The sequence below is a fragment of the Chionomys nivalis genome, chromosome 23 (genome assembly GCF_950005125.1).
Source record: "Chionomys nivalis chromosome 23, mChiNiv1.1, whole genome shotgun sequence".
NCBI lineage: Eukaryota > Metazoa > Chordata > Mammalia > Rodentia > Cricetidae > Chionomys > Chionomys nivalis.
In genome coordinates, this window is record NC_080108.1 from 41,479,524 (window position 1) to 41,551,612 (window position 72,089).

Here is a 72,089-nt window from a genome sequence, read left to right on the forward strand (position 1 = left end):
CAAATATCATCCACAGGTCTGCTACTCCAGGAGGCTCTCTCTTCATCTCACCCTCCCTCGTTTTCCACTGAGGAGAAGGTGGAGTGAGCTGGCTCTGCCAACCTTCATGACAGAACCCAAAGTAAAGAAAGGCCAGGAGGTAAATGAAAAAACTAGCAAGGGTTTCTCTAAGTCCAGCTCCCCTGATTTATACATCAGATCTTAACTCACCTGCGAATTCTGCCCCACAGGGTGCTGATATGAAGGCAGAAAATGCTGCAAACAAATCATCTGAGGCCACTAAGATGGAGGACATCACCTATACTAACACAAATTTAGATGTGTTAGAGATCGTGGAAGACATCAACGAACAAAAAGATCTTGAAGGAGATGTTCCTGACATCACACAGAACAATACCACCTGTTCCGACATCAACCACCTGAACACAAGGGATATCCTTTATGCTGTGTCCCCTCCATCCCCTTCCCAGCATGAAAACGACTATGAAATAGTTGAAGACGTTATGAGGAGGGTGTTACCATCAAAATCTCCAGACGAGCAGCTCCAGAAAGCACCCATAGCTGCCAACAAGCACACTAGAAGGGGCTGTAAGTGTGTCAAAGGGAAGATCAAGAACTTGTTTGTAAGGCTTTCTTGCTGCCTTCCTACCCGAAGCAAAGAGTATACAACATCTAGGTAAGGATAACAAGGACTGGGAAATGGAGATCCAAGAAAATGATGTACTTGGATGACAAAATTAACATTTGTCTTTGATATGTTCTTAGCAAGGCACTTTGCCACAGGCAGGCATCAGCCATTTGTAGGATACGAACGTTAAGATATCCGGCAACCTAGAAGTAGCTTTCACAGTGATGCCTGCTCATGAAGAGACTGGGGTGGTTGAGACAGAAGCAGACAGCAGAGTGTGTTGGCAGGGTTTGGGGTGCAGTTAGACAGGAGGAAGGAGCCTTTGTGAAAGGGACAACAGTTTAGGAAGGAAGAATCTTATGGAAAGCTCTGGCACCACAGAGCAGATTTTTCTTTTTTTTCTCTTTCTTTTCTTGTTTTTCTTTACTTTCTACATTTACTTCAACTTTTCTCTTTTCATTACCAACCATTTTCTACTATCTATGCATTTATCTTTGCCATTTTGTACATTGGTTTATTTCTAAACCTTAAAGCTGTTGTCAGTACATATTAGCTGTAAAATTAAAGCATTCAACAACTCACCAGCTTTGTTACTTCCCACAGCATTTCCCTGGTCTGATCAATTCCCTTATAATTGTAAGACTCTTCACCAGCCACCATGCCATACGTGAGACAAAATATGGCTGGGAATCTTGAGGTACAACACATTTTCTATGACATCGCAGTGTCCAGGACAGGCTACGAAGCCTATGATTCCCATAATTGGGAGTTTAATAAGAAGGGAACGGACTGTCACTAGTTTAGAAACCAGGAGGTCTGTGGCAGTCAGATTCACTAGAGAACTTGAGGGTCTAGGTGAAAGCAATATTGACAAAGCCCATGTGTTCACTCTCCAGTGAATAACACATCTCTCACTCAGGTCAGAAGAAAGCTCACTGAGTGCATTCTAGGCATTACTGCTGTTTTCTTTAGAGTCAAAATGTTCTCCTAAACGATCTAATGATAGAGGTCTAACACTATCTCATCATCTCTGAATTCCTGGTCACTACAGGGGGTGCTATCTGGAGAAGTTGTGAAACAGTCAGGTAGTAGAACCCAGAAGGAGAAATTGGGCATTACAGGAAATGGAACCCGGAACAGCCATGCAAGCATGCTTGAGATCCTCATTCCCTGGTCTCCATTCGTGCCTTTCCTGTGCATTGTTACCCAGGGTGTGAGTGGAGGACTTATGGAAGTGATGTTGCTTCTTCTAAGGACTGGGTCACTCTCAGGAAGAAAGAAATGCAGTTCTGGGAGACACAAGGAAAGAAATTCCTTTTGTCCTGAAGAGCATGAATGCAATGGACAGATTGTGAGGTCTTGCAGACCCTGCTCATTGAAGGCACTGGCCAGTCTGGGTCTTGCCTTACACTGCAGAGAAGGTATTGCCTTGTTAGCTTTAGGGAATTTGGACTCAGAATTTGGGTCAAGTTCACATGGTTACTTTGATCACTTGGAAACAGACATGTTGATCTGATTTGACCAAAAGGGTTGTGGTTCTTTCCTGAATTGTTGGTTTTTATATATATATTTGAATGGTGTTTGAATTGATTTGTGCTTTCAAATTAGTTTCTTGTTTCAAACCACCTTTATTTTTTTCTCTTAAATGAGTATGATTCATTGACATTTCAAAAATATTCTATTCTAATTTTAAGTCATCACTAGTAGGAGATAATTGCAGAAAGTAAGCTTTACAATGAGGGGCACTGTGAATATACCCCCAGTTTGATTACTTCCTCCAATCTTTTGTTGAGCCCCAAATGTCACATATTCTCTTGATGGCCTTGTTGAATAGCCATGTCCCATCCACCACAAAACAAAATTTCAATTAGGGACCTCCCACCACAATACTATGTTCAATGAGGCCTACCATCTTTTAGAGTACATCCATGTAAGGGTAAGAAAAAAATGAATATCTAGAGTGGAGAGGTGATGACGTTTATCTTAGAGAGTTCTGAGAGAACTTATAGACACGGTGAAAAAAACCACTGAAGCAGTTCCAACCTCAGATAATGCAGACCCAAGACCCTAGTCTAGCTCAACTCAAGAGTTTCTGACTCTATCCTTCTTCTGACTATGGTGCTCACCCAAGACTGGGGGAATACATCCGCAGGGTTTGATGTGAAAGGACTCACACTTCGATATGGGCCTGAATGCTTGATCTCTGGAATGCTGATTGGTTTGGGAAGACAGAAAACATTAAAGTTTTGGAAAGAAGCAGGAGGAATTAGGTGACTGAATGCAGCAAGGGCCTGCCAAAGCCATGGAACCAGTTCCTTCAGCCTCATCTTGTCAGGTCAACTTCCCTAGCTCCTCTATCTGCCATGCCTCCCCTGTATTCAGAGGGCATGAGACAAGGGAGACCTTTTGTCCCTTAAGTTGCATTATGTTAAGGATATGTTCACTGCCATGATAAAAATAATGCAGTCCTATTATTAGACAGAGAACCTACCTTGTGTTACTCCTTGCTGTTACTGGTCCAACCTTGCCAGTTACATAACTTGTCCTTTGTGAGAAATGATAGGAATTTGTTCCCAAAGGACATTCAGTGGTTTGGACTTGATTGTGAAGCTGAAGAGAAAGTCATGTTGGATGGAGAGGCTTTGTATCTAGCATTGGTCCTGATACAATTGGTATTTCCCAGTCTCTCGGACATTAACATTGGGAGTCTTCCTCTCGTTGCCATGAGTTTCATGTTTTGTGCAATCTTTGAAGTCACAGAGTCACTGCTGGTGTCTGAGACATTGATTTCTACTTGTGCCCATTTGACTTTTTTTCTAGATTTGATCCCTTTTTTCAATTTTGTTTGGCCATGTGGTACTATAATTTCTTTTGGGGTTTGTTGTTTTATTTCAAACCTTAACTATGAAATGTAGAAAATATGCCTTGAGACATGTATCTATGAGCATGGATCATTTTCATCTGCTGGTTATATTGCAAAATCCCCTGGCATGTGCATATTGCACTCCCCTTTTAAGAATCCACAAACACATCCATGGCTCTAGTTAGCTCAGGATATGTCTGGAACTTGCACAGTACATCCAATGCTGTGTCCGTGTGTATTTCAGAAAACTACAACATTTCATTCTTCATGGAAGAGTATGGACTCTTAGTGCTAAACTTGTCTGTTAACTGATGATCCTTTTTGTGTGGACTAACCCCTAGTACTCCTTGCTGAAGCCCTGAGAACATGAGATATCTCTTAGGTATTCTTAAACAGTGTTGAACAGGGAATCTTATTTCAGATGATGGACATCAAGAACATTACAATATACATTTTGTGAGTGTGTGTAGTAGTGTGTGTGTTTGTGTGTCTGTGTATGTGTGTTTGTGTGTGTGCACCCTCAAATGTGCATGAGTGTGTGTGTGTGTGTGTATTCATTGTTTTGGCATCGGGGTACTACTGCCATCTTAGAATGTTTAGAAAGATATTTTTTTTCACTGGTGAAGCAGCTTGAGGATCATTGATCTCCATTGTTTTTAAAGACAGCAGGTATGTTCCTTTATGCAATCTTTGGTCCTGGCTCTCCTTATACGGAAAGACTTATATTCTTTCAATCTTGTACTCATATAGATCTTAGCACATTTCATAAGCTCCTCAATTCATCATCATAACCAGGTGCAGCAGTGGAAAGGCAGCTGGTGGTGCATGTTTGGTAACCTTTTACATCTCTGTTTGTGTCTGGTCCATGAATTTAGCAATATCTTTCTTTGAGGATTGTCAACACTTTGGAGTACAAGGTTTTCTCACAGCCCCTAGAGTTCCCATGGATCTTACTCATCTCTTTCCTGTCTCACATTTCAATAATATGTGTCTTCCTCTGGGGGGTTCATGTAAAGTGTTGTCAGATTTGTTCATCCTTTCAAAGGACCAGCTCTTTGTTTCAACTGCCAAGTGATCTCTAGCTCTGTTCTTTCTTATCCTTTCTCATAACAGTTTTGAGGCTGGAATGTTGTGCTTTGTTTGTTTGCTTTTTGCATCTTTGACCACCAAGATGCATCATTAGGATGTTTGTGAGACTTTTGATTTCTTGACGTACAAACTGATTGTCAGAACTTTGTCTCCTAATGTTGATTTTGCTTTTTTTTTCATTTCTAGCATCTTATTGCAGAGCCAATCCCCACCAGAAAAGGTGGAGGACATGGCAGATGAAGTATCCTGGGTCCATCTCACTGATGACAGTTTACAGTCTTCCAAACAATTAGCATCGGAGTACTCTATTTCAAGCCTTGTCAACACAACCTGCTCACTGACTAACATAGTGGCAGAAGAGAACTGTGACACAATTTTGCCAAATAGATTTTATTGGACCTTAGCCAAAAACGACGCCCTTTTTCAGAAAAATCATATCTACAGGTGGAAAAGCAAATATCATCCACAGGTCTGCTACTCCAGGAGGCTCTCTCTTCATCTCACCCTCCCTCGCTTTCCACTGAGGAGAAGGTGGAGTGAGCTGGCTCTGCCAACCTTCATGACAGAACCCAAAGTAAAGAAAGGCCAGGAGGTAAATGAAAAAACTAGCAAGGGTTTCTCTAAGTCCAGCTCCCCTGATTTATACATCAGATCTTAACTCACCTGCGAATTCTGCCCCACAGGGTGCTGATATGAAGTCATTAGAGACACCCAAGTCAGCAGAAAATGCTGCAAACTTAACATCTGAGGGGACACACAAGGACGCTAAGGTGAAGGCCACCAGAAACCTTTTTCGAAGGTTTTTCTGCTGCCTCTGCATGCCAAGGACAAAAGAGACAACATCCAGGTAAGGAATAACAAAAGAATGGAAATTGCACTTTTAAGGAAATGTGGTGGGTGAGGCCAGTTAATCTCTTATGATTTGAGCTGACTTTTCGAAGGCACTTTGCCATGGGCAGGCTTCAGTCATTTACAGGACTTAAACATTAAGGTTTCTGGAACCCCAAAAGGAGCTTTCACACTGAATCCTATTCATGAAGTGACTAGCATAGTTGAGACAGAAGCAGATAGCAGAGGTTGCTGGCAGGGCTTGCGGATGCAGGGGAACTGGAGGGAGAAGAGCTTTCAAAGGGACAACAGTTTAGGAATGGAAGAAGTATGTGGAGAACTCTGGTTCCTCAGTTCAGCTTTTTGCTAAGTCTTTCTATGTCAATGTCACTAAAACAGTCCTTTGTTCATCTCTTTTCAAGGGCTGACGATGCGGCCCTGACCCGGGATTCCTAAACCCCGGGTCTGTGTTCGGCCTGGTTGGGGCATTACAGTTTCTGGAGCAAGCCAGGCCAGAGCATGAAAGGAGGTGTGCCCCAAACATCTACCTGATAGACAGCTCCAGCCACCAGGGCATGAGCTCTGTACCCCTCCTCTCCTACTGGGTGCAAGGGTGAACTTCATTTGTTCCCAGAAGAAGTAGCTGAACATAGAAGCCTGTCACATCATCATGGGCGATGACGAGGCATCCATCCTGCTTCAAGTCCACATGAGAAAAGTTAAGTGTCCCAGATGACTCTGGGTCCCCATCTCCTTCTCCCCTCACTTCCATCAACAGAATCAATGAGCACCTGTAAAGAAGCGCTTGCACACTTTCCTCTTAGGTGGTAAGGAGGCACAGGAAGAGGAGGGGGAAGGAGGAGTGGGGAAAGTGGGACATGTCAAAGGATAAAAGCAGTGAGAGAGGGCAGAAGAAAGGGCTTGCATCTGGATGGGGAGGAGGTGATTTATCCAGAGGAAATTCCATTCTGAGAGCAGAAAAGTAAGGAATGAATGTGTGGGTGGTGACAGGGTCCACAACCAAGAAGGAGAGGAGCAAAATTCCCCTGAAGAGGAGGTTAGGAGCGAATGGTGCATGTGTACCCCGAGAAGACGACCCTATCTTCCTCATGGGTTCCAGCTTGCTCCAAGCTGCAGCAGGTGAGTGCTGCCTGAGAAATCTGTTCTCGTCCTGAGGTGCTCAGAGAGGGTGTGGCTGCAGAGAAGAGAAGCCACATGTTTTCAGGAGCCTCTTCTTCTTTCTGCTTGACCGAGTTCAAGCCTTCATCTTTCATGCCCTAAGGTGCTGTTGTCTCAGCCAATGATTATTCAGACAGATAAATTTGATGTCCCCATGGGGGATTCCTTGACTTTGAGTAAACAGCAGATAGGTGTTTGTACTAGAAATAGGTAAACAGTGCTTAAAAGGACTGGGAAACATCACTGCCCAGAAAAAGTCAACAAACTTGGAACATCTTTGAGCCCAGGGCCATCATCAGGCTTTAGTTTAGAAGGAAACCTGATTGCCAAGGAGCTGCAGATGATGGCCAGTGGTATGGTGTGCAGCCTTGTTGAGGGAGCTGCCTGCAGTCTTCTCCTGCCCACCATACATATATGGAGCATCTTCCTGGGTCACCAGGGGCAAGCCAGCTGACAAGCTTTTCAGGGGTCCAATCTTGAGATCAGTCAGGTGTAGTGAATTCGTGTCCAATGTGCATCTCCTTGTGGTAGATGATGAGTTTCTGTATCATGGTCTTGATGTACACCAACCATCCCAATTGTGTGCTCTCCTCTGCAGAGGCCAATGGTCCTGTCCTGGTGAATGGGAGTATGGTTCTTTGTGACAGTTTATCAATTGTCCGGAATCCACTTCATTGGCTACATCATGTAGATGAAATCTTGACCGAGTCCTATATGGTGCCCTGTTCACCCCAGTCATAATAATAGTCAGTGTTAGTACAGTCAGTCATCATTTTATTCTAATAATTCCTGCCATTATATGTTACTTGATTATTTTTATTATACCCTTGAACATTCTTTGTTTTATTGATTTGATTATATTGTGCCAAGTATGATTTGTTTGATGATCTAGTCTATTTGGAGTTCTGTATGCTTCTTTTACCTTAATAGGAAGCTCAATCTTTAGGTTAGGGAAGTTTTCTTCTATGATTTTATTGGAAATAGTTTCTGTTTCTTTGACTTTGCTTTCTTCGCCTTCTATTCCCCTTAATCATGGACTTGGCCTTTACATAATATCCCAATTTTTCTGGTGCTTTGTGGTGGAAATTTTATTAGATTTAACATTGTTATTGACTGGGAAAACAATTTTCTTCTATCTTGTCTTCAATGTCTGCGATTTTTGCTTCTATCTCTTACATTCTGTCAGTAAGTCTTACCTCTAGGATTCTTGCTCCAGTCCCTTACACTGTTTCCAGTTCTCCCTTGGTTCCACTTGTCTTTATTGAATCTTTTTTTTTCATGTGTACCCTTGACCTGTCTTCTTCATTCAAATCCATTGTTTGTGTTCCAAAGATTTCATTCATGTCCTCCTAAGGTCCTTGACCATTCTCATAATAGCTATTTTGAAGTCCTTGTTCTGTGTGTCAGCTGTTTGCCTTGCTTGGGAACTACTGAAGTCCTACTGATGAGCTCTAATGGAGACACACTGTTGGGCTGTTTTGATTCTGTCCTCATGCTGACATCCAGCCATCTGGGCTTAGAAAAATTTCACTTCCAGTAGTTGATATCTGGTCTTGCCTGTCTGTTGGGTAGGTTTTTCATTCCTTAGTTTCTGTTGCCCTCACAGGATTTCTGGAGGGGGTGTGGTGGCTGTGGGTAGCCTTTAGAGAGTGCTCTGAGTCTCTCCCAGGTGTGGCCACTGGTGGTTGCAGGTGGGCAGTGTTTCTAGTATTGGGAGATTGCAGGAAAGAGTAGGATGAGCTAGATTGGCAAGTGTCTCAGCAGATACATAAGGAGGGAGAAAAGTTTGGTCAGCCATCTGGATCTCTAAAGTCCTTAGGGAGTTGGATTAAGAGGTGAAATCACATCCCTGTCCAGCACGTGGTCTTGTACAGTCTTAGGGATGAGACTGAGTGTTTGAAAATGGAGGACAGAAAGGAGAGGAAATATTGCCTATTTGCTTCCATGGTCAGCATGGGCTGCAGTGACAGACTGTCTCCAGTGAAGGAGACCAAGACAAAGGAATGGGATGAAGAGAAGGCTGAGAGAGACGATTTGTTTACTCCAGGAATGGGGACAGAAAAAGGAGAGTCCAGAACAGGTGGCCTGCTATAAAGCTGGGAATAAGACTGGGGAACTGGGATTGGAGGATGAGAATGAGATTGAAGTTCACCTACTTGCAAGTGTGTCTAGGGACATAGTGTCTCTGGTGTTGCTGGCTGAGATAAAGTGGTGGGAATTGGATGCAGTGGTGTAGGAGAAGAATGATGGATTTGAAATTTGTACATCGACTAGCGAAACATACAGACACTGGAAGTGAGTGCAGGAATCTCATAAATGAGTGTCTGATCGTGTATGGGGCAGACTATTGTATAGGCGAAAAGTTGAGACTGTAGTGCAGTAAATTCATTTGATAGTTACTGGAATATGTTCCCTGAATAATGAATTCTTTGAGGAACCCCAAATATATATATCTTTGTGGTAAATCACATACCAATGAAATAATCTGATGGCATTCTCTGTGGGAAAGTTAACAATGTGTTATTTCCTTTTATTTTTGTAAGAGTGTTAAAGATGTCTTCTGGATGTGGCAATCTTTTCAGAAGATCAAAGGATATGATCTAGTAGAATCCAGCTGGATTCTGAGGCCTGTGTTCTGTGGTGACTAATGATCCTGTTAGAGCTCACCCTGTGCTCACTGAGGAGACTCAGCAGTGCTGTCCTTCTGTCCTGTCAGAGCCCAGGGTGAAAGGAGTCAGCCAGAGCTGGTGATTACTGCTATGACTCCCCAAAACTGAAATCCTACCTAGCTACTCCTCAGGCTCCCATGGAAGCTGAGCTTTAGCAGCAGGGCTCACAAGGGTCTTGGCAGCCTCAGTGGAAACATTCCCAAAGGAAGAGCCACTTCTCTGCAGGGGCGGGAAAGGAGGCCTAGGACAACCTGGACTCCCTGAGGAGAACTTTGGTCTTGAACTGCTTCTTTCTCACTGCAGGGCAGGGACAGGCATAAGAGCTCTGCTGTCACCCTGGCTGTATCTGCATCTGAAGCACAGATCACTACTACACTTTACCACAGCATCTCATCTACCATCTGTTCGTCTCTATTACTGCAAAGATCCTTTCCCAGTCCATCCTGCCCTCTGCTTCTTGGCTAACATTGCCTGCACCTTGATCATGGAAATCAGTTCCATTGTCTCTAGGGTACAATGAGGTAAAAAAGTCAAATATCTGTTCCTCGTATCTCCTTGGATACCCCTATGAGTCAATAATAACCAGTCCTGTAAGAAATATTAAATGATCATTTTTCTTGTCAAATACTATAAAACAAATGCTGTTTTTCCTTCAACCCTGAACACTCCTGAGCCTTTTAGACTTTCTTCCTCCATTCCCAATGTCCCATTCTAAATGCCCACTTCTCTTCAAGTGTTAGACATGTTCTTCCAGACAGATGGAACCAATTTCCTTTCCTTTTTTAAAAAAGAAAACAGAATATCTATACATCCAGTGACCTCCTCTTCTCTTTGCCTTCTTCACTGTTCATAATTCCTTTCCAGACTAGCTCTAACTGTGCATACACTGTGAAGTTGGACCTCAGCTCATCCAAACAACTACTTTCCTTCCTTTGGTCATGGATAATAGTGTTAACAGGGATAAAAAGTACAGCTTACTCTCCAGGTATGCTTGCTCTGCCACTTCTGTGAGCATCTATTCTCCTCATTAGAAGTTGCATCAGTAAGATGCTTTAGTGGGAGTGGTGGTCTCTTTCTTTGTGTTCTCAAGACCACTTTTAACAGACTCCAGCTCTTTCTGTGAATCTAACTATGCATCAGGTAATATAGGCACCGCACACACCTTTGGGTTGTGGCCCGGTGGTGGACCTGGATATTACATTCAAGTCTGGCACAGGTGAGTTTCTCAAGATGACAGAGACAAGAGAAACAGTGCAGGATACTCAAACTCCTGGGCCTCGATCCATCTCCACATCTGCAACAGTATTTGTCTACACTGCTGCCTTTGTACACAGCTTCTGCTTACAGTATCTTCTATTCGTTCACATTCAATGATTCTAAGTGATCATAAAATGCCAATAAAACAGACATCAAGGTTATGATTGGTTTACTAATCCAAGTACTTTCCATTGAACCTATTGTTTAAAGGGAATCCCATGGAGTTGGCATTTTTCTCTTAAATATAGAAATATCAGCCTGTGCTTGGTACATTTTACTAATGGAAAATGATTCTGGAAAGCTCTATGCCTGAATACACTCCTGTTTCCACATTATCATGTGTCATGTGGTTAATATATCACTAACCCCTAAGTGGGTCCTTGAACCTGCTTTCTTTCCTAAGTCACGGTCTACGACGCATCTTGTACCCTGCACCATCTCCTCTTTTTGCAATGCCTGCTTACTGCATCACTGCTGCACCTTCAAGATCTGTCCCATTTCAGCCTTTCCCTGGTTCTCAGCTGTTGGACTGTATCAGCCTCTGGCAAATGCATTCTTCAAGGCCCCTTCTGTGCAAGTTCAGCCCATTACATCTATCAAAGTAGGGTGTCTAATGTCAGAAGAAACAACAGGCAGCATTTTGGTTAAATATCTCTTGAACATATTAACACATTTGCCTGAAAGCCATACATGACATCTTGACATATTGCCTGGTCCTGCACTCTGCCTGCTACCTGCAGACCCTATGTTGGTATTTGATCTGCATTCTAGGCCATGATGTGTCATCTCCTGTGACATTTATCAAGGCCTACTTCACTATATGAACCCCTTTTCACCCACAGCATTTTGAACAAGTGCCTCCTCCTCTAAAATAAAGACAGATCTAATCATCCTTGATCCATTAAAGGCAACAGAATTGTTCATATTATCAGACTCATTTGTCTCTGTTCAGGGTTTGTCATCCTCAGTTCCTGGGTGGGTCCCAAGCTCTCCTGTATTGATTGCCCGTGTGCTGTCCCTGTCCACATTCATCAGGAAATGCATCAGCGATGGCTTTGCTAGGACACATCGCCATGCTCCCTGTAGTTTTCCTTTCATAAGTCTGAAACCCACAGCAGCACTGATACAGTGAACACCTGTGGAAGAGATGGCTGCTCTGCGACTTACAGGAGTGTGCTGAGTCTCTCTCTGGAGTTTCTGCAGGACAGGTGCCCACATGCGATAACCCCAACAGACAGGCGGCCCATGACTGACTGAGTCCTCCAATTTGTGAGGAATCAGCAGTTGCTCGCTCTCCTGTGGATCTCAAAGAGGTCTTTGCACACAGGCCTGGGTGTTTTACCATCTACTTTATATTCCATGGAGAAAGTAATTCACTTCACCTGGCTTGCTCTTTCAGGAACCCACACTGAACTAGGAGGAGTTAGTGAGAACTCATTTGCTTGACTAGCACATCTTCCTCTATGGGGTCCAGATGATGAGATAATGAGACAGCCCAGACAGAAGACCCTGGTCTGAGAAGAAGGTGTGCTGAGCCTGCCATTGCTTGGACTCCCCTCATCTTCATTTTTCCATCTCAATGTACAGGTACGGACAGGTCCAAGAGTCCTGGGGAGAACTCCTAAACTCAGTCAATCCCTTCTGGTTCAGATCCCCAAAATGCTGTACCTCAACTCTGCTGTTCACTGTGGTTTCTGCTTTGGCAGGTTCCTTTTCTCAGACTACATTGACAGAAACACCCTCCTCCTCTGTGCCTCTTGGATCAACAGCCAGACTCACCTGCGCCCTGAGGAGTGTAAACGGCATTGGCAATAACATTTACTTGTCCAGCAGATGGAGGGGAGACCTCCCAGAGTTTTCCTGTTCTACTGCAAAGACTCAAACAAGTCACTGAGGCTTAGAATCTCCATTACATTCTCTGGATCCAGAGAAGCCTCAAAAAATGTAAATTTGCACATCTCTGAACTATAGATGAAGGGTGAGGCTCAGCACTGCTGTATTATCTAGGAAAATAGTGTTTCCCACAGTGATACAGGCAGATGGGGAAGTAGCCATCAATAGTAGCTTCTGCCAAAAAACAAATCAGTTCTGGTAGAGCGCATGTAGCAGCCACAGGGAAGGGAGCAAGGAGGCTCCACCAACATCGCCTGCCACAGCACCAGTTCTGAACAGTGCAGAGGCTCATGGTATTGATTTTGGTCACCCAGAAAGATGCCCCCACCACATGGAGGCAAACTGTGTGCAAGCATCGAGAAGGGCGACTACCACAAGGCACACAAGATGTACCTGATGCTCTTCTTCAGATACATGTCTAAAACAAGCATTCAGAATCCTGAGATCTCAGGTACTCAGGAGTATTTCTCTTCTTCGGTCATGGCCAGCAGAGCAGTCCAGGCTGACATGACCATGCCGGTCCTCGAATCCCTGGAGAAGGTAATAGTGTATATAGCTGATGAACTGTTAGAGAATTGTAGAGCCAGCTACAGTGTTCAGTTTGATGGATCTAAATTCTCAAGAGCAAGTAGTGTTGGTGGCCAGAGCTGAAGTGGTCCAGTGGAGGATCTGGGAAACTGGGCCATCCCAGCTTCCACCAGCCCCTCACGCTGTGGGGTCTGCAATACTACTGTAAGTCTCAGTATTACTTCCTGCCCTCCACTGAGGGCAAGGGCTGTACCAACATGACAGACAGGTACTCTATTGCACAAGGCTTCTGAAGCGGGTGGGTGAGTTCATGGCCCAGGCTGTGTACAACTGTTTCTCTGTTTGAAAAACAAGAAAGGTGCCCACGGGATCTTTACAAGGTGCGCACAGAAGGTCCCGTCCATCGAGGGGACTTTCTTTCAATCCCTGCTCAACTTCATCAGGTTTCTGCTGCTGGCTGTGGACAAGATGACTGTGTTCACAGTGAGCACAGCCTGATTACCTACATGGGGACTCCATGTACAAAGTGTACCTGGACAGGGGAGCTGCCAAAGCAGACCTCCTCCAAAGAGGGCAACCTGGGAACAAGCTGAGCAGCCTCGTGGACTCCTCAGAGCAGGATGGGGATGAGTACGAGGATGACAGAAGCCTCATCAGCCTGCCTGGAAGCTGCCTGGCCAGCATGGAGACGTGCATGACCAGCACCACTGGGACGGATTCAGTGCCAGTCTGGACATGAGGCCCCTTACACAGTGGGTTCCTGTTCCGGGGCTGGAGGGGCCACCTGTGCAGAGTCTGCCCCTATTTATGTATGGAGGCCAAGGGCTGTGTGGTCAGGACCAAGAACAAAGCCCAGTTTCTGCTGCCCACCCATGTTCCTCATATCTCCCACAATAAAGCACAAGTCCTGCTGCAGCACCCTGCTGCCGTCCTTGTCTCTGGTTCCTTGTGGAGGGCTCTAGTGGGACAGGCAGCCTGGTATCGGTAACCGGTTTCCCTTCTTATGTGTGCACTGTTGCCACGGCATGCCAGAGGAGTGGTGCTCACTACTGGGGGCCATGCAGGATCCTGAACCCTGCAGATGAGGGCACTTTCTTGTTTTATTTCTGTTTGGACACAGAGTTATTTTACAATCATGGTGCACTTCTCAGGGAAAGTATATGTTCTGTGGTGGCCAAGATCCTTGGAGGTAGAGATTAGTTATTCAATCTACAGCCCTGCTAATCTCCATAAGCCCCACGCTGCTGTTCTGCAGATGTTTTAAAGGATGTAGTAGGTTTTCATATCTTTCAAGTTGTAGTATTTATTTTTTTCTGGGTGAGTGATTTTGCAATCTAATGTTTAGGACTTAACCATTTTAAGAGTCCAGGAATGAGCAACCAACTCTATTACCACAGATAATGTCCATGCTACCAGTCAGATTGTAAAGGGAGACACCATATTTTTTACAATTAAAATAAATAAAACTTCTGGATTACAACACCTCTAAGCTGCTTAGGAAGGAAGAAGATGTGCCCTATTTTCTATAAAATGGAATTTAAAGGAAGGCTTATGTCAGTTGGTTCTCATTTTTTTCTAAAGGTCTGTTTACGTTTTGCACCTATTTTTGATTTAATTTCTCTTACCCAGAATTTTGATCTCTGATCTAGAATTTTACCCATTTCATTAGGGTTTCCTGGTTCATAGATTTCAGAAATGTCTAGCCTTGTGATTTTTTAGAAAATTATTTCTTGAGATTATACTTACATCATATACCTTTTCCCTTTATTCATCTCAGTCCTTCCCGTGTACTCTGCCTGGTTCTCTTTCAAACCATGGCCTCTTTGCTCACTTTTACACACATTTATATACATATATGTATTTCTATGTACACAAACACAACCTACTCAGACTATATAATCTTTTTTTTTTTTTGAAGTGTGAGGATGTTTTTGTTTGGTTGGTTTTGGTCAGGATGTTTTTTAAAGAGCATCATATAGATATTTATATATATAAATTATTAATGTGGGACGGGCAAGGGGCACACATCGCCGAGGGGGGTGCACACAGGGGGATGGGGCAGGGGCAGCAGACAATGCTACGCAAAACAGCCACATCTAACAGATGAAATAATCACACCAATGGGTTAGGGGAGGAGCAGTGGCACCAAGGATTGGGCATGGAGGAGAAGAAAAGCAGGGGATAAGGAAGAGGGACCTGGTCCAAGATACTGTGCACTTTCTGTCCCCACCCTTGCCACTTCCCACCTCTGCACACAACCCTGGGCCTTAACCTTGTCTGTCCCTTCTTCCCTCCCTCCCTCTGCCCAGCTGCAGAAGCTCTGCCAGTGGGCAGCATCCTCTCCTCGGCTCTAGGGGGGTGGGGGTGCGGCAAAAGGGTGGAGTAGTCCTCCAAGGTCTGGGTGAAAGAGCAGTGGGCGCTCTCTGGATCGCAGGTTCTACAGCGGTTGTCGCTCTCCTTCTTCAGGTGACTGTAGTAGTCCTCCTGGGCGGGCAGTGGTACACTGTGCAATGGGTGATGGGCGTGCAGCCACTGCTGCTGTTCCAGTGCCAAGCGCTGCAGCTCAGCTGACTGGGCGTGCATGGCCTGCAGCTGATGAGCTGCTGACATGGGAGCAGAAAGGGAAGCTGGCAGGTCCTGGTAAGGAGCAGCAAAGAGCTGGTGACGAAGAACTTCGTTCTCGTGCAGAGGGTGAGGAAGAAGGGGATTAGGGAGGGTCCCAGCTGGGTAGGGGATCCGGGTAAGGTGAGACCCTGAGGCCAGGGGGTCAATGAGAGGGTGCACCGAGGCGGAGGCTGCATGAATGGCATCCTGCTGGTGCAGGTGAAGGTGGGAGTGGATGTGGGAGTGCTGGTGGTGATGGGGAGTCACGTTGAGCATCTGCAGTCGGGCCAGAGGGTCATTGCCCAGGGCTGCCACCCTTTCTGCATGCTGCCTTTCAGCTGCCAGCCGCTCAGCGTAAGACATGTCAGGACGCAGGGCTGGCCCAGCTGCCAGCGCTAGCCGTTCTCGCTCTAGAGGCCCCAGGCTCGGATGAAACGGGAAGGGATGCAGGCCAGGTGGCCCAGGCTGTAGAGCCAGGCCCCCATGTCGGGGGAAGGGATCCAGGCCTGGCCCGGGGACCCCATGTAGGGGTTCCAGCTCACTAGGCTTCACCTCAAAGCCAGGCTTGAGCCGGTCACGGAGGTCGCGTTCAAGGGCTTCCCTCTCCCTTTCGCGGGCAGCTGGGTCGCTGCTGTACAGGGCTGGGACATTGTAACCCAGAAGCCCCGGGTCCACTGCCCCCAAGGGCACATAGAATGGGTGGTTGCGATTGCCAGGAGACATGACATGAGGTCGGGCGTATTCACTGAGAGTGCGCAGGGCTGGAGTATCAGGACCCAGGTAAGGGGGCACTGTAGCCACAGCGCTGCCAGGCTCAAAGGGAGGCCGATGGGGCACTGGACCCAGAGATGGGCACTCCACTGGAGCACGGCCCTCCTGGGCCAGCTTCACACTGCGCTCCAGCTCGCGCTCTTTCTCGCGCTCGCGCTCCTTCTCGCGCTCCTTTTCTTCGCGTGCGCGCTGCTCGGCCTCGCGCCGCACTTTCTCCACCAGGTCCGCGCGCTTCTTGGCCAGCTTGGATCCCTCCAGCGGCACGAAGTACAGGTCGCTGCGCGCGCACGAGTTGAAGCCACGGTCCAGGTGCTTATTGAACCTGGCTGACTGACTGGCGTGGCTGGGCACGTCCACCACCTTGGGAGGGGGCGAGGGGCTTCGGGCCGGGGGCACCGGACTCTCGGGGGCTTCATACTCTTCAGCTGGCTCCTGTTTGATCTGCGTGGCAGTCAGGGGCGGCCCTGTCGCTGGGGCCGCGGGTGGTGGAGGCAGAGATGACAAACTCGAAGGCCCCGCAGGTGGCAGGGGCCCTGGCCCCACAGTGGGTGAGCCTGGCTTGAAGGTCCCTGGGCCTGCTGGCGGAGAGGTGCCTCGAAAGCCAGGCGGGGTCCCTGTTCTAAAGGAGGGTGGTGACCCCGGTTTGTATCCAGGCGGAGTGGCGGTCTTATAGGACCCAGGGGATGAGGCTCTCTTGCTGTACTGAGGGGGCCCGGGTGGTGAGGCCGTCTTGTAGCCTGCAGGCGAGGAAGCCACGGTAGCAACGACAGTAGAAAGTGTAGCTGAGGAAGTAGTGACTGGAGGAACGGGTGGGAAGGGGTAGGATGCCCCTTGGGAACCCTGGGATGAGGAGGGGTGCGAGCAGGAGTAGGAGGCTTGAGAGGAAGAGCCGGAAGCATTGGAAGAGGAGGAAACTGGGGGGCCATTGGGACCTGCTTGACTATAGGACACCTGGCCATGAGGAGGAGGCAAGTGTGCTGGCCCCGGTGGGTAGGGCCTCAAAGACCCCAGGGAGGGAGACATGTTGTAAGGGTGTGCATGGTGGGAGCTGCTGCTCTCTAGGGGGTGAGGATATGCCCCGGGTGGAGGGGGCCCGGAGTTTCCAGGATGATGTTGTTGCTGTGGCTGTGGCTGCTGCTGCTGGTGATGGTGATGTGTAGGGGCTGGTGGGTGGGCTGTGGATTGGCCTCCAGCAGGAGGGTAAGGGCCTGGATGGGTGTTGTTGTTGGCCAAGAGGCGGCCATAGGGAGGAGGAGGTGGAGGACCCTGACTCCACACAGCCTGGGATGGGAGGGAAGGCTGGGTATACTTGGGTGGCTGATTAGAGACAGACATACTTGTGGGCTGAGGGAAGGAATGGGGATAACTGGGCAGAGCTTGGGAAGCTGGGTACTGGGAGGCCGAGGAGGAGGAAGAACTAGAAGAAGCTGCTGCAGAGCTACTGGAGGATGAATATGGATACCGCATTGGGGGCCCAGGGGCAGAGGAGGAAGAAGCTGGGGGTAAAGGGTGGGGTGAGGGAGCCAGAGTTGGACCCTTCTCTGGGCCAGGAGGAAGTCCACTCATACCCTGACCCATGGCATGGGGAGAGGGCAGATGCCCAGGGATTGGCTGAGCCCCCATGCCAGGAGGAGAGGCTGAGGCATTGTTGAGGGGTCTTAGGGCAGGTGGAGGAGGCAGGTTTGGGGTCACGTGGGGGAAAGTAGCTGATGGTGGAGCAGAAGGTAAGTTCCCACCACCCACTGGAGCATTAGGTGGCTTTGTTGGAGGGGGACCACTGGCCCCGGAGCTTGATATTGGAATTGGGGTGGTGGGTGGGGGATGCTGCTTGCCTCCACTAGGGGTACCCACTGAAGAGGCAGCTGCTCCCCCTTTGGGACCCATGGGGGGCCCAGATAAAACACCTCCACCAGCATTCCCAGGGTAGAGCTGTGGGTGTGGGGGAGGGGCTCCAGGAGGCGGGCCCTGGAATAATCGAGATGTGGGTGGCTCCATTGGAGCATGATATCCTGTAGGTGTCACAGAAGGATGGGGTTCAAAGCCGGGCTCTGGCTGTCGGGGAGTGCTGTCTGGTGGTGGAGGGGAAGGAGGAAAGAGTGGAGGTGGGTGGTAGGGGCGGGCCGGGCCCTGAGACAGGCCGGAAGATGAATCGGAGTCATTCTCCACACTTCCAGGGCTGTAGATGCTGGGAGATGTGCTTCGGTTATCCTGATCTATGTCCCTAGGGTCACTGCTGCCATCGTCATTAATGCTGCGCCCATCCAAGCTGTCCAGATCCGAGGGAGACTGTGGTCGAGGGAGCTCCTGCTCAGTTTTGGTCTTTTTGGGTGCACTGGTCTCCTTGCTTTCGCTCTCTGAGATCTCCTCACTGCGGCCCTGCTTGCTGGCCTTTGGGGTAGAGGTCTCCTCTACTCGCACCTTCTTGGCAGTCTGCCTGGACTTCTCAGCTTTGCCATCACTGCCGGACGTGCTGACCCCTCCAGGGGAGGCCCGGCCCCTTGATCTCAGCTCTTCCCGGGGCCCAGGGGCCTCTTTCTTCCGTCCACTCCTCATTGACATTGAGTCTTTATTCTGTCGTGTCTTCATTCTTCAGGCTGTGGAGACCCCATTCTCCTCTGCCTGGGCAGCTTAATACAGAATCTCGTATGCTGTACCCCAAGCTCCCCACAGCTGTGGTCTGGGAAGCTGGAAGCAGTTGTAGGCCCGTGGTACTCGCAGGGTTTTCTCTGTGAAACACTGCCGAGCCTCAGTGCCCCCTTCACGAAGTAACTAGGTCTGGGATTAGGAAAACAGGGTCAGAGGTGACCTGTGAGCGGCTCGGGACGGCTGGCTGGCTGCGAGTGCAGTCGGGCTCCGGCGCCTCCCGGGGACGGCGGCGGCCACTCCCCGCCCCTCCTCGCTGCGCGGCTTCAGTCGCTGCTGCCGCGGCGGCGGCGGCGGCGGCGGCCCCAGCCCCCCCCCCCCCGAGGGTGGCCCCCATGCCTCTCTCCCCGCGCAGCCCCGATCGGCTTCTCGCACTCCCCGCCCGCCCGGAACGCGCCGCCCGCCCCCGCCCGCACTCGCGGCCCCAGCGAGGCCCGCGACCCCCGACCCTCCCGCCGCTCGTGCCGCGCGCCCGTAGCCTGCCCCGAGGCCAGCCGCCCACAAACGCGTCCTGGCCCGAGGCCCCGGCCCGGCGCTGGGCTGCGGGCGGGCGGACAGGCGGACGGGCTGGGCGGCGCGTCAGGCGACTCGCACAGGAAAGCGGACGGCGGAGGGAGGGCGCTCGGGAGAGGGGGATGGGAGCAGGGAGGAAGAGGGAGGAGAGAGGGGCCCGGAGGAGACGCGAGGGAGGGAGCGCGCGGCAGTCGGGGGGCGGAGGATCTATATAATCTTTCTTGTAAGCATGTTTTTAGGTTTGACCATTAGTTTGGGGTCACCAATAGCAAGTGTGTGCTCCTCATGAGGAAGGCTATTTCTCCTACCCTCAACATTCTTTGGTTGAGGTGTTTTTATTTAGACTTGAGTCCTTGGATTTTCATTAGTACATACATGTTGGTGAGACATTATGTTAAATGCTTCTGTTATATGCTACTGGGAGGCACCGTCTCACAGCAAACTTCCTGACTCTCTGTCCCTTACAATCTTTCCACCTCCTCCTACTCAACTTTATCTGGGGTGTGGGAGTGTGAACTACACAACCCTGTGGTTTGATTGATTGTGGTTTTGTGTAGTAGTCTCCATCTGTTGCAAAGGGAAATTCATTGATGAAGGATGATGACTATACTTATCAGTGAGTATAGATTCTTGTTTATAGTTGTTACAGGTTATTCTGGTTTAGTGGCTGTACATTCTCCTATAATAACCATAATTTCTCTAGGACTGAGTAGTTAGGTAGTTTACCCCTACAATGTATGGTATTCCTTTTCACATATGGGTCTTAAAAGCAATTGGAGAGCTTGTGGTCAGCACTAAGGTATGTTTGACAATAGTGCATCTTTAGGGTTATCACAACCTTCTGGTTATCTTTGTGAGTTCAAAGGTATAAAGTTGGGTTAAGATTGTGTAGGTTGGATTTTCCAGCTCCTTATCAGAGAGGCAGCTTCTGTCTCTCCTCTCTCTGTCTCACCTCTCTCTCTCTCTGGTGCCAGAAGAGGGCACCAGATCTCATTACAGATGGTTGTGAGCCACCATGTGGTTGCTGGGAATAGAACTCAGGTCCTCCGGAAGAACAGTAAATGCTCTTAACCACTGAGCCACCACTCCAGCCCCCCATATACCAAAGTTAAATCAGGACCAGGTAAACAATCTAAATAGACCTATTAGTCACGAAGAATTAGAAGTTGTTATAAAAACCTCTCTACCAAAAAAAGCCCAGGTCCAGAAGGCTTCAATGCAGAATTCTACCAGAACTTCCAAGAAGACCTAATACCAATATTCCTTAATGTGTTTCACAATACAGAAACAGAGAAGTCATTGCCAAATTCCTTTTATGAGCTGCAGTTACTCTGATACCAAAACCACACAAAGACCCAACCAAGAAAGAGAACTACAGGACAATCTCACTCATGAACATCGATGCGAAAATCCTCAATAAAATACTGGCAAACCGAATCCAAGAACACATTAGAAAAAGCCTATTATGCATGATCCTAGAGAAGCTAATTAAGAAGGTAAACCCAAAGAAAAACATTTAGGCGATGAAAGGAGACAGAGACAAAGACCCACATTGGAGCACCAGACTGAAATCTCAAGGTCCAAATCAAGAGCAGGAGACAGAGCACGAGCAAGGAACTCAGGACCGTGAGCGGTGCACCCACACACTGAGACAATGGATATGTTCTATCAGGAACTCACCAAGGCCAGCTGGCCTGGGTCTGAAAAAGCATGGGATAAAACCGGACTTGCTGAACATAATAGACAATAAGGACTACTGAGAAGTCAAGAACAATGGCAATGGGTTTTTGATCCTACAGCACATACTGGCTTTGTGGTAGCCTAGGCAGTTTGGATGCTCACCTTACTAGACTTGGATGGAGCTGGGTGGTCCTTGGACTTCCCACAGGGCAGGGAACCCGGATTACTCTTAGGGATGATGAGGGAGGGGGACATGATGGGGGAGGGGGAGGGAAATGGGAGGTGGTGGTGGGGAGAAGGCAGAAATCTTTAATAAATAAATAAATTAATTTAAAAAATTAAAAAAAAGGAAAGAAAAATTACCCATTATTATCAAGTAGGCTTCACCCCAGGGATGCAGGGCTGGTTTAACATACATAAATCTTGATATGTAATCCATCATATAAATAAACTGAAAGAAAAAAATGATCATTTCATTAGATGCTGAAAAAGCATTTGACAAAATTCAACATCCCTTCATGATAAAGGTCTTAGAGAGATTAGAGTTACAAGGGTCGTACCTAACTATAATAAAAGCTTTTCATAGCAAGATGACAGCTAACATCAAATTAAACGGAGGGAAACTCAAAGCCATCCCACTAAAATCAGGAACATGACAGGGCTGTCCACTCTCTCCATACCTCTTCAATAGTGCTTGAAGTTCTAGCGATAGCAATAAGACAACATAAAAGGATCAAAGGTATTCAAATTGGAAAGGAAGAAGTTAAACTTTCATTATTTGCAGACGGTATGATAGTGTACATAAGCAACCCCAAAAACTCCAGCAAAGAACTTCTACAGCTGATAAACACCTTTAGTAGTGTGGCAGGATACAAGATCAATTCCAAAATATCAGTTGCCCTTCTATACACAAAGTATAAGGAAGCTTAGAGGGAAATCACACAAGCATCAAACTTCACGATAGCCACAAATAGCATAAAATATCTTGGAGGTAACTCTAACCAAGGAAGTAAAGGATCTGTTTGACAAGAACTTTAAGTCTTTGAAGAAAGAAATTGAGGAGGATACCAGAAAATAGAAGGATATCCCTTTCTCTTGGATTGGGAGGATCAACATAGTAAAAATGGCAATTCTACCAAGGGCAATTTATAGATTCAATGCAATCCCCATCAAAATCCCATCAAAATTCTTCACAGATCTTGAGAGGAAATTAATCAACTTTATATGGAAAAACCAAAAACCCAGGATAGCCAAAACAATCTTATACAATAAAGGAACTCTGGAGGCATTACCATCCCTGACTTCAAACTCTATTACAGAACTTCAGTATTGAAAACAGCTTGGTATTGGCATAAAAACAGAGAAGTTGATCAATGGAATCGAGTAGAAGACCCTGATTTTAACCCACAAACCTATGAACACCTGATTTGTGATAAAGGAGCTAAAAGTATTCAATGGAAGAAAGAAACCATCTTCAACAAATGGTGCTTGCAGAACTGGTTGTGAACCTGTAGAATAATGAAAATATATCCATATCTATCGCCATGCACAAAACTCAAGTCCAAATGGATTAAGGACCTCAATATCAGTCTCAACACACTGAACCTGATAGAGGAAAAAGTGGGAAGTACTCTACAACATATGGGGACAGGAGATCACTTCTTACGTATGTCCCCAGCAGCACAGACATTAAGGGCAACATTGAATAAATGGGACCTCCTGAAACTGACAAGCTTCTGTAAAGCAAAGGACACTGTCACTAAGACAAAAAGGCAACCCACTGACTGGGAGAAGATCTTCACCAACCCTGCAACAGACAAAGGTCTGATCTCCAAAATAGATAAAGAACTCAAGAAACTAGACTTTAAAATGCTAATTAACCCAATTAAAAAATGGGGCACTGAACTGAACAGAGAATTCTCAACAGAAGAAATTCAAATGGCCAAAAGACACTTAAGGTCATGCTCAATCTCCTTAGCTATAAGAGAAATGCAAATTAAAACAACTTTGAGATACCATCTTATACCTGTCAGAATGGCTAAAATCAAAAACACCAATGACAGTCTTTGCTGGAGAGGTTGTGGAGTAAGGGGCACTCTCATCCATTGTTGGTGGGAATGCAAACTTGCACAACCACTTTGGAAATCAGTGTGGCAATTTCTCAGGAAATTTGGGATCAACCTACTGCAAGATCCAGTAATACCACTCTTGGGAATATACCCAAGAGATGCCCTATCATATGACAAAAGCATTTGTTCAACTATGTTCATAGAAGCATTGTTTGTAATAGCCAGATCCTGGAAACAACCTAGATGCCCTTCAATGGAAGAATGGATGAAGAAAGTGTGGAATATATACATATTAGAGTACTACTCAGCAGTTAAAAACAATGACATCCTGAATTTTGCATGCAAATGGATGGAAATAGAAAACACTATCCTGAGTGAGGTAAGCCAGACCCAAAAAGAGGAACATGGGATGTACTCACTCATTGTTGGTTTCTAGCCATAAACAAATGACATTGAGCATATAATTTGTGGTCCTAGAGAAGCTAAATAAGAAGGTGAACCCAAAGAAAAACGTATAGTCATCCACCTGGATAGGGCAAGTAGACAAGATTGCTGGGCAAAACTGGGAACTTCTGGGTGAGGTGGCATATGGCTAAGGGGAAATGGGGTGAGAAATGTGACAAGGGGAGGATGAGGGGACCTTCGGGGAATGGGATGGTTGGGATATAGGAAGGGTGGATACGGGAGCAGAGAAAAATATATCCTAATTAAGGGAGCCGTCTTAGGGTTGGCAAGAGACTTGACTTAGAGGGGCTTGCAGGTGTCCAGGGAGAGGTCCCCAGCTAGTACCTTGGGCAACTGAGGAGAGGGAACCTGAAATGACCCTATCCTATACTGATGAATATCTTACATATCACCTTAGAACCTTCATCTGGCGATGGATCGAGGTAGAGGCAGAGACCCAATTTGGAGCAAGGGACTGAGCTCTTAAGGTCCAAATGAGGAGCAGAAAGAAGGAGAACATGAGCAAGGAAGTCACGACCACGAGATGTGCACCCATCCACTGTGACAGTGGAACTGAACTATTGGGAGCTCACCAAGGCCAGCTGGACTGGGACTGAATAAGCATGGGATGAAACCGGACTCTCTGAACATGGCAGACAATGAAGGCTGATGAGAAGCCAAGGACAATGGTACTAGGTTTCGATCCTAATACATGAACTGGCTTTGTGGGAGCTTAGCCTGTTTGGATGCCCACCTTCCTGGATCTAGATAGAAGTGGGAGGACCTTGGACTTCCTGCAGGGCAAGGAATTTGGACTGCTGTTCAGTACAAAGAGGGAGGTGGAATGGAGTGGGGGGAGGGGGACGGGAGTGGGGAAAGGGGGAGGGGGGAGGGAGCAATGTGTGGGACGAGGGGGAGGGAAATGGGAAATGGGTAGGATGCGTAAATTTTTATTAAAAAAGAATAAAATAAAAAAAATATTAAAAAAAATTTCACGGACTCAAGCCTGCTAGAAGTGATAATCAAGAACACCAATGATAGCCTTTGCTGGAGAGGTTGTGGAGAAAGAGGCATACTCATTCATTGCTGGTGGGAATGCAAACTTGTGCAACCACTTTGGAAATCAGTGTGGCGATTTCTCAGGAAATTTGGGATCAACCTACCCCAAGATCCAGTAATACCACTATTGGGAATATACCCAAGAGATGCCACATCAAATGACAAAAGTATCTGTTCAACTATGTTCATAGCAGCATTGTTTGTAATAGCCAAAACCTGGAAACAACCTAGATGCCCTTCAATGGAGGAATGGATGAAGAAAGTGTGGAATATATACATATTAGAGTACTACTCAGCAGTAAAAAACAATGACTTCTCGAATTTTGCGTGCAAATGGATGGAAATAGAAAACACTATCCTGAGTGAGGTATCCCAGACTCAAAAAGAGGAACATGGGATGTACTCACTCATAATCGGTTTCTAGCCATAAAATAAAAGACATTAAGCATATAATGTGTGATCCTATAGAAGCTAAATAAGAAAGTGAACCCAAAGAAAATCATATAGTCATCCGCATGGAGAGGGGGATGTAGACAAGATTCCAGGGCAAAAACTGGGAACTTGCGGGTGAGGTGGCATGGGGCAAAGGGGAAATGGGATGAGAAATATGAGAAGGGGAGGATGGGAGGAGCTCGGAGGATTGAGATGGTTGGGATATAGGAAGGAGGGATACGGGAGCAGCGAAGTATATATCCTATCTAAGGGAGCCACCTTAGGGTTGGCAAGAGACTTGACTCTTGAGGGGTTCGCAGGTGTCCAGGAATATGTCCCCAGCTGGTACCTTGGGCAACTAAGGAGAGGGAACCTGAAATGACCCTATCCTATACTGATGAATATCTTGCATATCACCTTAGAACCTTCATCTGGCGATGGATCGAGGTAGAGACAGAGTCTCAATTTGGAGCAACGGTCTGAGCTCTTAAGGTCCAAATGAGGAGCAGAAGGAGGGAGAACATGAGCAAAAAATCAGGACCACGAGGGATGCACCCACCCACTGTGACAGTGGAACTGATTTATTGGGAGCCCACCAAGGCCAGCTGGTCTGGGACTGAATTAGCATGGGTTGATTCCGGACTCTCTGAGCATGGCGGTCAATGAAGACTGATGAGAAGCCAAGGACAATGGCACTAGGTTTCGATCCTAATACATGAACTGGCTTTGTGGGAGCTTAGCCTGTTTGGACGCTCACCTTTCTGGACGTAGATAGAAGGACCTTGGTCTTCCCGCAGGGCATGGAATTTGGACTGCTCTTCAGTGTCGAGAGGGAGGGGGAATGGAGTGGGGGGAGGAGAAGAGGAGTGGGGTTAGGGGGAGGGAAGTGGGGGGAGGGCAATATTTGGGAGGAGGGGAGGGAAATGGGAAATGGGGAGCAGGTGGAAATTTTAATTAAAAAAGAATAAAAATAAATAAATAAGTAAAAAAAATATTAAAAAAAATTTCACGGACTCAAGCCTGCTAGAAGTGATAATGTCTCACTAATTTTGGTGTGAAATAATGTAACATACTATGCACAGAGAATAATAAAACTTAATTACAAGATGGTAAAAAAAGATTTTAAATTATTTAATTAATTTATTGCTTGCTTGTTTTCCTCTTACATTAAAAAAAAACAGAATATTTTCAGTTTAGCTATGGACAATAGTGTTATAATTATTTTTTCATTAAGTTTCCTGATCCAAATTTGTCCCCAAGGAAATGATGGATGTTTTGTTTGGTTAACAATCATGAAAAGCCATTAAAAACGAAATTTTAATTAATAAAATTGATTCTTATGATTTAGCACTTGGAGATGTTTTCGAGTTTTGCTTATTAAATATGCTAAGGAGTGAAGAGGACAAAACAAATACATGGATGTGAAAGGAAGACATCCTATGTTCTGTTGAGGATTTGAGGAAGGTTCCTTTCAACAGGTCTTTCCTAATGGTTTTATGGATGGCCTCAGTGTGTTGTACAGTGATGGGGAGTCAGGATTTTACATGTGACATGGTAATGGGGATGTGTAACCAGGATACAGTGGGAAGGCCACTGGATAGTAAATTATGAAGAGGAAATATCAAAAATAAAGGTAACCATTCTTAGACTATTAGGTGTATCTACCATGACAATACCATAGTAGACGTCTCTGTTAGCCAGATTCCTTAAAAACACATGTTTCAACTCACACAATTATGCCCTCTAATCAAATCTGGATACACCATGTGTCTATCTGTCTTTACAGCCTCAGAAACTGTCAACAACAAATCTCTTTAGTTCTTTCATAGCAATACCTTTTGGAAAATATCAATTTTATATCATATATTATTTAATCTTTTCATATTGTTCTCTCACTTACCTATATTAGATTATCATTTTTATGACTGGATACTTCCAAATTTTATTAATAACCAATATTTGATCTTTCAATTTCACATACTTACTGGAGGTTATTTTGATTGCTTGTGGTTATGAATAAATTATAAATAAACTTCTAAATACAGTTTTTTGAAAGCATACATTTTCTTTTTTTGTTGTTCTTTTTTTAATCTATTAGATTTTTTTTAAAAATACCAATCCAAATTCCCACTCCCTCTCCTTTTCCCTTTCCCTCCACACACACTCCCACCCCACCCCCATCTAATCCTAAAAGAGGGTAAGGCACATTGCTTTGTAGAAGGTTCAAAGCCCTCCCTAGTATATCTAGGTTGAACAAGGTATACATCCAAATAGAATAGGATCCCAGAAAGTCAGTACATGCAGTAGAGATAAATCCTGGTGTCACTGCCAGGGGTGCATCAGTCTGCCCCAGCCATGCAACTCTCAACCACATTCAGAGGGACAGAAAAATTATTCAGCCAAATCATAGAAGAAAACTTTCCCAACCTAAAGAAGGACATACCTGTGAAAGTACAATAAGCTTAGAGAACACCAGAGAGATTGGCACAAAATAAATAAACAAATAAATAAAGTCCGCTTACCACATAATAATCAAAACACAAAACACACAGAATAAAGAAAGAATATTAAGATCTATAAAAGAAAATGGCCAAGTAACATATAAAGGCAGACCTACCGGATTACACCCAACTTCTCAATGGAAACTCTGAAGATCAAAAGGTCTTAGATAGATGTTCTTCTGCAGATCTTGGGGAACCACAGACACCAACCCAGACTATTACAGTCAGCAAAGCTTTCAATCACCATACATGGTGAAAACAAGATGTTAGATGACAAAACTATATTCAAACAATACCTATCCATAAATCCAATCATACAGAAAATACTAGAAGGAAAACATCAACCCAAGGAACTTATTTACATGCACAAAAATACAGGTAATAGATAATCCCACACCAGCTAATCCCAAAGGAGTAAAACACAGAGCACCACCACCACCAACAAAACCAAAAGTAATAGATATTAACAATCACTGGTCATTAATATCTTAATATCAATAGTCTCAATTCACCTCTAAAAAGACAGACTAAGCCGGGCGGTGGTGGCACATGCCTTTAATCCCAGCACTCAGGAGGCAGAGGCAGGCGGATCTCTGGGAGTTCGAGGCCAGCCTGGTCTACAAGAGCTAGTTCTGGGACAGGCACCAAAGCTACAGAGAAACCCTGTCTCAAAAAGCAAAACCAAAACCACAAAAAAAAAAGACACAGACTAGTATAAGAAAAGAGAATTCTTCTTTCTGTTGCATACAAGAAACACACCTAAACTTCTAAGACAGACATTACTGCAGAGTAAAGAATTGGTAAAAGATTTTTCAATCAAATGGAAAAAAAGAAGAAAATGCTGGTGTACCTATCCTAATATCTAACAAAAAAGACTTCAAACTAAAATTAATCAAAGAGACAAAGAAGATTTCATATTTGTCACAGGAAAAAAAAAACCATCAAGATGAAGTCCCAATTCTGAATATTTATGCCCCAAATACAAGGGTACCCACATTTGTAAAAAAAAAATTACTAAATCTCAAACTAAATCTCAAATAATATATCAAACACTACACACAAATAGAGGGAAACTTCAACACCCCACTCTTACCACTGGATAGGACTGCAAGCTAGACACTTAACAGAGAAATAAAGGAAATATTAGAAGTTATTACTCAAAGGGGTTTAACAAACATCTATATAATATTCCATCCAAATACAAAAGAATAGACCTTATTCTTAACAACTCATGAAACCTTCTCTAAAGTTGACTAACTAACAAAGCCAACATCAGCAGACATGAAAAAAGTGTGTGGGGGAAACATGTATCTTGTTGGATCACCATGGCTTAAAGTTAGAATTCAACAAAAATATTAATTGCAAAAAGTCTACAAATTCATGGAAATTGAACAGTGTTCAACTGAATCACCCTTGGGTCAAGGTAGAAATAAAGAAAAAAAAATAAAAGCTTCCTAGAATTCAATGAAAATGAAAGCACAAAATACCATAACTTATGGGAACCTTTGAAAGCAGAGCTAAGAGGAAAGTTCATAGCACTAAGATCCTTATAAAGAAAGTGGATAAATCTTATACTGGTGACTTAACAGTACATTTGAAAGCTCTAGAACAAGAAGAAGCAGACTCACCCAGGAGGAGAAGACAGCAGTAAATAATTAAATTGAGGGCTAAAATGGAAACAAAGAAAACAATACAAAGAATCAATGAGACAAAGTGATTCCACTAAAATCAGAAACAAGACAAGGCTGATCAGTCTCTCCTTGTCTACTTAATACAGTACTCAAAGTTCTAGCTAGAGCAATTATTATTATAATAATTATGCTGGCCTTCCTTGTAACCTGGGTACCGTGTCCCTTTAAGAAACAAGCTCTGCCCACTCCCGATCTCCCTGTTCCCTCCAAGGCAAACTGATCTTGCCCCTCTTTCCCTTTTCTTTCTCTGTCTACTCTTCTCAAGAGCCAGCTTCCCCCTTTCTCTCTCTTCTCCCATACCTCCTTACTCCTATATCCTCCCAATAGTCACTAAATAAGCTCTCCAAACCTAAGTTCTCTCTGCACGGCTTACTCTGTTTCCTACATGGCCCCTTTCCTGCCCTCCAGAGTCACTTGTACCAAAAATCTTCCATGGATTCCATAAGCTGGGCAGGCTCTCCCTTGCAGCTGAGGAATGCTAGGGATCCTGTAACTTTTAACCCTCCTATAAGGTCATTTTTCCAATTGAAAATCGCTGGAATTCTACACCCAAAATTGACACTAATGGTAGATCCCTCGCCTTACCTCCAGCCATTCCTCTGTGAGTGTAGATTTGCCTGGGCAGTGTCCCCCCATGTGAAGAGACCCAGTACTGGTCACCACTTGCCTATCTGCCTTAAAACCTCTTGCTCGGGTCTGGTCCCCTGCCTCCACATGATGATGTATGGATTTGGTTTGTACCCACCCATTCTCAAGACCTCTGTACCTTTTAACCCAAGGCCAGCCTGATCTTAGTCGGGAGGCACTGCAGTTTGGTTTCCTGGACCTCCTTCTTTCCACACTCATGCGAACTCGGCCTCCCCCCACAGTTTCCTATCATCAGCTTACATTCTGCCGGTGATCATTAGTTGGCAATGCAGCTCCTATGCTTTCTCCTTTTTCTATGTTTGTCTACTTTTCAGTCCTGGAATGTAATCATAGCCATGCTAAACTCTGTCCTGCCATTGGGCCCCGCCACCTCCCAGCAGGGCTAAGCCTATCTGTTGCAGAATCTGTCTATCTTCTGTTTATGGAACCCTCTCTCTGAAACCACTGCAACCATGGATCCCTCTTCCTTCCCGAGGGTAGATGGCCCAAGGCACACCAGAATCCTGGACCCTCGCCTGCTATCAGCCCACTTTCCAACTCTCTGTCCACGGGGATACTCCACCCAATACTGGCTACAACTGGTCGAATCCTGTCTTCCTGGTCAGCTTTTGCTGATAATCACCTCCAGCACTTCCCATGAGCAATTTTTTCCCCGCTTTGCCCTAGCACTACAATCACTGAATAGTGCAGTCCTTTTTGCCCCAGGGCCCTAACACCACCTGCACAGAGGCTTTGCATCTCAGATCTACTGATCCTTTTCAGGATAAGGTTCCCCTCTCAGTCTAGTGCCTCTCAGACCACTGCCTGTTCTCAGTGTCCAGTATCTTGTGGATGTACAGATATCAGCCTGAGTCAGTCATTTATCTTTCTTTCTAAGCCTGGGAAACAGGCTGACAAAACCAAAAACATTTCTAACTTCTGCCAGCAGACAGTTAAATGGAAAGAGTTACAGCACGTGGGCAACCACATGACTTCCACAATTCCAAGCACCACCTTTCTTAGGGTCAACCATTCCCACGTTTTTTCTATGCCTTGCACAATGTGATCGCCACCATCATGACTAAGGGCAAGGACAGCGGTCAGATGACCTCAGTACCATCTTTGCAATGGGTGACCACTGCCGCTGCCTACTAGCTATGGTAGTTCACTGGGACCCCACTCACCTGCAGCCATCTGTTCTCTTTCACTGTTAAACATCTATGACTTCAACTCTCCAGTTTCTTTCTTTTTTCTCTCCCCCTTTAAATGCCCTCTCTGCTTGTTAAAAAAAGTGTCAGTCCAAAAGCTACAGAGAAACCCTGTCTTGAAAATGCAAAAAAAAAAAAAAAAATGTCAGTTAGGGGCAGGTGGATCTCTGTGAGTCCGAGGCCAGCCTGGTCTACAAGAGCTTGTTCCAGGCCAGGCTCTAAAACCATAGTGAAATCCTGTCTCAAAAAACAAAAAATAAACAAAAAAAAAGTGTCACTCAGAAATAAAGAAAAAAGCCATCTTTCCCTCACTCATTTTTCATTTAACTTTATGTGTAACTTAAATCCAACTGTATGTATACATCCGTGCACTTTCTGCTGAGTGTCTCAAGAAGTTCTAATGCACTCTAGTCATTGCATCCCATTCCAGACTACAATACAGTAAGCCTCAGTATTTTAAATTGTTATGTACTTTGAAATAATGATAAATTTATGTTTAAATCTGTTACAACATACTGTATAAGTGATTCAACTCTACTTTGTATATAATCATAAAATCTTAAGGTTGTACAGATCTAATTTTGATCCACAAAATCTAGCCTGCAGCCCTTTCTGCAAGATGTTTTCCACTATTGTCAGTTTTATTGTTAAGCTTCTATTTCAAACAGTTTTTTTCTTCTTTGTACTTCACAAACATTAATCTCACCTGGTAAGTTATAATACAATACAGTCAAGTTGAAGGACACTGGATAAAACATTCCTCTACAACCACAACCTCTCAGCTTGGACCCAACTCTCCAGGCAGATTCTGTACTATATTCATAAGACATACACATATGAATATATATATACATATTCATATGTGTGTGAAACATATATATGAAATATATATATATATTATATATGAGAAACAGCTCAGGCTTTTCTTAACATAGAGATAAGTTGGCTCCTAGCAGCACCACCCCATTTCCTCCAAAGAAGACAGATTGGCACAGAAAAACATCCACCCATAATTCACTTCACCAAGTAAAGTGCTAACTACTGGGCTGGACTGCCTTTCATCTAAACTCCCTAAAGATCTACAGACAGTGGATGAAATCTACTGAAACTGACTGCCTGGCTGCTCAGTGCAAGATAGGCTTCTCTTCCTACAGATTCCTAACCGAGGGGATCATCTGAAGTCTGGCAGGCCCTATGCTAACAACAAAAGGCAACTGCAGACTTGAAGCCCCTGTCCTCAGTGACCATGAAGGACCCTGAGGAGTGGCTCTATGTAGCCAGTCAAGTAAGTTCTCTGTCAGTTTTTAAATCAATAATTCAAGTAAACTTTGATTTTTCTCAAAGATCTCTTTTGCAGTTTGATGGCTGAGAGGTTTTGCCAGTTTATAAAGGGACAACCTCACAAAACAGATTTCATCATAACTTCTTACCATGTTGAAATCAAAGGTGCTTTAAGATACAAAGCTCAAACCAAAAGGTGTTTTAAGGTATACAAGTATAAGTTACTTAAGGTGTGTATCTACAAGTTATACAGGTCTGAGGACAAATGCAAGTTATCAAATTTCTCTCTTACTATGTTGCCATTCACAGTTTTAACATCAATAAAGTGCTGATAAGTTATTAATATAACTCTGGAAGAGTACTGCCACTACTATACTCCAAGATAAAGATTGTAAATTCTCCTTGGTTGTTTTCTAAAGATACTTTTGACTGAGCAACATATGTTACAGTCATTCTGGCATATATATGCTGCTGTTTATACAACATATGTGTCTAAAACTTATGTTTTCACAAACTCAAAGAATTCTTCTGAGTTCCAGGGAGCAAAATCAAAAGATTGATCTTAAACAGGTCAGATGCACCCCTCTCTCAATTACAAGACCGTAAGATCCCAAATATCCCCACCTTTTCCTGGTCCTGACAGCCTCCTCAATCACCAGGACCTAAGGAAATTTTTTTTCTTTCTAAACTTACCCTTGTTGTGCTCTGCCAATACCTCACCAGGTCCAAGAGAACCTCACAGTTCCACAACAGAAATCCTGGAGATCAGTGATGCAACCAGCTACCCCAGAATGTGGCCAGCATCCCAGCTTTCTCAGGTCCTACAAGATTTAAATGTCCACAAATCAGCAGGAAGCAGTCTTGAGAAATCAACACCTCCATCCTTTTACCCTGCCATGCCTAACTCATTGCCTCTTTATTATAAGGAAAGGACAGGAATGTTATAATTATAATTATGGTGGCCTGCCCACCCACATAGGTACCCTGAGCCTTTAAGATAGAAGCTCTGCCACTCCAAAACTCTCCCTTCTCTCTGATGCAAGCAGATCTTGGCCCTCTTCCCTTTTTATCTCTCTCTGCCTGCTATTCGTCTGAAAAGGCAGCCTCTGCCTTCCTTCTTCCTCTTCTTCCCATCTCTCTCCAATCCCACCTTACTCTCTCTTCCCCCCTTACCTCCTCACCCTTATCCAGTCAATAAGCTCTCCATAATCACTTTCTTTCTGCATGGCATATTCTGTTTCCCAATGGTCCCTCCCCTAGTGCTGAAAATCTTTCAGTGTTAAGACAATTAAAGGAGATCAAGGGGATACAAATCAGAAAGGAAAAAGTCAGACATGTACTATTTGCAGATGATATGTGTCGTTTACACAAGTGGCCTGAAAAATTCTACTAGGAAACTCCTACTTCAGTATATAAACAACTTTAGTAATACGGCAGGATACAAGATTAACTCAAAAATATCAGTAGCCCTCCTATATACAGATGACAAATGAGCTGACAATGTGATCAGAGAAATATCATCATCTAAAATAGCTACAAACAACATAAAATATCTTGGGGTAATTCCAACCAAACTGGTAAACGACCTGTATGGCAAAACCTTGAAGTTTTTAATGAAAGAAATTGAAGAAAATATCAGAAAATGGAAATATCTTTTATACTCTTAGATAGGTAGAATCAACATAGTAAAATGACAATCTTACCAAAAGTTACCTACAAATTCAATGTAATCCCCATCACAATTCTAGCACAATTCTTCACAGACCTTCAAAGAAAAATAAGCAACTTCTTATGGAAAAACAAAAAACAAAAACAGGGAAACCCAAACAATTATGTATAATAAAGAAACTTCTGGAAGTATTACAATCTCTGATTTCAAGCTCTATTTTACAGCTATAGCAATGAAAACAGTTTAATATTGGAACAAAAAAGACAGGTGTACCTTTGAAATTGAATCAGATGCTGATATAAATCCAGGCACCTATGAATGGTGTGGGAAATCCTTCTGTGTTGCTTTTATTGTTTAATAAAGAAGCTGCTTTGTCAAAAGGCTTAAAAGAGTAAAACCAGGGTGAAAGATATATATATATATATATATATATATATATATATATATATATATATAGGCAGTCAGTGAGAAACCATGTAGCTGCCACCAGATGTAAATGCCCTGCTGGAGCCTGCTCAAACTTTGCCGGTAGGCCATGACTTCATGGTGATGCACAGATTAATAGAGTTGGGTTAGTTTAGGATATAAGAGCTAGCTACCAATACGCTTAGGTGATTGGCCAAGGAGTGACTTAATATAATTTTTGAGTAACTATTTTGGATTGGGATGGCAGGAATCTTACAGGTAAACTTCAAGCAGTCTCTGCTGGCAACATATGAACACCTGATTTTTGACAAAGAAGCTAAAATTATACAATGGAAGAAAGTATCTTCAACTAATGATGTTGGTATGACTTGATGTTGACATGTATAAGAATGCAAATAGATCTTTATCTATCCCAATGCAGAAAACTCAAGTCCAGATGTTTCAAAGACCTCATAAATCCAGGCACATTGAAGCTAATAGAAGAGAAAGTGGGAATTAGCCTTGAATATATTGGTAGAGGAAACCAACTCCTGAATATAAAACAACAGCACAGACACTGACACTGACGATTAATAAATGGGATCTCCTGAAACTAAGATGCTTCTGTAAGGCAGAGGAAACAGTCAATAATAATAATAATAAAAAACCAACCTTCAGAATGGGAAAAATATCTTCACCAACCCCATATTTGGTGCTAGAGCATTGTCTGTATTCTGTCAATCATGTTATAAATAAATGCTGATTGGCCAGGCAGGAAATATAGGTTGGAAAAACAGCAGGAAGTAGAAATGAGGTAATGAAAACAAGAGAATTCTGGGAAGGAGGAAGTTGATTCCTCCCACTCCTGCTCAGATCACTGAAGCAGCAGGATGTGGTCTGCCCCACTGAAAAAAAGGTACTGAGCCACATGGCTAACATAGATCAGAAAAATGAGTTAATCAAGATATGAGAGTTAGCCAGTGAGAGGCTAGAGCTAATGGGCCAATCAGCTTTATAACTTATAGAGATCTATGTGTGATTTTCTTTGGGGCTAAACAGTTGGGGATACTGGGCAGGACAGAAACCTCCCCCCCCCAAAGCAGGCCTGGCCCTTCATGTTACACATGTTGGACAAAGTACTGAACTCTAACCTATACAAAGAACTCAAGAAAGTAAATATCAAAATATCAAATAATCCAATTAAACATGAGGTGTGGAAGGTCCCTCTTTCTATGTGTTGTTTTTATTGGTTAATGAATATAGAAATGTCTTGGAAGGAGAAAGGTGGAGTTACAGAAACACCATGGAGCAACTGCCAGAGATAGACATGCTGAAACTATGCTGGTAGGGTAGGCCATGACTTCATGGTGATATACAGATGAATATAAATGGGTTAATTAATATAAAAGAGTTAGCCAATAAGAAGCTAGAGCTAAACAGTGATTTAAATAATACAGTTTCTGTGTGATTATTTCAGGGCTGAGTTAGCCAGGCGGCCAGGAAGAACAAGCAGCCTCCCTGCAACAAACAGGGGTATAGATCTAAAGAAAGAATTATCAATGGGGGAATCTCAAATGACTGAAAAGCACTCAACATCTTTAACCATTAGGGAAATGAAAAACAAAATGACCCTGAGATAACATCATCAGTCAGAATAGCTAAGAACAAAAACATTGAGAATAGTTTTTGCTGAAAAGGATTCAGAGTATATGGAAAACTCCTCTATTCCTGGTAGGAGTGGAAATTTGTACAGCCACTTTGGAAACCAGTATGATATTTTCATAGAAAGGTGGGTATCAATCTACATCAAGATCCAGCAATACCACTCTTGGGCATATACCCAAAGGATGCAGACCCATACTGTAAGGACATTTGTTCAGCTATTTTCATAGCAGTATTATTTGTAAAAGCTGGAATAGATTTTTTTTAATGTGGTACATTTATGCAAGGAAGTGATACTCAGTAGAAAAAAAAATGACATCTTGAAATTTGTAGGCAAAAAAGATGGAACTACAACAAAACATCCTCAGTGTGGTAACCCAGACAAACACAGTATGTACTCACTCATAAGTGGATATTAGACCAAAAAAAGATAAAAGCCTACAGTATACATCCCCAGAGAAGACAGAAAACAAGGAGTACCCTAAAAGAGATATACCTGGATCCCCCTGTGGAGGGGATGTAGACAAGACCTCTTTAGTAATGTGGCAGCATGGTGGGGAGTGTGTTAGGGGAGTGGAAGGGGAGCTGGGAGGAGAACATGAGAGAACTGGAAGGCTCAGTTGGGTGAAGGACAGAGAGGGAGAGCAAGGAAAGAAATATCTTGAACTATGGATTCATTATGAGGTTAACAAGAAACAAAGCTCTGGAGAAATTTCCTGAAATCCACAAGGATGATCCTGGGTAAGAATCTAAGCAATAGTGGAGAGGATACCTTCTTCTTCTGTAATCAGATTGATGACTATCTTAATTTTTCCTATAGAACCTTCATCAAATACTGATGGACACAAGAGTAGAGATCCACAGCTAAGCACTGGGCTGAACTCCTGGAATCCAGTCATAGAGAAAGAGGAACAATATAACGAGGAAAGTAGCGAAGACCGTGATGGAAAGCCCACAGAAACAACTGACAGGAGCTTGTAGGAGCTCACTAACACTGTACTGGGGAACTTGTATAAGACCAAACTAGGCCATGTGAATGTGGGTAACAGTTGTGTGTCTTAGGAAGTTTCTGGGGCCACTAGAAATGGAACCAGTATTTACCCCTAGTGCATGAACTCGGTCTTTGGAGCCCACTCCCTATGGAGAGATACCATGCTCAGACTAGACACAGAGAGGAGGGACTTGGTACTGTCTCAAGTGATAGCACAGACTTTGTTGACTCCCCATGGGTGTCCTCACCCTCTTTGTGTAGTATTTTGGGGTGGGGTGAGAAGAAGATGGAGGAAATGGGATGATGGGAGGGAGAGGAAAGTGAAATTGGTATGTACAATAAGATTGTTTTAAAAATAAAAATAAATAAAATTTAAATAAATATTTTGCCAGGTGGTGGTGCATGCTTTTAATCCCAGCACTAGAGAGGCAGAGGCAGATGAATATCTGAGTTTGATGATAGCCTGGTCTACAGAGGAAGTTTGAGCATGGCCAGAGCTACACAGAGAAAAACTGTCTAGAAAAATCAAATTTTTTTCTCACAATCTTTTCCACTATCTTTTCCACCTTGAAAAGTAGGTAAGGAGGGAATGTTTCTTTCATTTGATTAACATATATTAAGTAATTGTGGTTGGCTCTGTTTTAGGTTTGGAAAACTATCGAATTAGCCAGACAAGTATCAAGAGGAATTACTTTAATGCTGGGCATGTCTGATTATATACTAACATGAGCAACAGGGTCACAGGAAGAACTATAAAAATGGAAAACCAACAAATAAAATTTGACCAATGAGACACAGAAAAGTTAAAAAGCTATTGGGTCAGACTAATTTCCTCAAGGAGCAGAAGCTTGCGCCAGACCTAATGGAGGATCCTACTTGAGAAACTAACAGTGTCAGTAGACATTTTGACTTCCAGAGACTTCCAAGTTTAAAGGAAGAATAGTGACAAAGACTGTGAGGTAAGCATGTGTTTTGCATATTTGAGAGAAATATAGAAAGCCAGTCTAGTCAGAACACCTGAGAGAGATGAGCAATGTTGTTTAACTTCTCAAGTTGCTCAACTATTTTTTTTCAAGGAAAATAAACAAACAACAAAACACATAAAAAATTCAGGTACAAAATAAAATCTCCTTACATCAGCTCCTTGTTAAGCTTCAGAGGAACTAAGCAATGAAAAGTTTGTAGCACCATAGTCCCATAGGCAATTCAATATTAAAACAATAAATACTAAGCTGTAAAATGAGTACAGGAAACTCCAACCAAATGATAATATTTCCCATGATAGCCATTACAAAAGACAATAAAATATCATCTCGTATCTCATTTCTATTCTTCCTTTTAATATAATCTTGAATTTGTTAGAGAGAGTGAGGTCCCATTCTGCTATTTTAGAACATCTCACAGTCAGGAATAAGCTTCTGACATAGATAATGTGAACAAGATGTTAGCATTATTTCAATAGAAAGTCAGGAAAATATTAGTTTCCCAATGGAAAGGCAAGATGCAGAGATATTGCCCCACTCCAGCTTCATCCCACCCTTGAAAGTTTCTGTGATTTGTAACTGAGCACCAGCTGTCTTGAAACTGCTGGAGTTCAAGCCATCTTCTCTGACAACAGAGCCAGGCAGCTAAACACAGGCTAGAAACTGCAAATCTCCCCAATTACAATAGGACAGGAAAGCAGTTCTATGGCTTCAAGATTAACACGGCTTTAGGATACTCACAGATACAGCCTTAATTGCTACAACTAATTGTGTTTGTTAAATGAAATGCCAGGCATAGCTTCATTTGCTTCTTTTAAAGGTGATTTTTATACACACCATTCTTGTTTCTAATGCAATTTCTCTGAGCTCAATGAGTAGGCAATAGAAACAGAAATAGGCAATGTTTATTGGAGTCTTACAGAGCCACGCAAAGGCCGAGTGATCATGCCAGCCATGCGCTGAGGTCAATGTGGTTGCCACTCTCATTGTACAGAAGAGTTTTCTGAGATACAGGAGAATGGAAGCAGGAACCCATGGCCACATAGCTCAAAAGAAGCAGAGGAGGGTTCGACCTGGGCCACAGAAACTGATTGTAATCACCCCTTGGCCTGTATTCTAGAACTAAGGAGATATTCAATGGTTCCAAAGAAAAACTGGAATTTTATATATTAACTCTGAAACATTTACAGTCAAAATAAAAATGTTTTCATGTAGAGTTATGTTTCCCAAGGCTATCTGTATACTTATACACATTTTATATATTATATAGTATATTGCATTTATGTTTGGGTATAAAATATGCCACATATATTTACATGATTATATATGTATTACATGCATTCAAATAAAATATACATGCATTATTTTTATTTTTGAATGAATAGTCAATAATGAATGATAGACTGTTGGGAAATTATAATATTATTGGTAAAATAGTTTCTCTAGAATCACTGGAATGGAGAATAGCTAAGTGATACAATTTTTTTTTCTTTTTTTTTTTTATTTTTATTCTTTTTTAATTAAAATTTCCACCTGCTCCCCATTTCCCATTTCCCTCCCCTCCTCCCAAATATTGCCCTCCCCCCACTTCCCTCCCCCTATCCCCACTCCTCTTCTCCTCCCCCCACTCCATTCCCCCTCCCTCTCGATACTGAATAGCAGTCCAAATTCCCTGCCCTGCGGGAAGACCAAGGTCCTTCTATCTACGTCCAGAAAGGTGAGCGTCCAAACAGGCTAAGCTCCCACAAAGCCAGTTCATGTATTAGGATCGAAACCTAGTGCCATTGTCCTTGGCTTCTCATCAGTCTTCATTGACCGCCATGCTCAGAGAGTCCAGTTTCAACCCATGCTTATTCAGTCCCAGACCAGCTGGCCTTGGTGGGCTCCCAATAAATCAGTTCCACTGTCACAGTGGGTGGGTGCAAGTGATACATTTTTTATTCTTTTAGAATGCTATTTTAAGGAAAACAGTGACAGATTGTTAAGAGACCAAAATAAAGGACAACCTGCTAATTAACTTTATTGAACACAGTGTGTTTGTGTTTGGTTTGGAGACTGGGAGCTGCGCAAACATTTGGACACAGCCTCTGCAGCTCTCAAATGCTGTTCTTGAGTGGGAATCCCATTTACTATTATGGCAGAGTTTCAGTGTCCTGCTGAGGGAAGAAACTCCCAGCAAGCTGCATTCCAGAATGCCAGCAGCTGCAGTCTGTTGGTTCAAGGCTGTGAGGATGCAGGGAGCAGACTTCATAGTAAAAGGACTTGGAGCAGATAAAGTAAGCAGGCATACTCCTTTAGTGAACACTACCTCACATTTTATGTGCTGTGCTGACTTACTTTTTCTTCTTTCTCCCAAGTCTATGTACTTTTATCCAACACTGTGACCCATGTAGAGTTCTTTTCCATTTGAATTTGTCTTTATTGTGTATTTATAATTATTTTATGACCAGGACTACTTCTTAAAATGCTAAATGCTTCTCAAAAGCTTAAGCTGCTGCCTTGGTAGAGGAAATACGGCCTGCCTTATTGCTTCACCCAGTCCAACATGGCAAAGACATTTCACTGTCTCTGATAGCCATGCATATTGCCCATTTTAAGGCACACAGTGGGTCTAAGTCATGCCATTAATCAGGTTGCAGCACTCTGTTCAGAAACCCCACTTAATTGTTCCATAGCTAGGCCTCCAGAGTCGGAGTTCTCACTGGCAATATGGCCCAGAAAGCCAGCATTTCGAAACCAGAGCTTCTTTCTGCTACTGCTGAATCAGGAAAACTTCTCTTAAAGGAGCTGCAGCATGCCACCAGCAAGCAAAGCCCATTCAGGAAAATAATTGTGGCTAAACTTTGTTTTTTAGTGTCTAGAATTCTTTTCCAAGCCCTCTCAGGTATTGTGTAGATTTATTTGACCAAATTGGCACACCAGTTTGTTGTCAGGAGGATTCTAGTTTGTCCTTGACTGCTCAGCCCCAAAATAATTACACAGAAACTTTATTAATTAAAACACTGTTTGGCCCATTAGCTCTAGCTTTTTATTGACTAATTCTTACATGTTAATTTAACCCATTTCTAGTAATCTGTGTATTGTCATGTGACTGTGGCTTACTGGATAAAATTTTGGCATCTGTCTCTGGCAAGGCTACAATGGCTTCTCCTCTGATTCTCCCCCCTTTCTCGCAGCATTCAGTTTAGTTTTCCCTGCCTACCTAAGTACTGCCCTATCAACAGGCCAAGGCAGTTTCTTTATTAATCAATGGTATTCATAGCATACAGAAAAAATCCCACATGAGAATTTCTTTTGTATTTTAATAAATAAAGCTAGCCTGAAGATCAGAAAAGGAAAACATTTAGGTATTTTTAATTGTTTAGATAAGTTTAAACAATGTCATGGACTGTCCTAGAATTTATAGTAGCCCAGGCTTTCTTGGAATTTCTGATATTCCTGCATCAGCTTTGAAACTGCTTGGCCACAGGCAATGCCATCACAAAGAGGCAGGTTACTGTGACTGGTTTTATATCTATACCTCTAACTATTCTCTTTAAATTGATGTTACCTCTATTTTGGTGTTGAAGCAAATTACTTATGGGACTGGCTTTTTTAAATAATTTTAATTTACTTTGGAGAGAGGCCTGAACAGTTATGAGAACAGGCTATTCTTCCAGAGGACGCAACCTTTGATTTTAGCTCCTACATGGTGGTTCACAACCATCTGTCACTCTGATTGCAGGAGATCCAGTACCCTCTTCTAACTTCCTTGGCACCAGGAACATATGTGGCACACAAACATATGTGTAGCCAGAACACACAAACACAGATAAAATAAATTAATTTTATTTTTTGTACCAAAAAAATAATAAAGTAAGATTAAAATCTTCTGGTTGACACAGAACTGAAACCTAAACTGCATATAACTTTTATTCAAATTGTAGTTTGATGATTTTTTTAAAGACTAAAATAAATGCCATATTGTTTAAAAGTCTGAAGTGAGCAGTAATGATTTTATGTGTTTATCTAACTCCTCCTAAATATTGTTTCCTGATGTGCTTTCTATATTGTATGATTCAGCATGAAAATACTCAAGTTTTAAATCTATGGGGAGAGGTAGTGTTTGAAATGACTAATAGACACACCACTGCAAGCTGAACACAATGTGTTTAATGAAATAAGAGTAGTGCATTCTGCTCAAATACAGCAAAGTTCTTCCATCCTAAGACTGTAGGTGAGCACTACAGTTACTTGGGAAGAAGGATAATGTGAACAAATAAATGACATGCACACAAATAACAAACAGCAGGACTCAGTGAGGTTATTTTTCATGTTTTGGAGTTCTGAATACAGAAGAAAACAATCTCTATAATGGTGTGTTGACCATGAAATCTCCAATTCCTACAGCTATTAACATCAGGCAATTAAAAAGGAGCAGTGGAAATCTTGGGGATATAAAACAAGTTATATACAAACTTCCTAACATTCCTTAATTTCAATTGTGGTGACATGTTGTGCAGATCATTAAAGGGCACCAACTTTCTCAAGAACAGCTCAAAACTGTGATGGACCAGCTTGGCTGGGACACTGGAAGCAATGGGGCACTGGGACCAACGGGACAGGGTCACAGGATCAGGTGGGTAAGTAGTCAGCCAATGACAAACAGACACAAGACTCAAAGGAATTGCATCTTTACTAGGCATGAGGCTCATTCTTTATACAGAAAAAATTATTTAACGGCATGTTTTGTTTTTTCATGTAATACAGTTTATTCTTAAAATCTTTATATCAGATACATGAGAATAGAATTTCATCTGACAGATGTCCCTCGTGTGAGTCTGTGGTTGTTCATGTTAGACATGGCTTGGCATTAGTTTATTTTTTTTTTAATTGACAAAAAAAATTTTCCGCCTCCTCCCCGCCTCCAATTTCCCTCCCCCTCCTCCTGCCCCTCTCCCCCTTCCCCCACTCCTCTTCTCCTCCCTCTCCACTCCCAAGAGCAGTCAGGGTTCCCTGCCCCGTGGAAAATCCAAGGTCCTCCCCCCTCCATCCAGGTCTATTTTTTTTTTTTTTTTTGGTTTTTTGAGACAGGGTTTCTCTGTGGTTTTGGAGCCTATCCTGGAACTAGCTCTTGTAGACCAGGCTGGTCTCGAACTCACAGAGATCCGCCTGCCTCTGCCTCCCGAGTGCTGGGATTAAAGGCGTGCGCCACCACCGCCCGGCTCCATCCAGGTCTAGGAAGGTGAACATCCAAACTGTCTAGGCTCCCACAAAGCCAGAACATGAAGTAGGATCAAAATCCCGTGCCATTTTCCTTGGCCTCTCATCAACTCTCATTGTCTGCCATGTTCAGAGAGTCCGGTTTTATCCCATGCTTTTTCAGTCACAGTCCAGCTGGCCTTGGTGAGCTCCCAATAGACCGATCGGCTCCACTGTCTCAGTGGGTGGGTGCACACCTCGTGGTTCTGACTTCCTTGTTCATGTTCTCCCTCCTTTTTCTCCTCATTAGGACCTTGGGAGCTCAGTCCGGTGCTCCAGTGTGGGTCTCTGTCTCTATCTCCATCCATCGCTAGATGAAGCTTCTATGGTGATATGCAAGATATTCATCAGTATGGCTATAGGATAGGTTCATTTCAGGTTCCCTATCCTCAGGTGCCCAAGGAACTAACTGGGGACATTGCCCTGGGCATCTGGTAGCCACTCCAAGTTCAAGTCTCTGGCCAACCCTTAGGTGGCTCCCTTAACTAAGATATGAGTTTCCCTGCTCCCCTATCCCACCTTTCTATATCCCCAATCATCCCGTTTCCCCAAGTTGCCCTCATCCTCTCCTTCACACTTTTCTCTCTACATCTCCCCTTACCCCCATCCCACACTACCCCCAAGATTCCAATTTTTTGCCTGGCAATCTTGTCCATTTCCCATAGCCAGGAGGATAATTATATGTTTTTTCCTTGTGTTTACCCTCTTGTTTAGCTTCTTTAGGAAAACAAATTATAGACTCAGTGGCCCCCTATCCATGGCTAGAAACCAATTATGAGTGAGTACATCCCATGATCTTCTTTTTGGGTCTGGGTTACCTCACTCAGGATAGTATTTTCTATTTCCATCCATTTGCATGCAAAATTCGAGAAGTCATTGTTTTTTACTGTAGAGTAGTACTCTAATGTGTATATATTCCACATTTTCTTCATCCATTTTTCTATTGAGGGACATCTAAGATGCTTCTAGGTTCTGGCTATTACAAATAATGCTGCTATGAACATAGTTGAACAAATGCTTTTGTCATATGATAGGGCATCTCTTGGGTATATTCCCAAGAGTCGTATTGCTGGGTCCAGAAGTAGGTTGATCCCAATTTTTCTGAGAAACGGCCACACTGATTTCCAAAGTGGTTGCACAAGTTTGCAGTCCCACCAGCAATGGATGAGGGTACCCCTTTCTCCACGACCTCTCCAGCAAAGGCTATCCTTGCTGTTTTTGATTTTAGCCATTCTGAGAGGTGAAAGATGATATCTCAAAGTTGTTTTGATTTGCATTTCTCTGATCGCTAAGGAGGTTGAGCATGACCTTAAGTATCTTTTGGCCATTTGAACTTCTTCTATTGAGAATTCTCTGTTCAGTTCAGTGCCCCATTTTTTAATTGGGTTAATTATCATTTTAACGTCTAGTTTCTTGAGTTCTTTATATATTTTGGAAATCAGACCTTTGTCTGTTGCGGGGTTGGTGAAGATCTTCTCCCAGTAAGTAGGCTGCCTTTTTGTCTTAATGACAGTGTCCTTTGCTTTACAGAAGCTTGTCAGTTTCAGGAGGTCCCATTTATTCAACGTTGCCCTTAATGTCTGTGCTGCTGGGGTTATACATAGGAAGTGATCTCCTGTGCCCATTTTCTCTTCTATCAGGTTCAGTGTGTTCAGATTGATAATGACGTAAATGATCCATTTGGACTTGAGTTTTGTGCATGGTGATAGATATGGGTCTATTTTCATTCTTCTACAGGTTGACATCCAATTGTGCCAGCACCATTTGTTGAAGATGCTTTCTTTCTTCCATTGTATACTTTTAGCACCTTTATCTAAAATCAGGTGTTCATAGGTTTGTGGGTTAAAATCCGGGTCTTCTATATGATTCCATTGGTCGACTTTTCTGTTTTTATGCCAGTACCATGCTGTTTTCATTACTGTAGCTCTCTAATAGGATTTGAAGTCAGGGATGGTAATGCCTCTAGAAGTTCCTTTATTGTATAAGATTGCTTTGGCTATCCTGGGTTTTTTGTTTTTCCATATAAAGTTGATTATTGTCCTCTCAAGATCTGTGAAGAATTTTGATGGGACCTTGATGGGGATTGCATTGAATATATAAATTGCCTTTGGTAGAATTGCCATTTTTACTATGTTGATCCTCCCAATCCAAGAGTAGGGGAGATTCCTCCATTTTCTGGTATCCTCTTCAATTTCTTTCTTCAATGCCTTAAAATTCTTCTCAAATAGATCTTTCACTTCCTTGGTTAGTTACCGCAAGACATTTTATGCTGTTTGTGGCTATCGTGAAAGGTGATGATTCTCTTATTTCTCTCTCTGCTTCCACATCCTTTGTGTATAAGAGGGCGACTGACTTTTTGGAGTTGATCTTGTATCCTGCCACATTACTAAAGCTGTTTATCTGCTGTAGGAGTTCTTTGATGGAGTTTTTGGGGTCACTTATGTACACTATCATATCATCTGCAAATCACGCAAGTTTAACTTTTACCTTTCCAATTTGAATCCACTTTATCCCTTTATGTTGTCTTATTGCTATTGCTAAAACTTCAAGAACTATATTGAAGAGGTATGGAGAGAGTGGACAGTCTTGGCGTGTTCCTGATTTTAGTGGGATGGCTTTAAGTTTCTCTCTGTTTAATTTGATAATAGCTGTCGGCTTGCTGTATTTAGCTTTAATTATATTTAGGTATGACCCTTGTATCCCTAATCTCTCCAAGACTTTTATCATAAAGGCATGTTGAATTTTGTCAAATGCTTTTTCAGCATCTAATGAAACGATCATATGGTTTTTTCTTTCAGTTTATTTATATGATGGATTACATGGATAGATTTGCGTATGTTAAACCAGCCCTGCATCTCTGGTATGAAGCCTACTTGATCATAATGGATAATTTTTCTAATGTGTTCTTGGATTCGGTTTGCCAGTATTTTGTTGAGGAATTTTGCGTCTATGTTCATGAGTGAGATTGGCCTGTAATTCTCTTTCTTGGTTGAGTCTTTGTGTGGTTTTGGTATCAGAGTTACTGTAGCTTCATAAAAGGAATTTGGCAATGACTCTTCTGTTTCTATATTGTGAAATACATTAAGGAGTATAGGTATTAGGTCTTCTTGGAAGTTTTGGTAGAATTCCACAATGAAACCATCTGTTCCTGGACTTATTTTGGAAGGGAGGTTTTTGATAACAGCTTCTAATTCTTCACGACTAACAGGTCTATTTAGGTTGTTCACCTGGTCCTGGTTTAACTTTGGTATATGGTATTTATCTAAAAGTGTCCATTTCTTTACATTTTCCAGTTTTGTGGCATACAGGCTTTTCTAGTAAGATCTAATGATCCTCTGTATTTTCTCTGTGTATGTAGTTATGTCCCCCTTTTCATTTCTGATCTTATTAATTTGCAAATTCTCTCTCTGCCGTTTGATTAGTTTGGATAGGGGTTTATCAATCTTGTTGATTTTCTCCAGGAACCAGCTTTTTGTTCCATTGATTCTTTCAATTGTTTTCTGTGTTTCTATTTTGTTGATTTCAGCACTCAGTTTTATTATTTCCAGTCTTCTACTCCTCCTCCTAGGTGAGTCTGCTTCTTTTTTTTTTTTAGAGCATTCAGGTGAGCTGTTAAGTCTCCAATATGTGCTTTCTCAGTTTCCTTTAAGTGGGCACTTAGTGCTATGTACTTTCCTTTCAGGACTGCTTTCATAGTTTCCCATAGGTTTGAGTATGTTGTTTCTTTATTTTCATTAAGTTCAAGGAAGAATTTAATTTCTTTCTTTATTTTTTCCTTAATTCAGGTATGGTTCAGTAGTTGACTGTTCAGTTTCCATGAGTTTGTAGGCTTTCTGGGTGTAGCATTGTTGTTGAATTCCAACTTTAATCCATGGTGATCTGATAAGATACAGGTGGTTATTAATATTTTTTTATACCTGTGGATGTTTGCTTTGTTACCGAGTATGTGGTCAATTTTCGAGAAGGTTCCATGAGCTGCAGAGAAGAAAGTATATTCATTCCTATTTGGGTGGAATATTCTATAGATGTCTGTTAAGTCCATTTGAATCATTACGTCCATTAATTCTCTTATTTCTCTGTTAGGTTTCTTTCTAATTGACCTGTCCATTCGTGAGAGAGGAGTATTAAAGTCTCCTACTATTAATGTGTGCAGTTTGATGGCTGCCTTGAGTTTTAGCAATGTTTCTTTTACATATGTGGGTGCTTTTATATTAGGGGCAAAGATATTTAGGATTGAGACTTCATCCTGATGAATTGTTCCTGTTATGAGTAAAAAATGTCCCTCTCCATCTTTTCTGATTTATTTAAGTTTGAAGTCCACTTTGTTAGAAATTAGTATGGCCACACCTGTTTGTTTCTTAGGTCTATTTACTTGAAAAGCCTTATCCCAACCCTATACTTTGAGTAGGTGCCTGTCTTTGTGGTTGAGGTGTGTTTCTTGTAAACAGCAGAATGTTGGATCCTGTTTTCATATCCATTCTCTTAGTCTGTGCCTTTTTATAGGTGAGTTGAGTCCATTGACATTAAGTGATATTAATGACCAGTGGTTGTTAACTCTGGTCACTTTTTTAGTAGTAGATTTTGTGTGTTTCCCTTCTTTGAGTTGTGCTGGTGAAGGGTCTCTAGATGTCTGAGTTATTGTGGTCATTGTTGGACTCCTTGGTTAGTGATTTTCCTTCTATTACTTTCTGTAAGGCTGGATTTGTGGCTACATATTGTTTAAATTTGTTTTCATCCTGGAAAATTTTGATTTCTCCATTTACAGTGAATTAAAGCTTGGCTGGGTATAGTAGTCTGGGCTTGCATCCATGGTCTTTTAGTTTTTGCAGTACATCTATCCAGGACCTTCTGGCTTTCATGGTTTCCATAGAGAAGTCAGGTGTAAGTCTGATAGGTTTACCTTTATAAGTAATTTGACCTGTTTCCTTTTCTGCTCTTAATATCTTAATATTCTTTCTTTATTCTGTATGTTTTGTGTTTTGATTATTATATGGAGAGGGGATGTTTTTTTTGTTTTTGTTTTTTTTTTTTGATCCAGCCTATTTGGTGTTCTGTATGCTTCTTGAACCTTCATAGGTATATCTTTCTTTAGGTTGGGAAAGTTTTCTTCTATAATTTTATTAATTATATTTTCTGCACGATTGAGCTGCGTTTCTTCTCCTTCTTCTACTCCTATTATTCTTAGGGCGGTCTTTTTATTGTGTCCCATATTTCCTTGAGGTTTTGTGATGAGAGTTTGTTGTCCTTGCTGTTTTCTTTGATCAGCGTGTTTATTTTCTCTATGGTATCTTCAGAATCTGAGATTCTTTCTTCTATCTCTTGTATTCTGTTGGTTATGCTTGCTTCTATAGTCTCTCTTCATTTACCTAGATTTTGCCTGTCCAGCCGGCCTTCTGTTTGTGTTTTCTTCTTTGCCTCCATTTCAGTTTTCTAGTCTTGAACTGTTCCCATTACCTGTTTGATTGTTTTTCCTTGGTTTCCTAGGGTATCCTTCACTGATTTACTCAGTTCTTCAAACTTTCTCTTATACTTCTCATCCATTTCTATAAGGGCATTTTTTACATGCTGTTTAAGGACGTCAATCACTTTCATAAAGTCAATTTTTTCTACTTCTTTATGATTAAGGTGTTCATGTCATCCTGTTGTAAGGTCACTGGGTTCTGGTGGTTTCATATTGTTTATCAGATTGTTGGTTGAAATCTTGCATTGGCGCATGCCCATCTCTTCCTCCAAATGCTCTCCTATGGGTCTTCTTTTACAGGATCAGGTCTCCTTGACTACTGATGTACCTTCAGTGATGGCACTCCCCAGTGATGGTTCTCCTGGTGCTTCAGTGATGTCTCTCCTGGTGCCAATATCAGATCTCCGTGCCCAATGATGGCTCTCCTGGTGCCGAGATTAGCTCTCTGTGCTGGTTGGGTAGTTCATAAACGAAGCGGCTACCTTGCTTGGTCCAGGCAGGCCAGGGTAACCAAGCAACTCCTGCCTGCCTGCTTGCCCTGAGGATTCTCCCCCAGCGCCCAGACAGTCTGACCTGGATGGTGTTATGTGTCTGAAAAGGGAAGGGGGCAAAAGGGAGGAGGGTTCTGGATGCAAGCTGGGTGGGATAGGAAGAGAGAGGCAGTATGCGGGGAGTAGAGTCCCTGCAGGGAGCCCAGGAAGGATGGGGGGGATGGGGAATTCTCAGTTCCCTTTCCTGGGCTGCTGCCATGGGTCACAAACTCACCCCAATGATGGCTCTCCTGGTGCAGAGATCAGATCTCCGTGCTGGTTGGGTAGTTCATAAACAAAGCGCCTACCTTGCTTGGTGCAGGCAGGCTAGTGAAACAAAGGAACTGCCACCCTCCTGTTTGCCCTGAGGATTCGCCACCAGCACCCAGACAGGCTGAGCTGGGTGGTGTTATGTGCTCAAAGAGGGAAGTGGGCAGAAGGAAGAAGGGTTCTGGATGCAAGCTGGGTGGGATAGGAAGAGAGGGACAGTATGCGGGGAGTAGAGTCACTGAAGGGAGCCCAGGAAGGATGGGGGGATGGGGAACTTCTGAGTTCCCTGTTCCGGACTGCTGCTGCTGGTCACAAACTCACCCCAATGATGGTTCTCCTGGTGCTGAGATCAGATCTCCGTGCTGGTTGGGTAGTTCATAAAGCGCCTACCTTGCTTTGTGCAGGCAGGCCAGAGTAACCAATGAACTCCTGCCTGCCTGCTTGCCCTGAGGATTCGCCCCCAGCACCCAGACAGGCTGAGCTGGTTGGTGTTATATGTCCGAAAAGGGAAGGGGGCAAAAGGGGGAGGGTTCTGGATGCAAGCTGGGTGGGAAGAGAGAGGCAGTATGCGGGGAGTAGAGTCCCTGCAGGGAGCCCAGGAAGGATGGGGTGTGGATAGTCACAAACTCACGCCAATGATGGCTCTCCTGGTGCCGAGATCAGATCTCAGTGCTGGTTGGGTAGTTCATAAACAAAACGCCTACCTTGCTTGGTGCAGGCAGGCCAGTGAAACAAAGGAACTGCTGCCCTCCTGTTTGCCCTGAGGATTCGCCCCCAGCGCCCAGACAGGCTGAGCTGGATGGTGTTATGTGCCCAAAGAGGGGGCAGAAGGAAGAAGGGTTTTGGATGCAAGCTGGGTGGGATAGGAAGAAGCTTGGCATTAATTTTGATATAAATCTTTATCTAGGCTATGAGTTCATGGCATTCTGAGCTAAGGACAAGTGGTTGTGGTTAAAAGTTATAAAGTTTACAGTTTTTTTATATTTCTGCAATCTATGCAGAAGAATTTCCTCTTTCCTTCTCCTTCTCCATATTTCTAATCTTTTTCAAACCTTCCCCCAAACCAATCTCAAGATGTTACAGGCATTTATCTCTCTCTTCTATCCTTATCCCATCCTTGCTGAATATGTCTTAATTGCTTAATTAATTTTGCCTTTTGTTCTTTATTTACTAAACACCAGATTAAACCTAGAAACCTTTTTTTCCTTGAAGAATAACCCATCTTCCCCATTACCATCATATACTCCTGTATATGGAAATGTCTCATCAGTAGGCTCTGGAAACTTAAACATACCATCTTCCCTTCCAGAAGAAACCAGACTGTGTTCCATAGAACATAAGCAGGTAATGCCAAAAGTGCAAGGGCTCCAATGCAGGAAGCACAGCACATACACATCTTCTCTGCAGGCACTCTTCCTGGAAGCTTGGCCACATCTTATGTGAGAGATCACACAGACTTCACAGTAGATGACATGACACAAAACCACTAATATGCAAAGGTTCTTGCAACTTCTAGAAAGAGTATTCAAATCAGTCATGTGGTAATGTTGTTCAACAAGCCATTTTGTCTGAGGGATTTGAACTCAGTACATTTTAAATTGAATCTCTTACTTAAAGTTTTTTATTATAAGTTCTTATTTAAATGATTATATTGATAAATTGAAAATTTTCTGTGTTACTATATAAAGAAATGATTCTCTGTAATAGATCACAAGAATTTAGGATGTAATGAATAATTTTAAGGGACAGGATATGTCAGTAATTTTATAGGTTGACTTCTACAGAACAGGCACTTTTTCTGCAGATAAAAAACACTTAAGATTTTTGGAGTTGAATAGAAGATGTTTGATAAACAGTACATATGATATGATTGAAATTTCACAAGACTCATGCTTGCTTTCTAACACTCCCTCCTTCTGTGTTTATGTGTGTGTGATATTATATGAATTTTATATATAATTGTGCATATATATAATGTACTCATGCTTGAAATTCTCAAAAAACAAAACATTAAAATTGGTTAGTCTGTTGTTTTTCCCTGGTTAAACAAAACTACATTTTACTGTTTTTATATACATATATACTGTTTTTATAGACATATATACATATATGTTAGATATAAAATATTTATATTTATAGTTGATTCCTTATATAGTTTATGTCACAATTTTCCCAACTCTTACTTTATGGTGAGTGGCAACACTATGATTATATCATATCAGATGAATTATGTAGTTTAAGACACTTAATATTAAAAAATAAATTGCTGAAAATTTGTCATGAACAACTTTTTAGGGTTGTTCCTCTCTGTATTAATAGAGTACATATCTATTATGACATTTATGATTTATCCAGAAGATAAATTTGGGACAAAAATAAAAAAAAATAGAGATGTGAAAGAGATTAGATGATTACAAGGTTCATATTTAATTAAAAACTGAGTCATGAGCACTATGATAATGGGTACACATTATATCTTTTCAGGATTACTAGAGTCCTGCCAACAGTGGAGAATAGCATCTGCAGTGTGGACAATGAAAAATAGAAAAGCAAAGACACAAGGAGCAGAGAAGAGGCTACAGCCATGCTTTGGGGGAGGTGATATCTGACTACAGTGTGGAATGAAATGGAGTTTTTGGAAATAAAGAGTTATATTTGAAAGCAGTTCTCAAGCATTTAATGTGTCCAACTGAATTCTGGTTGTAGAAAATTTCAAATGCAACTTTGTGGCTGAATTCTTAAATAACTTGTTTTATTAACTATCAGTAATATACTACATCCAGAAACTTTCTAATTCATTCTCTGCAAATGTGTAAACTATTGAGGTGATAGTTTCTATGGATTTGCTGAACTCTCAATAAAGTATCCAAGTTAAAGACAAAAATTAAATACAATTAATTCTCACAAAATGTGTATGAAAGTGTCCATTGATAGCAAATGGTCAATGTGACTAAATACTTACTTCTACAAAATTCAACCACTTTAGTAATTTTACAAGTTTTCTGAATGGAGAACTTAATGAAATCCTGGAGTCTCTTTCCTGAGACCTGAGAGTACAGCTACAATTGTAGATACACTGACCTAGTGTCAGAGATGCTATGTGGGTGACCCCTCCCCGCCTTTCTGTATCTGTCTCTCTATCTTTGTCTTTCTCTTTGTGTGTGTGTGTTTCTGTGTGTGTGTGTGTGTGTGTGTGCCTGTCTGTCTGTCTGTTTCTCCTTCTCCCCACCTCTCTCTTGTTCTTGATGGTATGACCTCACTATGGCACAGGGATATCTTGAAGCCATGAACTCATGAACTATAGAGATTCTTTTTCCTCAGCGTCCATAGCACCTAACAGAACAAGCCTGCACCCTAATGTTCTGTCATTTTCTCTCATTTTATACATTATTGTGAAGATAAAGAAAGAATAATTATTACTTCTACATCTCCTTATTCTATGTAATATTTGTGAAATGGAGGACAAATAGTCTAAATAAGAGAACTAGGTAATAATCCATCTCACAATTACACCACTGTAAAACTAGCATCAAAACCCATGGGAGTATAGTTTGACTTATTCTGTTTCACCTTGTTTTAAATAAGTTGTGACACTAGTTGCAAAAACAGAGTCTTTTGTGAGAAGGTGAACGGATGTGGTGTCTGCCAACAAATGTAATTTTTACTGTAAATAATGTGAATAACTCCAACATCTACAAAAATTGGAAAGAGACTGGAGTATCAGCTCTCTATGAAAATACTAAGTCTGTGATGCCAAAAGTAATGTTGGCTTGTCATTCATATATATTTATGTATGCATACACATATACTGTATGTATATATATATATTTATATATACATACATATACGCATGCAGATGTGTGATAACTCTGGTTTCCTAGGGAGTAACATGAGCATGTTAAACATTGTTGAACATCTGGAACCAGAGACCTTAATATCTTTATAGCAGAGCAATTGATAGAGTACTGTAAAAGGTCACAACATGAAAGCCAGTAGATTAGAAACTGCAATGCTGCTCTTAAAGGCATAAATCACAGGAAACATATGCCTAGTAAGGTAAGCTTATATGCCTACTGGGGAATTCTGAGCAGAAACAAGCTTGTTCTGAAATGCTGAAGGCCATAAATTCAATGTTTGAATCATAATGTCTCCACTGTCTTCTACAGTTGGCTACATCTAAAATAGTATTTAAATTGTGACACATTAAAGACATTTTCATATGTTCTTTTGTAAAATTGTGAGACAAGTATAAGAAAATAATGTTTTCCACATGTCCGTTTATTGTTAGTGGATATTCTATTCTTTTTATTATGGTATCAGCTACAATGTCTAACTCTTCCTCTAGTAAAAATGTGTTATCATTGTGCACATGATGAGACTGAACCTCTGGAAGATTAAATGATTTTGTCCAATGAACACAATAAATGATCAGTCCTGATATCTGAATTTATCTTGACATTATGTTATCATCACAAGATCTGAAATTCTACCCTTTGTGATCTGAGATTCCACTACCCTGACCAACTTTAATTTATGATTCACTCTTTGTAATGTTCTCTATAAAGGAGCCCATACAACTTGAAAGCTGAAAAAAAATGTGCATCTTATTTTCTTCATTTAGGATTCAAGTCTTGTTTGTTGTGTCATTTTCTACCCTGTGATTAAGCTGCCATTTCTCTATTTTTCTAATTAGACATACAGTGATTTTATGCATGTGTGTTCACTGTCCAAAAGAAAAAAGGGAAGAAATAATTCATATTATTTATGATTCTTCCATAAATTTCATACCACTCTAACCAAATACTTTTATAATTTTGGACTTAATTTTCCAGTTACAGACAATGTATATTAACCGGAATTAATGTTATGATGCATCTTTCTCTCTCTAAGCTTTTTCCAAAATGTGTCCATATTGTAACATTGTAGATGGATTCCTCTCACCACCCTAAGCTTAGCTTTGTCCCAACTGTGATGAAATATTTGATTCAAACAATAATTTTTATGTAGTAGCTTATAGCAGAATCAGAAAGAAAATAAGATACTGAAATGTTTGTTGTCTATGTGGGACCTAGTTAGGAGGGAGCAGACAATAAAATTCATCTAAGATGAAGGTGGACCATGATGAAGCTGCTTTCATATTGGTTTCCAAGGTCTAATTGTGGATAAGCACAGCTATACTGCTTTGCATTTGACTTTTAGCAAAGTAACTATCAAACAAATCTAAGGTCAATAAAGAAGGCGTATCATAAACTAAGCTCTGTATGGGGTTATAAATAACTGGTTTATGAAGCTGTGAGTTAAAAAATCAAATATGCAAGTCATTGAAATAAAGAAGGGTATTAAGAAGGGTATTCTCATTGTTAATCTGGAAAAACAATCTGGCATGTGAATAGATAAAAGCACCATGACATCCCCTCATAAGAAAGACTATCAGGAGTGAGGCCCATTGTGTGTCTATGAAAATTGACAAAAGTAGAAAGATTGGGAAAGGAAGAATTACAGAAAAGACTGTGCCATGAGGCTTAAGAAAAGCAGTCATTCCATAGCTCTCAAGTTCATGGTGAAACAATGAGTCCTGATACAGAAACTGTAATAAGTATTCCAAAAGATCAAGGAAAGATAATGGATGAAGGTGTCCATGAGACACAGACTGGTCATATAGAAAACAGCCTTATGTAAAATGAGACTTCCTAAAAAGAACTCTAAGAACTGATGTGGACGGTGATATGAAGTCAGTTCTTAGTGATGAAGCCACAACAGGCAGGCTGACTCTCTTTTGGCACAGTGGACCTGATGACCTTATGTCAAAGCCAATACTCAGTACCACACTTCTTGAGTCTTAATAAGCATGCAATACCTGCTCTTCTTGTTCATCAATAAAACCTCATAACAGTGTATATATTTATAACATAGATTTCTGGATATGTTAAACCCACCTATGAGACACACTGCTGAGAAATGCAGCTGTTTTAAACAAATGACAATTCATTCACAACATACCTTATCTTATAACAACCCTTTTTCCATTCAAAAATTTACATTTCCTCCCCTCCTCCAAATCCCCTCCCGCTCCCCCACTCCCCCTCCTCCTTTGTCTTTCCTGCTTGACAGAGGGCAGGGAATCCTGCCCTGTGGGAAGTCCAAGGCCCTCCCCCCTACATCCAGGCCTAGCAAGCTGTGCATCCACATGGACTAAGGTCCAAAAAAGCAAGAACATGCTGTAAAAACAAGCCCCAGTGCCTTCAGATGTAGAACATGATTGATGCTTTCACTCCTTCTCACTGGTTAACTCTATAGCCCATGGATTAAGAAATTATTTTCTTGCTCATGCTTTAGTATTTAATAAATACATTTCATAAATCTAGAGTAGCTTCAGTGATTTTGCTGGAAATCTGGAGTTAGTATGATTCATGATAGGAGGGCAAAGTAAAAACCTTAGAAGACCTTAGAGGAAGATGACTTCAGTCCCCATTAATGGTCATAGGAGTGATGTGGAATTCCCCTCTATATGCTGTGAATACCATTGGTTAATAAAGAACTGCTTTGGACCTATAGCAGGGCAGAACAGAGGTACATGGGGGAAACTAATCTGAATACAGGGAGAAAAAAGGAGGAATCGAAGGAGAAGCCATGTAGCTCTGCCAGAGACAGATGCCAGAACTTTACTTGGTAAGGCACAGCCTTGTGGTGATACAGAGAAGATGGGTTAATTTAAGATATGAGTTAGCCAGAAATATGCTTAAGCTATTGGCCAAACAGTATTGCAAACAATATGGTTTCTTTGTGATTATTTCAGGACTGAATAGTCAGGAACAAACTAGCAGCCTCCTCTTACTATAGAGCGGCTAAAGATATTTGTCATTGAAGTTACTGTGGATGTTGTAGGAATCGCAAAATAGCTAAAAAGCCATATGGAACAGTAACTCTTGTGGTCTGATAAATTTTAGTAGAAGAAGAATTTCTCCATTAAACTAAAAATAAAAAAAAAAACAGTGTTACCATGAAGAATGTGTAGTGTGTAGTCCTGAAAATGCTACGAACACTATAAAAATAGAAGTAGAAGATAGAGAATGCCATGTGATCTTAGCTATCACAGTGGGAGAATGCCTAAGGATTAAACCTATTTTAAAAACATTCTGTTTTTCTTTGGGTTCACCTTCTTCTTATTTAGCTTCTCTAGAGTCACGAATTATAGTCTCAATGTCCTTTATTTATGGCTAGAAACCAAATATGAGTGAGTACATCCCATGTTCCTCTTTTTGGGTCTGGCTTACCTCACTCAGGATAGTGTTTTCAATTTCCGTCCATTTGTATGCAAAATTCAAGAAGTCATTGTTTTTTACTGCTGAGTAGTACTCTAATATGTATATATTCCATACTTTCTTCATCCATTCTTCCATTGAAGGACATCTAGGTTGTTTCCAGGTTCTGGCAATTACAAACAATGCTGCTATGAACATAGTTGAGCATATACTTTTGTTGTATGTTTGGGCATCTCTTGGGTATATTCCCAATAGTGGTATTGCTGGGTCAAGAGGTAGGTTGAACCCGACTTTCCTATTAACCTTCATCAGACGATGAAAGAAGACAGAGACAGAGACCAACATTGGAGCACTGGACTGAAGTCTCACGATCCAAAGGAGGAGCAGAAGGAGAGTGAGCACGAGCAAGGAACTCAGGACGGCGAGGGGTGCACCCACACACTGAGGCAATGGGGATGATCTATCGGGAACTCACCAAGGCCAGCTGCCCGGGGACTGAAAAAGCATGGGACAAAACCGGTCTCACTGAACATAATGGACAATGAGGACTACTGAGAACTGAAGAACAATGGCAATGGGTTCTTGATCCTATTGCATGTAATGGCTTTGTGGGAGCCCAGGTAGTTTGGATGCTCACCTTAATAGATCTGGATGGAGGTGGGTGGTCCTTGGACCTCCCACAGGGCAGAGAAACCTGCTTGCTCTTTGGGCTGAGGAGGAAGGAAGACTTGATTGGGGGAGGGGGAGGGAATGGGAGGTGGTGGCGGGGAAGAGGCAGAAATCTTTAATAATTAAATTAATTAATTAATAAAAAAAATTAGCAAGAAAAAAAAACAAAATAAAACAAAAAAAATAAAAAAAAATAAAAGAGATGCAGGAAAATATTAAAAAAAATAAAAATAAAAATAAAAACATTCTGTTTGAGAAAGGGATATCAAAAGCTACAACATGCAAAAGGAAGATAGTCATGAAGGGATGAGCTAGAACATGAAGCACATACCATTGCTGGTATTTTTTTTCCTTTTGTCTTTTTTTTTATGGAAAAAAAATTTTTCCACTTCCTCCTCGCCTCCCATTTCCCTCCCCCTCCTCCTGCCCCACTCCCCCTCCCTCCACTACTTTCTCCTCCCTCTCCAGTTCCAAGAGCAGTCAGGGATTCCTGCCCTGTGGAAAGTCCAAGGTCCACCCCCCTTCATCCAGGTCTAGAAAGGTGACCATCCAAACTGTCTAGGCTCCCACAACTGTGCCATTCTCCTTGGCCTCTCATCAGCTCTCATTGTCCCCTATGCTCAGAGAGTCCGGTTTTATCCCATGCTTTTTCAGTCACAGTCCAGCTGGCCTTGGTGAGCTCCCAACAGATCGGCTCCAAAGTCCCAGTGGGTGGGTGCACCCCTCATGGTCCTGACTTCCTTGTTCATGTTCTCCCTCCTTCTGCTCCTCATTAGAACCTTGGGAGCTCAGTCCGGTGCTCCAGTGTGGGTCTCTGGCTCTATCTCCATCCATCGCTAGATGAAGGTTCTATGGTGATACGCAAGACATAGATCAGTATGGTTATAGGATAGGTTCATTTCAGGATCCCTATCCTCAGGTTTCCCAAGGAACAAACTGGGGACATTGCCCTGGGCACCTGGTAGTCATTACAATTCAAGTCTCTTGCCAACCCTTAGGTAGATCCCTTAACTAAGATATGAGTTTCCCTGCTCCCCTATCCAACCTTCCTTTATCCCCAATCACCCCGATTTCCTCAGTTCCCGTCATCCTCTCATTCACACTTTTCTCTCTCCATCTCCCCTCACCCCCATCCCACCCCACCCCAAAGATTCCAATTTTTGGCCTAGCAATCGTGTCTATTTTCCATAGCTGGGAGGATAACTATATGTTTTTAATTGGGTTTACCCTCTTGTTTAGCTTCTTTAGGATAACAAATTATAGAATCAGTGGCCCCCTATCCATGGCAAAAAAACAATTATGAGTGAGTACATCCCATGATCTTCTTTTTGGGTCTGGGTTACCTCACTCAGGATCGTATTTTCTATTTCCATCCATTTGCATGCAAAATTCGAGAAGTCGTTGTTTTTTACCGCAGAGTAGTACTCTAATGTGTATATATTCCACACTTTCTTCATCCATTCTTTCAGGAAGGACATCTAGGTTGCTTCCAGGTTCTGGCTATTACAAATAATGCTGCTATGAACATAGTTGAACAAATGTTTTTGTCATATGATAGGGCATCTCTTGGGTATATTCCCAAGAGTCGTATTGCTGGGTCCAGGGGTAGGTTGATCCCAGTGTAAATCCCACACTGATTTACAAAGTGGTTGCACAAGTTTGCAGTCCCACCAGCAATGGATGAGGGTACCCCTTTCTCCACAACCTTTCCAGCAAAGGCTATCCTTGGTGTTTTTGATTTTAGCCATTCTGACAGGTGTAAGATGATATCTCAAAGTTGTTTTGATTTGCATTTCTCTGATCGCTAAGGAGGTTGAGCATGACCTTAAGTATCTTTTGGCCATTTTGACTTCTTCTACTGAAAATTATCTGTTCAGTTCAGTGCCCCATTTTTTAATTGGGTTAATTATCATTTTAACGTCTAGTTTCTTGAGTTCTTTATATATTTTGAAAATCAGACCTTTGTCTGTTGCGGGGTTGGTGAAGATCTTCTCCCAGTAAGTAGGCTGCCTTTTTGTCTTAATGACAGTGTCCTTTGCTTTACAGAAGCTTGTCAGTTTCAGGAGGTCCCATTTATTCAATGTTGCCCTTAATGTCTGTGCTGCTGGGGTTATACATAGGAAGCGATCTCCTGTGCCCATTTTTTCTTCTATCAGGTTCAGTGTGTTCAGATTGATATTGAGGTCTTTGATCCATTTGGACTTGAGTTTTGTGCATGGTGATAGATATGGGTCTATTTTCATTCTTCTACAGGTTGACATCCAATTTGCCAGCACCATTTGTTGAAGATGCTTTCTTTCTTCCATTGTATACTTTTAGCTCCTTTATCGAAAATCAGTTGTTCATAGGTTTGTGGGTTAAAATCCGGGTCTTCTATACGATTCCATTGGTGACTTCTCTGTTTTATGCCAGTACCACGCTGTTTTCATTACTGTAGCTCTATAATAGAGTTTGAAGTCAGGGATGGTAATGCCTCCAGAAGTTCCTTTATTGTATAAGATTGTTTTGGCTATCCTGGGTTTTTTGTTTCTCCATATAAAGTTGATTATTGTCCTTTCAAGATCTGTGAAGAATTTTGATGGGATTTTAATGGGGATTGCATTGAATCTATAAATTGCCCTTGGTAGAATTGCCATTTTTACTATGTTGATCCTCCCAATCCAAGAGCAAGGGAGATCCTTCCATTTTCTGGTATCCTCTTCAATTTCTTTCTTCAATGCCTTAAAATTCTTCTCAAATAGATCTTTCACTTCCTTGGTTAAAGGTACCCCAAGATATTTTATGCTGTTTGTGGCTATCATGAAAGGTGATGATTCTCTTATTTCTCTCTCTGCTTCCATATACTTTGTGTATAAGAGGGCGACTGACTTTTTGGAGTTGATCTTGTATCCTGCCACATTACTAAAGTTATTTATCTGCTGTAGGAGTTCTTTGGTGGAGTTTTTGGGGTCACTTATGTACACTATCATATCATCTGCAAATCACGCAAGTTTAACTTCTACCTTTCCAATTTGAATCCCCTTTATCCCCTTATGTTGTCTTATTGCTATTGCTAAAACTTCAAGAACTATATTGAAGAGGTATGGAGAGAGTGGACAGTCTTGGCGTGTTCCTGATTTTAGTGGGATGGCTTTAAGTTTCTCTCTGTTTAATTTGATAATAGTTGTCGGCTTGCTGTAGATAGCTTTAATTTTATTTAGGTATGACCCTTGTATCCCTAATCTCTTCAAGACTTTTATCATAAAGGCATGTTGAATTTTGTCAAATGCTTTTCAGCATCTAATGAAATGATCATTTTTTTCTTTCAGTTTATTTATATGATGGATTACATTGATAGATTTGCGTATGTTAAACCAGCCCTGCATCTCTGGTATGAAGCCTACTTGATCATAATGGATAATTTTTCTAATGTGTTCTTGGATTCGGTTTGCCAGTATTTTGTTGAGGATTTTTGCGTCGATGTTCATGAGTGAGATTGGCCTGTAATTCTCTTTCTTGGTTGAGTCTTTGTGTGGTTTTGGTATCAGAGTTACTGTAGCTTCATAAAAGGAATTTGGCAATGACTCTTCTGATTCTATATTGTGAAATACATTAAGGAGTATAGGTATTAGGTCTTCTTGGAAGTTCTGGTAGAATTCCGCCTTGAAACCATCTGGTCCAGGACTTTTTTTGGAAGGGAGGTTTTTGATAACAGCTTCTAATTCTTCACGACTAACAGGTCTATTTAGGTTGTTCACCTGGTCCTGGGTTAACTTTGGTATATGGTATTTATCTAAAAAAGTGTCCATTTCTTTAACATTTTCCAGTTTTGTGGCATACAGGCTTTTGTAGTAAGATCTAATGATCCTCTGAATTTCTTCTGTGCCTGTAATTATTTCCCCCTTTTCATTTCTGATCTTATTAATTTGCAAATTCTCTCTCTGCCGTTTGATTAGTTTGGATAGGGGTTTATCAATCTTGTTGATTTTCTCCAGGAACCAGCTTTTTGTTCCATTGATTCTTTCAATTGTTTTCTGTGTTTCTATTTTGTTGATTTCGGCCCTCAGTTTGATTATTTCCATTCTTCTACTCCTTCTAGGTGAGTCTGCTTCTTTTTTTTTCTAGAGCTTTCAGGTTAGCTGTTACGTCTCCAATGTGTGCTTTCTCTCCTTTCTTTAAGTGGGCACTTAGTGCTATGTACTTTCCTCTCAGGGCTGCTTTCATAGTGTCCCATAGGTTTGAGTATGTTGTTTCTTTATTTTCATTGAGTTCAAGGAAGACTTTAATTTCTTTTTTTATTTCTTCCTTAATTCAGGTATGGTTCAGTAGTTGACTGTTCAGTTTCCATGAGTTTGTAGGCTTTCTGGGGGTAGCATTGTTGTTGAATTCTAGCTTTAATCCATGGTGATTTGTTAAGATACAGGTGGTTATTATTATTTTTTTGGACCTGTGGATGTTTGCTTTGTTACCGAGTATGTGGTCAATTTTTGAGAAGGTTCCATGAGCTGCAGAGAAAAAGGTATATTATTTCCTATTTTTGTGGAATATTCTATTGATGTCTGTTAAGTCCATTTGATTCATTACCTCCATTAATTCTCTTATTTCTCTGTTAGGTTTCTGTCTAATTGACCTGTCCATTCATGAAAGAGGAGTATTAAAGTCTCCTACTATTAATGTGTGCGGTTTGATGGCTGCCTTGAGTTTTAGTAATGTTTCTTTTAAATATGTGGGTGTTTTTTTATTAGGGGCATAGATATTCAGGATTGAGACTTCATCCTGATGAATTGTTTCTGTTATGAGTAGAAAGTGTCCTTTTCCATCTCTTCTGATTGATTTAAGTTTGAAGTCAACTTTGTTAGAAATTAGTATTGCCACACCTGCTTGTTTCTTAGGTCCATTTACTTGATAAGCCTTATCCCAACCCTTTACTCTGAGTAGGTGCCTGTCTTTGTGGTTGAGGTGTGTTTCTTGTTAACAGTAGAATGTTGGATCCTGTTTTCTTATCCATTCTCTTAGTCTGTGCCTTTTTATAGGTGAGTTGAGTCCATTGACATTAAGTGATATTAATGACCAGTGGTTGTTAACTCTGGTCACATTTTAGTAGTAGATTTTGTGTGTTTCCCTTCTTTGAGTTGCGCTGGTGAAGGGTCTCTAGATGTCTGAGTTATTGTGGTCATTGTTGGACTCCTTGGTTAGTGATTTTCCTTCTATTACTTTCTGTAAGGCTGGATTTGTGGCTACATATTGTTTAAATTTGTTTTTATCCTGGAAAATTTTGTTTTCTCCATTTATAGTGAAGGAAAGCTTGGCTGGGTATAGTTGGCTTGGCTTGCATCCATGGTCTCTTAGTTTCTGCAGTACATCTATCCAGGACCTTCTGGCTTTCATGGTTTCCATAGAGAAGTCAGGTGTAAGTCTGATAGGTTTACCTTTATAAGTAACTTGGCCTTTTTCCTTTTCTGCTCTTAATATTCTTTCTTTATTCTGTATGCTTTGTGTTTTGATTATTATATGGCGAGGGAATTTTGTTTTTTTTGATCCAGCCTATTTGGTGTTCTGTATGCTTCTTGAACCTTCATAGGTATATCTTTCTTTAGGTTCGGAAAGTTTTCTTCTATAATTTTATTAAATATATTTTCTGCACCATTGAGCTGCACTTCTCCTTCTTCTATTCCTATTATTCTTAGGTTTGGTCTTTTTTTTTTTTTTACTTATTTATTTATTTTTATTCTTTTTTAATTAAAATTTCCACCTGCTCACCATTTCCCATTTCCCTCCCCTCCTCCCAAATATTGCCCTCCCCCCACTTCCCTCCCCCTATCCCCACTCCTCTTCTCCTCCCCCCACTCTATTCCCCCTCCCTCTCGATACTGAAGAGCAGTCCAAATTCCCTGCGCTGCGGGAAGTCCAAGGTCCTTCTATCTACGTCCAGAAAGGTGAGCGTCCAAACAGGCTAAGCTCCCACAAAGCCAGTTCATGTATTAGGATCGAAACCTAGTGCCATTGTCCTTGGCTTCTCATCAGTCTTCATTGACCGCCATGCTCAGAGAGTCCGGAATCAACCCATGCTTATTCAGTCCCAGACCAGCTGGCCTTGGTGGGCTCCCAATAAATCAGTTCCACTGTCACAGTGGGTGGGTGCATCCCTCGTGGTCCTGATTTTTTGCTCATGTTCTCCCTCCTTCTGCTCCTCATTTGGACCTTAAGAGCTCAGACCATTGCTCAAAATTGAGACTCTGTCTCTACCTCGATCCATCGCCAGATGAAGGTTCTAAGGTGATATGCAAGATATTCATCAGTATAGGATAGGGTCATTTCAGGTTCCCTCTCCTTAGTTGCCCAAGGTACCAGCTGGGGACATATTCCTGGACACCTGCGAACCCCTCAAGAGTCAAGTCTCTTGCCAACCCTAAGATGGCTCCCTTAGATAGGATATATACTTCGCTGCTCCCGTATCCATCCTTCCTATATCCCAACCATCCCAATCCTCCGAGCTCCTCCCATCCTCCCCTTCTCATATTTCTCATCCCATTTCCCCTTTGCCCCATGCCACCTCACCCGCAAGTTCCCAGTTTTTGCCCTGCAATCTTGTCTACTTCCCCCTCTCCATGCGGATGACTATATGATTTTCTTTGGGTTCACTTTCTTATTTAGCTTCTATAGGATCACACATTATATGCTTAATGATCCATATCTATCACCATGCACAAAACTCAAGTCCAAATGGATTAAAGACCTCAATATTAGTCTGAACACACTGAACCTGATAGAAGAAAAAGTTGGAAGTACTCTACAACATATGGGTACAGGAGATCACTTCCTACGTTTATCCCCAGCAGCACAGACATTCAGGGCAACATTGAATAAATGGGACCTCCTGAAACTGAGTAGCTTCTGTAAAGCAAAGGACACTGTCACTAAGACAAAAAGGCAACCCACTGACTGGGAGAAGATCTTCACCAACCCTGCAACAGACAAAGGTCTGATCACCAAAATATATAAAGAACTCAAGAAACTAAACTTTAAAATGCTAATGAACCCAATAAAAAAATGGGGCACTGATCTGAACAGAGAATTCTCAACAGAAGAAATTCAAATGGCCAAAAGACACCTAAGGTCATGCTCAACCTCCTTAGCGATAAGGGAAATGCAAATTAAAACAACTTTGAGATACCATCTTACACCTGTCAGAATGGCTAAAATCAAGAACACCAATGATAGCCTTTGCTGGAGAGGTTGTGGAGAAAGAGGCACACTCATTCATTGCTGGTGGGAATGCAAACTTGTGCAACCACTTTGGAAATCAGTGTGGCGATTTCTCAGGAAATTTGGGATCAACCTACCCCAAGATCCAGTAATACCACTATTGGGAATATACCCAAGAGATGCCACATCAAATGACAAAAGTATCTGTTCAACTATGTTCATAGCAGCATTGTTTGTAATAACCAAAACCTGGAAACAACCTAGATGCCCTTCAATGGAGGAATGGATGAAGAAAGTGTGGAATATATACATATCAGAGTACTACTCAGCAGTAAAAAACAATGACTTCTCAAATTTTGCGTGCAAATGGATGGAAATAGAAAACACTATCCTGAGTGAGGTATCCCAGACTCAAAAAGAGGAACATGGGATGTACTCACTCATAATCGGTTTCTAGCCATAAAATAAAAGGTTTGGTCTTTTTATTGTGTCCCATATTTCCTGAATGTTTTGTGATGAGAATTCGTTGGCCTTCCTGTTTTCTTTTATCAGCCTGTTTATTTTCTCTGTGGTATCTTCAGAATCTGAGATTCTTTCTTCTATCTCTTGTATTCTCTTGGTTATGCTTGATTCTGTTGTCTCTATTCGTTTACCTATATTTTCCCTGTCCAGCCGGTCTTCCTTTTGTGTTTTCTTCTTTGCCTCCATTTCAGTTTTCAAGACTTGAACTGTTTCCAATATCTGTTTGATTGTTTTTCCTTGGTGTCCTAGGGTATCATTCAGTGATTTACTCAATTCTTCAAACTTTCTGTTATACTTCTTATCCATTTCTATAAGGGCATTTTTTTCATGCTGTTTAAGGGCATCAATTACTTTCTTAAAGTCAATTTTTTCTACTTCTTTATGATTAATATGTTCATGTCCTCCTGTTTTTAGGTCGCTGGGTTCTGGTGGTTTCATATTGTTTTTCAGATTGTTGGTTGAATTCTTGCATTGGTGCCTGCCCATCTCTTCCACTGAATGCTTCCCTATGGATCTTCTTTTACCGGATCAGGTCTCCTTGCCTACTGATGTACCTTCAGTGATGGCACTCCCCAGTGATGACTCTCCTGGTGCTCCAGTGATGTCTCTCCTGGTACCAATATCAGATCTCCATGCCCAATGATATCTCTCCTGGTGCTGAGATTAGCTCTCCCACTGATGGCTCTCCTGGTGCCGAGATCAGATCTCCATACAGGTTGGGTAGTTAATAAACAAAGCGCCTACCTTGCTTCGTGCAGGCAGGCCAGTGATACAAAGGAAGTCTCGCCTGCCTACTTGCCGTGAGGATTCGCCCCCAGCTCCCAGACAGACTGAGCTGGATGGTGTTATGTGCCCAAAGAGGAAAGGGGGCAGAAGGAAGAAGGGTTTTGGATGCAAGCTGAGTGGGATAGGAAGAGAGAGGCAGTATGCGCGGAGGAGAGTCCCTGCAGGAAGCCCAGGAACCATCACTGGTATTTTTATTAAATTATCCAAGGCTCCTCAAACTTCATGCCTCCTGATAAGACTGCAGCCTCACCCTGGTCAATCACCATCTATTAACCACATATTTTCTGATCCAGTGTATTTGGACTTCTGTTTGCATCTTATACTTAGATATGTTTCTCTTTCTTTAGGTTAACAAAATTTAATGCTATGATTTTGTTGAAAACTTGGCTTTCTTCTTCTCTTCCTGTTACTCTTAAATTTGATCTTTTCATAGTGCACTAGATTTCCAGAAGGTTTGTACCTGGATTTCTTTTAGATTTAACATTTTTTTTGACTGAGATATCCATTTCTTCTATCCTGCCTTCAGCACCTGGACTCTCTCTCCCCCATCTTCTGTTCTGTTGGTGAGTATTGCCTCTGCGTTTCCTGCTCAGGTTTCCTTTATTTGGGCTTAATTGATCGATTCTGTTTTCACTTTTAGATCTTGGACTTTTATATTCATTTCCTTTCACAGTTTTTTTCTGTGTGTGTATGAGTTTTCATAAATTTCTTTAATGGGCTTGTCTATTTCCTCTTTAAGGTCCTCTATCATATTGATATAGACTATTTTATGGTCTTTTTCTTGTGCTTCATCTATGTTGCAATTCTTAGGGCTTTCTGTGGTAGGCTGGGTGGACTTTTGTGGAGTCATGTTGGCCAGGCTATTATTGATTTTGCTTTTATGCTGACATTGATGAATCTTAATTTGGGAAGAGTGTAATTCTACATGCTGATATCTAGGTTTGTCTTTGTTAGGTAAGTGTTTTGTTCTTTGGTTTCTGTTTTCTCTACTATTAGAGTGTACATTGTCTATGCGTTCTCTCATAGAAAATACTCCTGGGATCCTGATAGATGTGTGCATAGGGTTTCCAGGTAAAAAGTGTTTCTAGGAACGGGGATGGACTAGGATCTGGGCTGCCTGAAGGACACACCACAACATGTTGTCCGCTACAGAGCTGGTAGTGAGACTGGGTGCTTGGTCTTACAGGAATGGAGAGAGAGGTGAAGATCTGCTATTAACCTCTATGCTTCTCTGGCTAGGGTGACCTGAAGATGCCAAGAGAATATATGCTGGAAATGGGACCTGGGATAAAGAAAATTAAATCAAGGAAGGAAAGTGGAAGGGGAAGATCTGTTTGAGCCACATGAGGTGGGGACAGAGTAGAAGCGGAAGATGTAGCAGGTAGTCTGTTACAGAGTTGGGCATAGACTGGGGGTTGAGCTTAGAGAAGCAGAGGAAGAGGTGAAGATCTGCAGTTAATAGTCTAATTGCTTCTCTGGCCTGAGTGGCTTTCAGATTCCCTGAGTTATAATACTTTCTTAACATGCACTCAAATTCATAATTATCCCATGCATTATTTTATATTCTGATGAAAATATTCAATATTAAAGCTTTTAGTAGAGCTTCCATTAAGTTGACTGAAATTTCCTAGGACTGACAAGCTTCTCATAGCATAGTGTTCAAAGAACTGGTTTAGAATCCTGAATTTAAGGACTAAGCTCCTTCTCTGAAGTCCATAAATATATAAACTGATTGACTTTGTGGTTGGGAAAGGCCTAAAGCATGGGAAAGGCCTAAAATGAAGATAGAAAATGCCCTGATACTATCTCTACACAGAAACTTGGGCTGCCAGAATTATCTCTTTCTTTCCACTAGATTTAGCTTTTTTATTTAATAACAGCAAAAAAAAAATCACATGAAAAGTGTTAAGGAACATAAGAAAAGATTTCAGAGACAATGAACCACTGCCTTACTTAAAGAAGAACATTTCCAAATGTAAACAACTTAAAGAACAGCTGTGTAAGAATCTTGGGCTTCTTACTTTCTTTTCTCATTTCTGTGATAAAATACCCTGGCAGAAACAAATTTAGAGAGAAAGGGCTTATTTTGACTAATGGTTACAAGTTAGAACCCACCATTGTGGGAAAGTGGCAGCAGCGAGAAACAGCTAGAAACATTGGATCTCATTTCTGTGCTAAAATGTGTAGAGATTTATGGAATAAATAGAAGGCATAAAAATCTGGGAAAACATTCTTCACTCACAAGTCCGAAGAACTAAGATTGTTAAATATCTATATTTTTCAACCAGTACATATGTCTATACTTTCCAAAAGATGCACAGCACAGGAGCTCAAGGACATTAAGTGACTTATGAAACCCGCATGGCTTTGGTTAGATATGACAGTCTGGGAGTGTAGATACAGGAAATGCTTCTTTTCATGTAGGTCAGGAACAAAACAATGCTTACTGTCGTGTTTCATAAATAGCTTATAAAATGATCTTGCTAGTGCTGCTGGGCTTTTGCATGGGGGAGTATTCACTTTGTTTTATTTTGTTGTCTGGGCAGAGGCTCATATAGCACAGGCTGCTCTTGAGCTCTCTTGAGCTCTGTGTAATGGTGGCCTTGACCTCATGATGCTAGAAATGTTCTTCATCTCTCAAGAACTGGAACTGCAGTCTGCAGGCTGGCCCCACCACACCTTGGTGAAGGGGAACTGCAAGCTGGCCCCACCACACCTTGGTGAAGGGGAATTGCAAGCTGGCCCCACCACACCTTGGTGAAGGGGAACTGCAGGCTGGCCCCACCACACCTTGGTGAAGGGGAACTGCAGTCTGCAGTCTGGCCCCACCACACCTTGGTGTAGGGAAACTGCAAGCTGGCCCCACCACACCTTGGTGAAGGGGAACTGCAGGCTGGCCCCATTACACCATGGTGAAGGGGAACTGCAGGCTCCAGGCTGGCCCCACCACACATTGGTGAAGGGGAACTGCAGGCTGGCCCCACCACACCTTGCTAAAGGGGATTTGGACCTGGGAACCGTATTTCCAGTTCTCAAATTTGTTTAAATTTAATTCAGTTTTCTCCATGGCCTGTCTCTCACTCTCTGTCTCTCTGTTTATGTTTCTCTGTCTGTCTCTTCCCTCTTTATTTCGATATCTCCCTCTTTCTAGGTCTGTCTCTGACTCACTCCTCTATCTTCCCCTCTGAAAATGTTTCCTCCTCTTTTGTTCCCTTTACTTTAAGAGTGGATGGGACACAAGAAGAGGTGATGATGAAGAGCAAAGAAAAAGAGTGTTAGACAGAAGAACATTGCTTTGAACAAATGATTCCTGAGAGAACAGTGGGGTTAAGAGACGGGGATACCAACAAGCCACAAACAAATAGAAGAGAACTGTGTTGTGCAGTTCTGAGGCCCCAGCAGATGGATAGGTCCAATTCCTATAGCTAGTGAATGTAAGGTTGGCATAAGCCCCACTGAGCTGGTCATGGTGCCTTGCCCAGTTCCAGCATTTAGGAGGTGGAGGCATGAGGCAGAAAGATCAGGAACTGAAGATGATTTGGGGCTATGTAACAGTTTGAAGCCAGTCTGGGAAACATGAGAGCCTGTCTCAAAAACAAACATAGAAAATTAGCAAAAACATTTTACTGATTCTCTGATGCTTATGTATTTTAATAGGTGTCATTTTATAATTAAGTGTTGGGTTAATTATTAATTAATGCCTGTTTACTTTACCCTTGTTGAAATAATTATAATAAGCTTTTGAATGCCAGAATGCAGAGGTTCTCTGTTCATTATGTGCCCAGGGAAACCTAGTAAACAGTGACCTCAATTTTTTAAAAGTGTTTCAAAATTCTCATGAGTTTTACTTCTTTTATAAATAACCAAGTGACAAATGATTTATTATTAGTAGAGATCTATGTGTGATTTTCTTTGGGGCTAAACAGTTGGGGATACTGGGCAGGACAGAAACCTCCCCCCCCCAAAGCAGGCCTGGCCCTTCATGTTACACATGTTGGACAAAGTACTGAACTCTAACCTATACAAAGAACTCAAGAAAGTAAATATCAAAATATCAAATAATCCAATTAAACATGAGGTGTGGAAGGTCCCTCTTTCTATGTGTTGTTTTTATTGGTTAATGAATATAGAAATGTCTTGGAAGGAGAAAGGTGGAGTTACAGAAACACCATGGAGCAACTGCCAGAGATAGACATGCTGAAACTATGCTGGTAGGGTAGGCCATGACTTCATGGTGATATACAGATGAATATAAATGGGTTAATTAATATAAAAGAGTTAGCCAATAAGAAGCTAGAGCTAAACAGTGATTTAAATAATACAGTTTCTGTGTGATTATTTCATGGCTGAGTTAGCCAGGCGGCCAGGAAGAACAAGCAGCCTCCCTGCAACAAACAGGGGTATAGATCTAAAGAAAGAATTATCAATGGGGGAATCTCAAATGACTGAAAAGCACTCAACATCTTTAACCATTAGGGAAATGAAAAACAAAATGACCCTGAGATAACATTATCAGTCAGAATAGCTAAGAACAAAAACATTGAGAATAGTTTTTGCTGAAAAGGATTCAGAGTATATGGAAAACTCCTCTATTCCTGGTAGGAGTGGAAATTTGTACAGCCACTTTGGAAACCAGTATGATATTTTCATAGAAAGGTGGGTATCAATCTACATCAAGATCCAGCAATACCACTCTTGGGCATATACCCAAAGGATGCAGACCTATACTGTAAGGACATTTGTTCAGCTATTTTCATAGCAGTATTATTTGTAAAAGCTGGAATAGATTTTTTTAATGTGGTACATTTATGCAAGGAAGTGATACTCAGTAGAAAAAAAAATGACATCTTGAAATTTGTAGGCAAAAAAGATGGAACTACAACAAAACATCCTCAGTGTGGTAACCCAGACAAACACAGTATGTACTCACTCATAAGTGGATATTAGACCAAAAAAAGATAAAAAGCCTACAGTATACATCCCCAGAGAAGACAGAAAACAAGGAGTACCCTAAAAGAGATATACCTGGATCCCCCTGTGGAGGGGATGTAGACAAGACCTCTTTAGTAATGTGGCAGCATGGTGGGGAGTGTGTTAGGGGAGTGGAAGGGGAGCTGGGAGGAGAACATGAGAGAACTGGAAGGCTCAGTTGGGTGAAGGACAGAGAGGGAGAGCAAGGAAAGAAATATCTTGAACTATGGATTCATTATGAGGTTAACAAGAAACAAAGCTCTGGAGAAATTTCCTGAAATCCACAAGGATGATCCTGGGTAAGAATCTAAGCAATAGTGGAGAGGATACCTTCTTCTTCTGTAATCAGATTGATGACTATCTTAATTTTTCCTATAGAACCTTCATCAAATACTGATGGACACAAGAGTAGAGATCCACAGCTAAGCACTGGGCTGAACTCCTGGAATCCAGTCATAGAGAAAGAGGAACAATATAACGAAGAAAGTAGCGAAGACCGTGATGGAAAGCCCACAGAAACAATTGACAGGAGCTTGTAGGAGCTCACTAACACTGTACTGGGGAACTTGTATAAGACCAAACTAGGCCATGTGAATGTGGGTAACAGTTGTGTGTCTTAGGAAGTTTCTGGGGCCACTAGAAATGGAACCAGTATTTACCCCTAGTGCATGAACTCGGTCTTTGGAGCCCACTCCCTATGGAGAGATACCATGCTCAGACTAGACACAGAGAGGAGGGACTTGGTACTGTCTCAAGTGATAGCACAGACTTTGTTGACTCCCTATGGGTGTCCTCACCCTCTTTGTGTAGTATTTTGGGGTGGGGTGAGAAGAAGATGGAGGAAATGGGATGATGGGAGGGAGAGGATAGTGAAATTGGTATATACAATAAGATTGTTTTAAAAATAAAAATAAATAAAATTTAAATAAATATTTTGCCAGGTGGTGGTGCATGCTTTTAATCCCAGCACTAGAGAGGCAGAGGCAGATGAATATCTGAGTTTGATGATAGCCTGGTCTACAGAG

At 42.1% G+C, this 72,089-nt stretch overlaps 1 protein-coding gene and 1 pseudogene across 1 annotated transcript; one reads left to right on the forward strand and one right to left on the reverse strand.

The window, feature by feature from the left end:
- The first annotated feature begins 506 nt into the window (after positions 1 to 506).
- On the forward strand, positions 507 to 13,783 carry LOC130865303 (Golgi to ER traffic protein 4 homolog; annotated as a pseudogene).
- Positions 13,784 to 15,046: 1,263 nt separating this feature from the next.
- On the reverse strand, positions 15,047 to 19,001 carry LOC130865134 (atrophin-1-like). Its single transcript, XM_057756011.1, has one exon. The coding sequence runs from the start codon at positions 18,893 to 18,895 to the stop codon at positions 15,047 to 15,049; it is 3,849 nt and encodes a 1,282-aa protein (XP_057611994.1). The 5' UTR covers positions 18,896 to 19,001.
- Positions 19,002 to 72,089: the final 53,088 nt, after the last annotated feature.

Coding starts and splice junctions, on each gene's coding strand:
- LOC130865134 (XM_057756011.1), bottom strand. CDS start 18,895: ATGAAGACACGACAGAATAAAGACTCAATGTCAATGAGGAGTGGACGG.